Source organism: Nerophis lumbriciformis, linkage group LG07 (assembly GCF_033978685.3).
Source record: "Nerophis lumbriciformis linkage group LG07, RoL_Nlum_v2.1, whole genome shotgun sequence".
In the NCBI taxonomy this organism is placed as follows: domain Eukaryota; kingdom Metazoa; phylum Chordata; class Actinopteri; order Syngnathiformes; family Syngnathidae; genus Nerophis; species Nerophis lumbriciformis.
This window is the reverse complement of record NC_084554.2, coordinates 4461023-4533111: the sequence shown is the minus strand read 5'-3', so window position 1 is coordinate 4533111 and position 72089 is coordinate 4461023.

Below are 72089 nucleotides of genomic sequence, written 5' to 3'. Positions count from 1 at the left end.
AGGATGAATATTTTGAAGTTGGAATGGTTTGAATCAGATGAAAAATGTGGAAGTTGTGGAACTTTGAAGAATGTCGGGAAAAGCGGGAATTTTTTTGAAAATGGTAAAAAAACAAACATGAATGGTCTGAATGAGTTGAAATGGTTGGTGTTAAAATTGTTCAAATCGGTGGAGAAATGTTGAAGTAGTAACATGTTGAATTGAGGAATGATATTTCGGGAAAACCGGGGAAAAAAATGTTTTTGTCCTGATTAAGAGGAATGTTTTGACGGTGGAACAGTTGAAATGCAAAAAAAAAAAAAGGAATTATGGGAAATCCGGGAATGTTTTTTAGAATTGTTGAAGTAGAGCACACAATTCATGAAGAGGCTGAATATTTTGAAGGTGGAATGGTTTGAATCAGATGAAAAATGTGGAAGTTGTGGAACTTTGAAGAATGTCGGGAAAAGCGGGAATTTTTTTGAAAATGATAAAAAAAACAACTTGAATGGTCTGAATGAGTTGAAATGGTTGGTGTTAAAAATTGTTCAAATCGGTGGAGAAATGTTGAAGTAGTAACATGTTGAATTGAGGAATGATATTTCGGGAAAACCGGGGAAAAAAATAGTTTTTTTGTCCTGATTAAGAGGAATGTTTTGACGGTGGAACAGTTGAAATGCAAAAAAAAAAAAAGAATTATGGGAAATCCGGGAATTTTTTTTTAGAATTGTTGAAGTAGAGCACACAATTCCCGAAGAGGCTGAATATTTTGAAGGTGGAATGGTTTGAATCAGATGAAAAATGTGGAAGTTGTGGAACTTTGAAGAATGTCGGGAAAAGCGGGAATTTTTTTGAAAATGGTAAAAAAACAAAACTTGAATGGTCTGAATGAGTTGAAATGGTTGGTGTTAAAATTGTTCAAATCGGTGGAGAAATGTTGAAGTAGTAACATGTTGAATTGAGGAATGATATTTCGGGAAAACCGGGAAAAAACTGTTTTTTTGTCCTGATTAAGAGGAATGTATTGACGGTGGAACAGTTGAAATGCAAAAAAAAAAAAAAGGAATTATGGGAAATCCGGGAATTTTTTTTAGAATTGTTGAAGTAGAGCACACAATTCCCGAAGTGGCTGAATATTTTGAAGGTGGAATGGTTTGAATCAGATAAAAAATGTGGAAGTTGTGGAACTTTGAAGAATGTCGGGAAAAGCGGGAATTTTTTTGAAAATGGTAAAAAAAAAAAAACAACTTGAATGGTCTGAATGAGTTGAAATGGTTGGTGTTAAAATTGTTCAAATCGGTGGAGAAATGTTGAAGTAGTAACATGTTGAATTGAGGAATGATATTTCGGGAAAACCGGGAAAAAACTTTTTTTTGTCCTGATTAAGAGGAATGTTTTGACGGTGGAACAATTGAAATGCAAAAAAAAAAAAAGAATTATGGGAAATCCGGGAATTTTTTTAGAATTGTTGAAGTAGAGCACACAATTCATGAAGAGGCTGAATATTTTGAAGTTGGAACGGTTTGAATCAGATGAAAAATGTGGAAGTTGTGGAACTTTGAAGAACGTCCCATTGAATTTGAATTTCGGGAAAAGCGGAATTTTTTTTTTTGAAAATGGTTAAAAAAAGCTTCAATGGTCTGAATGAGTTGAAATGGTTGATGTTAAAAATTTTCAAATTGATGGAGAAATGTTGAAGTAGTAACATGTTGAATTGAAGAATGGTATTACGGAATTCCTGGAATTTCGGGAAAACCGGAAATATTTAGAGTTCAAAAAACAACTTCTTTATTTGTCCTGACTAAGAGGAATGTTTTGACGGTGGAACGGTTGAAATGCGTTGAAAAATGTGGAAGGAGTAGTTGCCAGAATAAAAGGGTGAAAATAGGGCTTTGGAAAAGCAGGAATTCTGGAAAATCCTGGAATTTTTTTGAACTTGGAAAAATCATAGTTTGAATTTCCAGAATGGTGGAATGTGTTGAAGGTGGAATAGTTTGAATAGGTTGAAAAGTGTGGAAATGGTGAAAGTTTGAAAAATGGCCAATTAATTTTTGAATGGGGAAAAATGCAAAAAAAAAAAAAAAAAAAAGAAGGAATTATGGGAAATCCGGGAATTTCTTTTAGAATTGTTGAAGTAGAGCACACAGTTCCTGAAAAGGCTGAATATTTTAAAGTTGGAACGGTTTGAATCAGATGAAAAATGTGGAAGTTGTGGAACTTTGAAGAATGTCCCATTGATTTCAATGGGAATTTCGGGAAAAGCGGGATTTTTTTTTGAAAATGGTTAAAAAAAGCTTCAATGGTCTGAATGAGTTGAAATGGTTGGTGTTAAACATTTTCAAATTGATGGAGAAATGTTGAAGTAGTAACATGTTGAGGAATGGTATTACGGAATTCCTGGAATTTCGGGAAAACCGGGAATATTTACAGTTCAAAAAACAATTTATTTATTTGTCCTGACTAAGAGGAATGTTTTGACGGTGGAACGGTTGAAATGCTTTGAAAAATGTGGAAGGAGTAGTTGCCAGAAAAAAAGGGTGAAAATAGGGCTTTGGAAAAGCAGGAATTCTGGAAAATCCTGGAATTTTTTTTTTAATTGTTGAAGTAGAGCACATAGTTCCTGAAGAGGATGAATATTTTGAAGTTGGAATGGTTTGAATCAGATGAAAAATGTGGAAGTTGTGGAACTTTGAAGAATGTCGGGAAAAGCTGGAATTTTTTGGAAAATGGTAAAAAAACAAACTTGAATGGTCTGAATGAGTTGAAATGGTTCGTATTAAAATTGTTCAAATCGGTGGATAAATGTTGAAGTAGTAACATGTTGAATTGAGGAATGATATTTCGGGAAAATCGGGAAAAAACTTAGTTTTTTTGTCCTGATTAAGAGGAATGTTTTGACGGTGGAACAGTTGAAATCCAAAAAAAAAAAAAAGGAATTATGGGAAATCCGGGAATTTTTTTTTAGAATTGTTGAAGTAGAGCACACAATTCCCGAAGAGGCTGAATATTTTGAAGGTGGAACGGTTTGAATCAGATGAAAAATGTGGAAGTTGTGGAACTTTGAAGAATGTCGGGAAAAGCGGGAATTTTTTTGAAAATGGTAAAAAAACAAACTTGAATGGTCTGAATGAGTTGAAATGGTTGGTGTTAAAATTGTTCAAATCGGTGGAGAAATGTTGAAGTAGTAACATGTTGAATTGAGGAATGATATTTCGGGAAAACCGAGAAAAAACTTTTTTTTGTCCTGATTAAGAGGAATGTTTTGACGGTGGAACAGTTGAAATGCAAAAAAAAAAAAAAGGAATTATGGGAAATCCGGGAATTTTTTTTAGAATTGTTGAAGTAGAGCACACAATTCCCGAAGAGGCTGAATATTTTGAAGGTGGAACGGTTTGAATCAGATGAAAAATGTGGAAGTTGTGGAACTTTGAAGAATGTCGGGAAAAGCGGGAATTTTTTTGAAAATGATAAAAAAAAAAAACTTGAATGGTCTGAATGAGTTGAAATGGTTGGTGTTAAAATTGTTCAAATCGGTGGAGAAATGTTGAAGTAGTAACATGTTGAATTGAGGAATGATCTTTCGGGAAAACCGGGAAAAACATTTTTTTTGTCCTGATTAAGAGGAATGTTTTGACGGTGGAACAGTTGAAATGCAAAAAAAAAAAAAAGGAATTATGGGAAATCCGGGAATTTTTTTTAGAATTGTTGAAGTAGAGCACACAATTCCTAAAGAGGCTGAATATTTTGAAGTTGGAACGGTTTGAACCAAATGAAAAATGTGGAAGTTGTGGAACTTTGAAGAATGTCGGGAAAAGCGGGAATTTTTTTGAAAATGATAAAAAAACAAACTTCAATGGTCTGAATGAGTTGAAATGGTTGGTGTTAAAATTGTTCAAATCGATGGAGAAATGTTGAAGTAGTAACATGTTGAATTGAGGAATAATCTTTCGGGAAAACCGGGAAAAAAAAATGTTTGTCCTGATTAAGAGGAATGTTTTGACGGTGGAACAGTTGAAATGCAAAAAAAAAAAAAAGGAATTATGGGAAATCCGGGAATTTTTTTTAGAATTGTTGAGGTAGAGCCCACAATTCCCGAAGAGGCTGAATATTTTGAAGTTGGAACGGTTTGAATCAGATGAAAAATGTGGAAGTTGTGGAACTTTGAAGAATGTCGGGAAAAGCGGGAATTTTTTTGAAAATGGTAAAAAAACAAATTTGAATGGTCTGAATGAGTTGAAATGGTTGGTGTTAAAATTGTTCAAATCGGTGGAGAAATGTTGAAGTAGTAACATGTTGAATTGAGGAATGATATTTCGGGAAAACCGGGAAAAAAAAATGTTTGTCCTGATTAAGAGGAATGTTTTGACGGTGGAACAGTTGAAATGCAAAAAAAAAAAAAAGGAATTATGGGAAATCCGGGAATTTTTTTTAGAATTGTTGAGGTAGAGCCCACAATTCCCGAAGAGGCTGAATATTTTGAAGTTGGAACGGTTTGAATCAGATGAAAAATGTGGAAGTTGTGGAACTTTGAAGAATGTCGGGAAAAGCGGGAATTTTTTTGAAAATGGTAAAAAAACAAATTTGAATGGTCTGAATGAGTTGAAATGGTTGGTGTTAAAATTGTTCAAATCGGTGGAGAAATGTTGAAGTAGTAACATGTTGAATTGAGGAATGATATTTCGGGAAAACCGGGGAAAAAAATGTTTTTGTCCTGATTAAGAGGAATGTTTTGACGGTGGAACAGTTGAAATGCAAAAAAAAAAAAAGGAATTATGGGAAATCCGGGAATTTTTTTTTAGAATTGTTGAAGTAGGGCACACAATTCCTGAAGAGGATGAATATTTTGAAGGTGGAATGGTTTGAATCAGATGAAAAATGTGGAAGTTGTGGAACTTTGAAGAATGTCGGGAAAAGCGGGAATGTTTTTGAAAATGGTAAAAAAAAAAAACCTTGAATGGTCTGAATGAGTTGAAATGGTTGGTGTTAAAATTGTTCAAATCGGTGGAGAAATGTTGAAGTAGTAACATGTTGAATTGAGGAATGATATTTCGGGAAAACCGGGGAAAAAAATGTTTTTGTCCTGATTAAGAAGAATGTTTTGACGGTGGAACAGTTGAAATGCAAAAAAAAAAAAAAAAGGAATTATGGGAAATCCGGGAATTTTTTTTAGAATTCTTGAAGTATAGCACACAATTCCCGAAGAGGCTGAATATTTTGAAGGTGGAATGGTTTGAATCAGATGAAAAATGTGGAAGTTGTGGAACTTTATAGAATGTCAGGAAAAGCGGGAATTTTTTTGAAAATGGTAAAAAAAAAAAAAAACCTTAAATGATCTGAATGAGTTGAAATGTTTCTTGTTAAAATTGTTCAAATCAATGGAGAAATGTTGAAGTAGTAACATGTTGAATTGAGGAATGATATTTCGGGAAAACTGGGAAAAAAAATTGTTTGTCCTGATTAAGAGGAATGTTTTGACGGTGGAACAGTTGAAATGCAAAAAAAAAAAAAAGGAATTATGGGAAATCCGGGAATTTTTTTTAGAATTGTTGAAGTAGAGCACACAATTCCCGAAGAGGCTGAATATTTTGAAGGTGGAACGGTTTGAATCAGATGAAAAATGTGGAAGTTGTGGAACTTTGAAGAATGTCGGGAAAAGCGGGAATTTTTTTGAAAATGATAAAAAAAAAAACTTGAATGGTCTGAATGAGTTGAAATGGTTGGTGTTAAAATTGTTCAAATCGGTGGAGAAATGTTGAAGTAGTAACATGTTGAATTGAGGAATGATCTTTCGGGAAAACCGGGAAAAACATTTTTTTTGTCCTGATTAAGAGGAATGTTTTGACGGTGGAACAGTTGAAATGCAAAAAAAAAAAAAAGGAATTATGGGAAATCCGGGAATTTTTTTTAGAATTGTTGAAGTAGAGCACACAATTCCTAAAGAGGCTGAATATTTTGAAGTTGGAACGGTTTGAACCAAATGAAAAATGTGGAAGTTGTGGAACTTTGAAGAATGTCGGGAAAAGCGGGAATTTTTTTGAAAATGATAAAAAAACAAACTTCAATGGTCTGAATGAGTTGAAATGGTTGGTGTTAAAATTGTTCAAATCGATGGAGAAATGTTGAAGTAGTAACATGTTGAATTGAGGAATAATCTTTCGGGAAAACCGGGAAAAAAAAATGTTTGTCCTGATTAAGAGGAATGTTTTGACGGTGGAACAGTTGAAATGCAAAAAAAAAAAAAAGGAATTATGGGAAATCCGGGAATTTTTTTTAGAATTGTTGAGGTAGAGCCCACAATTCCCGAAGAGGCTGAATATTTTGAAGTTGGAACGGTTTGAATCAGATGAAAAATGTGGAAGTTGTGGAACTTTGAAGAATGTCAGGAAAAGCGGGAATTTTTTTGAAAATGGTAAAAAAACAAACTTGAATGGTCTGAATGAGTTGAAATGGTTGGTGTTAAAATTGTTCAAATCGGTGGAGAAATGTTGAAGTAGTAACATGTTGAATTGAGGAATGATATTTCGGGAAAACCGGGGAAAAAAATGTTTTTGTCCTGATTAAGAAGAATGTTTTGACGGTGGAACAGTTGAAATGCAAAAAAAAAAAAAAAAGGAATTATGGGAAATCCGGGAATTTTTTTTAGAATTGTTGAAGTATAGCACACAATTCCCGAAGAGGCTGAATATTTTGAAGGTGGAATGGTTTGAATCAGATGAAAAATGTGGAAGTTGTGGAACTTTATAGAATGTCAGGAAAAGCGGGAATTTTTTTGAAAATGGTAAAAAAAAAAAAAAAAACCTTAAATGATCTGAATGAGTTGAAATGTTTCTTGTTAAAATTGTTCAAATCAATGGAGAAATGTTGAAGTAGTAACATGTTGAATTGAGGAATGATATTTCGGGAAAACTGGGAAAAAAAATTGTTTGTCCTGATTAAGAGGAATGTTTTGACGGTGGAACAGTTGAAATGCAAAAAAAAAAAAAAGGAATTATGGGAAATCCGGGAATTTTTTTTAGAATTGTTGAAGTAGAGCACACAATTCCCGAAGAGGCTGAATATTTTGAAGGTGGAACGGTTTGAATCAGATGAAAAATGTGGAAGTTGTGGAACTTTGAAGAATGTCGGGAAAAGCGGGAATTTTTTTGAAAATGATAAAAAAAAAAAACTTGAATGGTCTGAATGAGTTGAAATGGTTGGTGTTAAAATTGTTCAAATCGGTGGAGAAATGTTGAAGTAGTAACATGTTGAATTGAGGAATGATCTTTCGGGAAAACCGGGAAAAACATTTTTTTTGTCCTGATTAAGAGGAATGTTTTGACGGTGGAACAGTTGAAATGCAAAAAAAAAAAAAAGGAATTATGGGAAATCCGGGAATTTTTTTTAGAATTGTTGAAGTAGAGCACACAATTCCTAAAGAGGCTGAATATTTTGAAGTTGGAACGGTTTGAACCAAATGAAAAATGTGGAAGTTGTGGAACTTTGAAGAATGTCGGGAAAAGCGGGAATTTTTTTGAAAATGATAAAAAAACAAACTTCAATGGTCTGAATGAGTTGAAATGGTTGGTGTTAAAATTGTTCAAATCGATGGAGAAATGTTGAAGTAGTAACATGTTGAATTGAGGAATAATCTTTCGGGAAAACCGGGAAAAAAAAATGTTTGTCCTGATTAAGAGGAATGTTTTGACGGTGGAACAGTTGAAATGCAAAAAAAAAAAAAAGGAATTATGGGAAATCCGGGAATTTTTTTTAGAATTGTTGAGGTAGAGCCCACAATTCCCGAAGAGGCTGAATATTTTGAAGTTGGAACGGTTTGAATCAGATGAAAAATGTGGAAGTTGTGGAACTTTGAAGAATGTCGGGAAAAGCGGGAATTTTTTTGAAAATGGTAAAAAAACAAATTTGAATGGTCTGAATGAGTTGAAATGGTTGGTGTTAAAATTGTTCAAATCGGTGGAGAAATGTTGAAGTAGTAACATGTTGAATTGAGGAATGATATTTCGGGAAAACCGGGAAAAAAAAATGTTTGTCCTGATTAAGAGGAATGTTTTGACGGTGGAACAGTTGAAATGCAAAAAAAAAAAAAAGGAATTATGGGAAATCCGGGAATTTTTTTTAGAATTGTTGAGGTAGAGCCCACAATTCCCGAAGAGGCTGAATATTTTGAAGTTGGAACGGTTTGAATCAGATGAAAAATGTGGAAGTTGTGGAACTTTGAAGAATGTCGGGAAAAGCGGGAATTTTTTTGAAAATGGTAAAAAAACAAATTTGAATGGTCTGAATGAGTTGAAATGGTTGGTGTTAAAATTGTTCAAATCGGTGGAGAAATGTTGAAGTAGTAACATGTTGAATTGAGGAATGATATTTCGGGAAAACCGGGGAAAAAAATGTTTTTGTCCTGATTAAGAGGAATGTTTTGACGGTGGAACAGTTGAAATGCAAAAAAAAAAAAAAAGGAATTATGGGAAATCCGGGAATTTTTTTTAGAATTGTTGAAGTAGAGCACACAATTCCCAAAGAGGCTGAATATTTTGAAGGTGGAATGGTTTGAATCAGATGAAAAATGTGGAAGTTGTGGAACTTTGAAGAATGTCGGGAAAAGCGGGAATTTTTTTGAAAATGGTAAAAAAAAAAAAACTTGAATGGTCTGAATGAGTTGAAATGGTTGGTGTTAAAATTGTTCAAATCGGTGGAGAAATGTTGAAGTAGTAACATGTTGAATTGAGGAATGATATTTCGGGAAAACCGGGAAAAAACTTTTTTTTGTCCTGATTAAGAGGAATGTTTTGACGGTGGAACAGTTGAAATGCAAAAAAAAAAAAATGAATTATGGGAAATCCGGGAATTTTTTTTAGAATTGTTGAAGTAGATCACACAATTTCTGAAGAGGCTGAATATTTTGAAGGTGGAATGGTTTGAATCAGATGAAAAATGTGGAAGTTGTGGAACTTTGAAGAATGTCGGGAAAAGCGGGAATTTTTTTGAAAATGGTAAAAAACAAACTTGAATGGTCTGAATGAGTTGAAATGGTTGGTGTTAAAATTGTTCAAATCGGTGGAGAAATGTTGAAGTAGTAACATGTTGAATTGAGGAATGATATTTCGGGAAAACTGGGAAAAAAAAATTTTTTGTCCTGATTAAGAGGAATGTTTTGACGGTGGATCAGTTGAAATGCAAAAAAAAAAAAATAGAATTATGGGAAATCCGGGAATTTTTTTTTAGAATTGTTGAAGTAGAGCACACAATTACCGAAGAGGCTGAATATTTTGAAGGTGGAACTGTTTGAATCAGATGAAAAATGTGGAAGTTGTGGAACTTTGAAGAATGTCGGGAAAAGCGGGAATTTTTTTGAAAATGGTAAAAAAACAAACTAGAATGGTCTGAATGAGATGAAATGGTTGGTGTTAAAATTGTTCAAATCGGTGGAGAAATGTTGAAGTAGTAACATGTTGAATTGAGGAATGATATTTCGGGAAAACCGGGAAAAAACTTTATTTTTGTCCTGAGGAATGTTTTGACGGTGGAACAGTTGAAATGCAAAAAAAAAAAAAAAAGGAATTATGGGAAATCCGGGAATTTTTTTTAGAATTGTTGAAGTAGAGCACACAATTCCCAAAGAGGCTGAATATTTTGAAGGTGGAATCGTTTGAATCAGATGAAAAATGTGAAAGTTGTGGAACTTTGAAGAATGTCGGGAAAAGCGGGAATTTTTTTGAAAATGATAAAAAAAAAAAAACTTGAATGGTCTGAATGAGTTGAAATGGTTGGTGTTAAAATTGTTCAAATCGGTGGAGAAATGTTGAAGTAGTAACATGTTGAATTGAGGAATGATATTTCGGGAAAACCGAGAAAAAACTTTTTTTTGTCCTGATTAAGAGGAATGTTTTGACGGTGGAACAGTTGAAATGCAAAAAAAAAAAAAAAAAAGGAATTATGGGAAATCCGGGAATTTTTTTTAGAATTGTTGAAGTAGAGCACACAGTTCCTGAAGAGGCTGAATATTTTGAAGTTGGAACGGTTTGAATCAGATGAAAAATGTGGAAGTTGTGGAACTTTGAAGAATGTCGGGAAAAGCGGGAATTTTTTTGAAAATGATAAAGAAACCCAAATTGAATGGTCTGAATGAGTTGAAATGGTTGGTGTTAAAATTGTTCAAATCGGTGGAGAAATGTTGAAGTAGTAACATGTTGAATTGAGGAATGATATTTCGGGAAAACCGGGAAAAAACTTTTTTTTGTCCTGATTAAGAGGAATGTTTTGACGGTGGAACAGTAGAAATGCAAAAAAAAAAAAGAAGGAATTATGGGAAATCCGGGAATTTTTTTTTAGAATTGTTGAAGTAGAGCACACAATTCCCGAAGAGGCTGAATATTTTGAAGGTGGAACGGTTTGAATCAGATGAAAAATGTGGAAGTTGTGGAACTTTGAAGAATGTCGGGAAAAGCGGGAATTTTTTTGAAAATGATAAAGAAACCCAACTTGAATGGTCTGAATGAGTTGAAATGGTTGGTGTTAAAATTGTTCAAATCGGTGGAGAAATGTTGAAGTAGTAACATGTTGAATTGAGGAATGATATTTCGGGAAAACCGAGAAAAAACTTTTTTTTGTCCTGATTAAGAGGAATGTTTTGACGGTGGAACAGTTGAAATGCAAAAAAAAAAAAAAAAAGGAATTATGGGAAATCCGGGAATTTTTTTTTGAATTGTTGAAGTAGAGCCCACAATTCCCGAAGAGGCTGAATATTTTGAAGTTGGAATGGTTTGAATCAGATGAAAAATGTGGAAGTTGTGAAACTTTGAAGAATGTGGGGAAAAGCGGGATTTTTTTGAAAATGGTAAAAAAAAACAAAAAAACTTGAATGGTCTGAATGAGTTGAAATGGTTGGTGTTAAAATTGTTCAAATCGGTGGAGAAATGTTGAAGTAGTAACATGTTGAATTGAGGAATGATATTTCGAGAAAACCGGGGGAAAAAAAATTTTTTGTCCTGATTAAGAGGAATGTTTTGACGGTGGAACAGTTGAAATGCAAAAAAAAAAAATGAATTATGGGAAATCCGGGAATTTTTTTTAGAATTGTTGAAGTAGAGCACACAATTCCTGAAGAGGCTGAATATTTTGAAGTTGGAACGGTTTGAATCAGATGAAAAATGTGGAAGTTGTGGAACTTTGAAGAATGTCGGGAAAAGCGGGAATTTTTTTGAAAATGATTAAAAAAATACCTTGAATGGTCTGAATGAGTTGAAATGGTTGGTGTTAAAATTGTTCAAATCGGTGGAGAAATGTTGAAGTAGTAACATGTTGAATTGAGGAATGATATTTCGGGAAAACCGGGAAAAAAATTGTGTCCTGATTAAGAAGAATGTTTTGACGGTGGAACAGTTGAAATGCAAAAAAAAAAAATGAATTATGGGAAATCCGGGAATTTTTTTTAGAATTGTTGAAGTAGAGCACACAATTCATGAAGAGGCTGAATGTTTTGAAGTTGGAACGGTTTGAATCAGATGAAAAATGTGGAAGTTGTGGAACTTTGAAGAATGTCGGGAAAAGCGGGAATTTTTTTGAAAATGGTAAAAAAAAAAAAAACTTGAATGGTCTGAATGAGTTGAAATGGTTGGTGTCAAAATTGTTCAAATCGGTGGAGAAATGTTGAAGTAGTAACATGTTGAATTGAGGAATGATATTTCGGGAAAACAGGGAAAAAACTTTTTTTTGTCCTGATTAAGAGGAATGTTTTGACGGTGGAACAGTTGAAATGCAAAAAAAAAAAAAAAGGAATTATGGGAAATCCGGGAATTTTTTTTAGAATTGTTGAAGTAGAGCACACAATTCATGAAGAGGCTGAATATTTTGAAGTTGGAACGGTTTGAATCAGATGAAAAATGTGGAAGTTGTGGAACTTTGAAGAATGTCGGGAAAAGCGGGAATTTTTTTGAAAATGGTAAAAAAAAAAAAACTTGAATGGTCTGAATGAGTTGAAATGGTTGGTGTTAAAATTGTTCAAATCGGTGGAGAAATGTTGAAGTAGTAACATGTTGAATTGAGGAATGATATTTCGGGAAAACCGGGAAAAAAATTGTGTCCTGATTAAGAAGAATGTTTTGACGGTGGAACAGTTGAAATGCAAAAAAAAAAAATGAATTATGGGAAATCCGGGAATTTTTTTTAGAATTGTTGAAGTAGAGCACACAATTCATGAAGAGGCTGAATATTTTGAAGTTGGAACGGTTTGAATCAGATGAAAAATGTGGAAGTTGTGGAACTTTGAAGAATGTCGGGAAAAGCGGGAATTTTTTTGAAAATGGTAAAAAAAAAAAAACTTGAATGGTCTGAATGAGTTGAAATGGTTGGTGTTAAAATTGTTCAAATCGGTGGAGAAATGTTGAAGTAGTAACATGTTGAATTGAGGAATGATATTTCGGGAAAACAGGGAAAAAACTTTTTTTTGTCCTGATTAAGAGGAATGTTTTGACGGTGGAACAGTTGAAATGCAAAAAAAAAAAAAAAGGAATTATGGGAAATCCGGGAATTTTTTTTAGAATTGTTGAAGTAGAGCACACAATTCCTGAAGAGGCTGAATATTTTGAAGTTGGAACGGTTTGAATCAGATGAAAAATGTGGAAGTTGTGGAACTTTGAAGAATGTCGGGAAAAGCGGGAATTTTTTTGAAAATGGTAAAAAAACAAACTTGAATGGTCTGAATGAGTTGAAATGGTTGGTGTTAAAATTGTTCAAATCGGTGGAGAAATGTTGAAGTAGTAACATGTTGAATTGAGGAATGATATTTCGGGAAAACTGGGAAAAAACTTTTTTTTGTCCTGATTAAGAGGAATGTTTTGACGGTGGAACAGTTGAAATGCAAAAAAAAAAAAAGAAGGGAATTATGGGAAATCCGGGAATTTTTTTTAGAATTGTTGAAGTACAGCACACAATTCTCGAAGAGGCTGAATATTTTGAAGGTGGAATGGTTTGAATCAGATGAAAAATGTGGAAGTTGTGGAACTTTGAAGAATGTCGGGAAAAGCGGGAATTTTTTTGAAAATGGTAAAAAAACAAACTTGAATGGTCTGAATGAGTTGAAATGGTTGGTGTTAAAATTGTTCAAATCGGTGGAGAAATGTTGAAGTAGTAACATGTTGAATTGAGGAATGATATTTCGGGAAAACCGGGAAAAAAATTGTTTTCGTCCTGATTAAGAGGAATGTTTTGACGGTGGAACAGTTGAAATGCAAAAAAAAAAAAAATGAATTATGGGAAATCCGGGAATTTTTTTTTAGAATTGTTGAAGTAGAGCACACAATTCCTGAAGAGGCTGAATATTTTGAAGTTGGAACGGTTTGAATCAGATGAAAAATGTGGAAGTTGTGGAACTTTGAAGAATGTCGGGAAAAGCGGGAATGTTTTTGAAAATGGTAAAAAAAAAAACCTTGAATGGTCTGAATGAGTTGAAATGGTTGGTGTTAAAATTGTTCAAATCGGTGGAGAAATGTTGAAGTAGTAACATGTTGAATTGAGGAATGATATTTCGGGAAAACCGGGGAAAAACTTTTTTTTGTCCTGATTAAGAGGAATGTTTTGACGGTGGAACAATTGAAATGCAAAAAAAAAAAATTAATTATGGGAAATCCGGGAATTTTTTTTAGAATTGTTGAAGTAGAGCACACAATTCCCGAAGAGGCTGAATATTTTGAAGGTGGAATGGTTTGAATCAGATGAAAAATGTGGAAGTTGTGGAACTTTGAAGAATGTCGGGAAAAGCGGGAATTTTTTTGAAAACGATAAAAAAACAAACTTGAATGGTCTGAATGAGTTGAAATGGTTAGTGTTAAAATTGTTCAAATCGGTGGAGAAATGTTGAAGTAGTAACATGTTGAATTGCGGAATAATCTTTCGGGAAAACCGGGAAAACATTTTTTTTGTCCTGATTAAGAGGAATGTTTTGACGGTGGAACAGTTGAAATGCAAAAAAAAAAAAAGGAATTATGGGAAATCCGGGAATTTTTTTTAGAATTGTTGAAGTAGAGCACACAATTCCCGAAGAGGCTGAATATTTTGAAGGTGGAATGGTTTGAATCAGATGAAAAATGTGGAAGTTGTGGAACTTTGAAGAATGTCGGCAAAAGCGGCATTTTTTTGAAAATGGTAAAAAAAACAAAAAAACTTGAATGGTCTGAATGAGTTGAAATGGTTGGTGTTAAAATTGTTCAAATCGGTGGAGAAATGTTGAAGTAGTAACATGTTGATTTGAGGAATGATATTTCGGGAAAACCGGGGAAAAAAATGTTTTTGTCCTGATTAAGAGGAATGTTTTGACGGTGGAACAGTTGAAATGCAAAAAAAAAAAAATGAATTATGGGAAATCCGGGAATTTTTTATAGAATTGTTGAAGTAGAGCACACAGTTCCTGAAGAGGCTGAATATTTTGAAGTTGGAATGGTTTGAATCAGATGAAAAATGTGGAAGTTGTGGAACTTTGAAGAATGTCGGGGAAAGCGGGAATTTTTTTGAAAATGGTAAAAAAACAAACTTGAATGGTCTGAATGAGTTGAAATGGTTGGTGTTAAAATTGTTCAAATCGGTGGAGAAATGTTGAAGTAGTAACATGTTGAATTGAGGAATGATATTTCGGGAAAACCGGGAAAAAACTTATTTTTTGTCCTGATTAAGAGGAATGTTTTGACGGTGGAACAGTTGAAATGCAAAAAAAAAAAAAAAGGAATTATGGGAAACCCGGGAATTTTTTTTAGAATTGTTGAAGTAGAGCACACAATTCATGAAGAGGCTGAATATTTTGAAGTTGGAACGGTTTGAATCAGATGAAAAATGTGGAAGTTGTGGAACTTTGAAGAATGTCGGGAAAAGCGGGAATTTTTTTGAAAATGGTAAAAAAAAAAAAAAACTTGAATGGTCTGAATGAGTTGAAATGGTTGGTGTTAAAATTGTTCAAATCGGTGGAGAAATGTTGAAGTAGTAACATGTTGAATTGAGGAATGATATTTCGGGAAAACTGGGAAAAAACTTTTTTTTCTCCTGATTAAGAGGAATGTTTTGACGGTGGAACAATTGAAATGCAAAAAAAAAAAATAGAATTATGGGAAATCCGGGAATTTTTTTTAGAATTGTTGAAGTAGAGCACACAATTACCGAAGAGGCTGAATATTTTGAAGGTGGAATGGTTTGAATCAGATGAAAAATGTGGAAGTTGTGGAACTTTGAAGAATGTCGGGAAAAGCGGGAATTTTTTTGAAAATGATAAAGAAACCCAACTTGAATGGTCTGAATGAGTTGAAATGGTTGGTGTTAAAATTGTTCAAATCGGTGGAGAAATGTTGAAGTAGTAACATGTTGAATTGAGGAATGATATTTCGGGAAAACCGGGAAAAAACTTTTTTTTGTCCTGATTAAGAGGAATGTTTTGACGGTGGAACAGTAGAAATGCAAAAAAAAAAAAAAGGAATTATGGGAAATCCGGGAATTTTTTTTTAGAATTGTTGAAGTAGAGCCCACAATTCCCGAAGAGGCTGAATATTTTGAAAGTGGAACGGTTTGAATCAGATGAAAAATGTGGAAGTTGTGGAACTTTGAAGAATGTCGGGAAAAGCGGTAATTTTTTTGAAAATGATTAAAAAAAAAAAAAAACTTGAATGGTCTGAATGAGTTGAAATGGTTCGTGTTAAAATTGTTCATATCGGTGGAGAAATGTTGAAGTAGTAACATGTTGAATTGAGGAATGATATTTCGGGAAAACCGTGAAAAAACTTTTTTTTGTCCTGATTAAGAGGAATGTTTTGACGGTGGAACAGTTGAAATGCAAAAAAAAAAAAAGGAATTATGGGAAATCCGGGAATTTTTTTTAGAATTGTTGAAGTAGAGCACACAATTCCCGAAGAGGCTGAATATTTTGAAGGTGGAATGGTTTGAATCAGATGAAAAATGTGGAAGTTGTGGAACTTTGAAGAATGTCGGAAAAAGCGGGAATTTTTTTGAAAATGATAAAAAAAACAAACTTGAATGGTCTGAATGAGTTGAAATGGTTGGTGTTAAAATTGTTCAAATCGGTGAAGAAATGTTGAAGTAGTAACATGTTGAATTGAGGAATGATATTTCGGGAAAACCGGGGGAAAACTTTTTTTTGTCCTGATTAAGAGGAATGTATTGACGGTGGAACAGTTGAAATGCAAAAAAAAAAATGAATTATGGGAAATCCGGGAATTTTTTTTAGAATTGTTGAAGTACAGCACACAATTCCCGAAGAGGCTGAATATTTTGAAGGTGGAATGGTTTGAATCAGATGAAAAATGTGGAAGTTGTGGAACTTTGAAGAATGTCGGGAAAAGCGGTAATTTTTTTGAAAATGATTAAAAAAAAAAAAAAACTTGAATGGTCTGAATGAGTTGAAATGGTTCGTGTTAAAATTGTTCATATCGGTGGAGAAATGTTGAAGTAGTAACATGTTGAATTGAGGAATGATATTTCGGGAAAACCGTGAAAAAACTTTTTTTTGTCCTGATTAAGAGGAATGTTTTGACGGTGGAACAGTTGAAATGCAAAAAAAAAAAAAGGAATTATGGGAAATCCGGGAATTTTTTTTAGAATTGTTGAAGTAGAGCACACAATTCCCGAAGAGGCTGAATATTTTGAAGGTGGAATGGTTTGAATCAGATGAAAAATGTGGAAGTTGTGGAACTTTGAAGAATGTCGGAAAAAGCGGGAATTTTTTTGAAAATGATAAAAAAAAAAAACTTGAATGGTCTGAATGAGTTGAAATGGTTGGTGTTAAAATTGTTCAAATCGGTGAAGAAATGTTGAAGTAGTAACATGTTGAATTGAGGAATGATATTTCGGGAAAACCGGGGGAAAACTTTTTTTTGTCCTGATTAAGAGGAATGTATTGACGGTGGAACAGTTGAAATGCAAAAAAAAAAATGAATTATGGGAAATCCGGGAATTTTTTTTAGAATTGTTGAAGTAGAGCACACAATTCCCGAAGAGGCTGAATATTTTGAAGGTGGAATGGTTTGAATCAGATGAAAAATGTGGAAGTTGTGGAACTTTGAAGAATGTCGGGAAAAGCGGTAATTTTTTTGAAAATGATTAAAAAAAAAAAAAAACTTGAATGGTCTGAATGAGTTGAAATGGTTCGTGTTAAAATTGTTCATATCGGTGGAGAAATGTTGAAGTAGTAACATGTTGAATTGAGGAATGATATTTCGGGAAAACCGTGAAAAAACTTTTTTTTGTCCTGATTAAGAGGAATGTTTTGACGGTGGAACAGTTGAAATGCAAAAAAAAAAAAGGAATTATGGGAAATCCGGGAATTTTTTTTAGAATTGTTGAAGTAGAGCACACAATTCCCGAAGAGGCTGAATATTTTGAAGGTGGAATGGTTTGAATCAGATGAAAAATGTGGAAGTTGTGGAACTTTGAAGAATGTCGGAAAAAGCGGGAATTTTTTTGAAAATGATAAAAAAAAAAAAAAACTTGAATGGTCTGAATGAGTTGAAATGGTTGGTGTTAAAATTGTTCAAATCGGTGAAGAAATGTTGAAGTAGTAACATGTTGAATTGAGGAATGATATTTCGGGAAAACCGGGGGAAAACTTTTTTTTGTCCTGATTAAGAGGAATGTATTGACGGTGGAACAGTTAAAATGCAAAAAAAAAAATGAATTATGGGAAATCCGGGAATTTTTTTTAGAATTGTTGAAGTAGAGCACACAATTCCCGAAGAGGCTGAATATTTTGAAGGTGGAATGGTTTGAATCAGATGAAAAATGTGGAAGTTGTGGAACTTTGAAGAATGTCGGGAAAAGCGGGAATTTTTTTGAAAATGGTAAAAAAACAAACTTGAATGGTCTGAATGAGTTGAAATGGTTCGTAATAAAATTGTTCAAATTGGTGGAGAAATGTTGAAGTAGTAACATGTTGAATTGAGGAATGATATTTCGGGAAAACCCGAATGAAGAGGAATGTTTTGACGGTGGAACAGTTGAAATGCAAAAAAAAAAAAAAAGGAATTATGGGAAATCCGGGTATTTTTTTTTAGAATTGTTGAAGTAGAGCACACAATTCCTGAAGAGGCTGAATATTTTGAAGTTGGAACGGTTTGAATCAGATGAAAAATGTGGAAGTTGTGGAACTTTGAAGAATGTCCCATTGATCTCAATGGGAATTTCGGGAAAAGCGGGAATTTTTTTGAAAATGGTAAAAAAAAAAAAAAAAGAAGCTTCAATGGTCTGAATGAGTTGAAATGGTTGGTGTTAAAAAATTTCAAATCGGTAGAGAAATGTTGAAGTAGTAACATGTTAAATTGAGGAATGGTATTACGGAATTCCTGGAATTTAGGGAAAACCGGGAATATTTACAGTTAAAAAAGCAACTTCTTTATTTGTCCTGACTAAGAAGATGTTTTGACGGTGGAACGGTTGAAATGCGTTGAAAAATGTGGAAAAAGTAGTCGCCAGAAAAAAGGGTGGAAATAGGGCTTTGGAAAACCAGGAATTCTGAAAATCCTGGAAATTTTTATAACTTGGAAAAACCAGAGATTGAATTTACAGAATGGTGTCATGTGTTGAAGGTGGAATAGTTTGATTAGGTTGAAAAATGTGGAAATGGTGGAAGTTTGAAAAATGGCCAATTCATTTTGAATGGGGAAAAATTAAAAAAAAAAAAAAAAAGGAATTATGGGAAATCCGTGAATTTTTTTTAGAATTGTTGAAGTAGAGCACACAATTCCTGAAGAGGCTGAATATTTTGAAGTTGGAACGGTTTGAATCAGATGAAAAATGTGGAAGTTGTGGAACTTTGAAGAATGTCCCATTGATTTCAATGGGAATTTCGGGAAAAGCGGGAATTTTTTTGAAAATGGTAAAAAAAAAAGAAGCTTCAATTGTCTGAATGAGTTGAAATGGCTGGTGTTAAAATTGTTCAAATCGGTGGAGAAATGTTGAAGTAGTAACATGTTGAATTGAGGAATGATATTTCGGGAAAACCGGGAAAAAAATTTTTTTGTCCTGATTAAGAGGAATGTTTTGACGGTGGAACAGTTGAAATGCAAAAAAAAAAAAAAAGAATTATCGGAAATCCGGGAATTTTTTTTAGAATTTTTGAAGTAGAGCACACAATTCATGAAGAGGCTGAATATTTTGAAGTTGGAATGGTTTGAATCAGATGAAAAATGTGGAAGTTGTGGAACTTTGAAGAGTGTCGGGAAAAGCGGGAATTTTTTGGAAAATTATGAAAAAACAAACTTGAATGGTCTTAATGAGTTGAAATGGTTGGTGTTAAAATTGTTCAAATCGGTGGAGAAATGTTGAAGTAGTAACATGTTGAATTGAGGAATGATCTTTCGGGAAAACCGGGAAAAAAAATGTTTTGTCCTGATTAAGAGGAATGTTTTGACGGTGGAACAGTTGAAATGCAAAAAAAAAAATGAATTATGGGAAATCCGGGAATTTTTTTTAGAATTGTTGAAGTAGAGCACACAATTCCCGAAGAGGCTGAATATTTTGAAGGTGGAATGGTTTGAATCAGATGAAAAATGTGGAAGTTGTGGAACTTTGAAGAATGTCAGGAAAAGCGGGAATTTTTTTGAAAATGGTAAAAAAACAAACTTGAATGGTCTGAATGAGTTGAAATGGTTGGTGTTAAAATTGTTCAAATCGGTGGAGAAATGTTGAAGTAGTAACATGTTGAATTGAGGAATGATATTTCGGGAAAACCGGGAAAAAATTTAGTTTTTTTGTCCTGATTAAGAGGAATGTTTTGACGGTGGAACAGTTGAAATGCAAAAAAAAAAAAAAAGGAATTATGGGAAATCCGGGAATTTTTTTTAGAATTGTTGAAGTAGGGCACACAATTCCCGAAGAGGCTGAATATTTTGAAGGTGGAATGGTTTGAATCAGATGAAAAATGTGGAAGTTGTGGAACTTTGAAGAATGTCGGGAAAAGCGGTATTTGTTTTTGAAAATGGTAAAAAAAACAAACTTGAATGGTCTGAATGAGTTGAAATGGTTGGTGTTAAAATTGTTCAAATGGGTGGAGAAATGTTGAAGTAGTAACATGTTGAATTGAGGAATGATATTTCGGGAAAACCGGGAAAAAACTTTTTTTTGTCCTGATTAAGAGGAATGTTTTGACGGTGGAACAGTTGAAATGCAAAAAAAAAAAAAAAGGAATTATGGGAAATCCGGGAATTTTTTTTAGAATTGTTGAAGTAGAGCACACAATTCCCGAAGAGGCTGAATATTTTGAAGGTGGAATGGTTTGAATCAGATGAAAAATGTGGAAGTTGTGGAACTTTGAAGAATGTCAGGAAAAGCGGGAATTTTTTTGAAAATGGTAAAAAAACAAACTTGAATGGTCTGAATGAGTTGAAATGGTTGGTGTTAAAATTGTTCAAATCGGTGGAGAAATGTTGAAGTAGTAACATGTTGAATTGAGGAATGATATTTCGGGAAAACCGGGAAAAAATTTAGTTTTTTTGTCCTGATTAAGAGGAATGTTTTGACGGTGGAACAGTTGAAATGCAAAAAAAAAAAAAAAGGAATTATGGGAAATCCGGGAATTTTTTTTAGAATTGTTGAAGTAGGGCACACAATTCCCGAAGAGGCTGAATATTTTGAAGGTGGAATGGTTTGAATCAGATGAAAAATGTGGAAGTTGTGGAACTTTGAAGAATGTCGGGAAAAGCGGGAATTTTTTTGAAAATGATAAAGAAACCCAACTTGAATGGTCTGAATGAGTTGAAATGGTTGGTGTTAAAATTGTTCAAATCGGTGGAGAAATGTTGAAGTAGTAACATGTTGAATTGAGGAATGATATTTCGGGAAAACCGGGAAAAACTTTTTTTCGTCCTGATTAAGAGGAATGTTTTGACGGTGGAACAGTTGAAATGCAAAAAAAAAAAAAATGAATTATGGGAAATCCGGGAATTTTTTTTAAGAATTGTTGAAGTAGAGCACACAATTCCTGAAGAGGCTGAATATTTTGAAGTTGGAACGGTTTGAATCAGATGAAAAATGTGGAAGTTGTGGAACTTTGAAGAATGTCGGGAAAAGCGGGAATTTTTTTGAAAATGGTAAAAAAACAAACTTGAATGGTCTGAATGAGTTGAAATGGTTGGTGTTAAAATTGTTGAAATCGGTGGAGAAATGTTGAAGTAGTAACATGTTGAATTGAGGAATGATATTTCGGGAAAACCGGGAAAAAACTTAGTTTTTTTGTCCTGATTAAGAGGAATGTTTTGACGGTGGAACAGTTGAAATGCAAAAAAAAAAAAAAAAGGAATTATGGGAAATCCGGGAATTTTTTTTAGAATTGTTGAAGTAGAGCACACAATTCAAGAAGAGGCTGGATATTTTGAAGGTGGAATGGTTTGAATCAGATGAAAAATGTGGAAGTTGTGGAACTTTGAAGAATGTCGGCAAAAGCGGGATTTTTTTTGAAAATGGTAAAAAAAAACAAAAACTTGAATGGTCTGAATGAGTTGAAATGGTTGGTGTTAAAATTGTTCAAATCGGTGGAGAATTGTTGAAGTAGTAACATGTTGAATTGAGGAATGATATTTCGGGAAAACCGGGAAAAAACTTTTTTTTGTCCTGATTAAGAGGAATGTTTTGACGGTGGAACAGTTGAAATGCAAAAAAAAAAAAAAAGGAATTATGGGAAATCCGGGAATTTTTTTTAGAATTGTTGAAGTAGAGCACACAATTCCCGAAGAGGCTGAATATTTTGAAGGTGGAATGGTTTGAATCAGATGAAAAATGTGGAAGTTGTGGAACTTTGAAGAATGTCAGGAAAAGCGGGAATTTTTTTGAAAATGGTAAAAAAACAAACTTGAATGGTCTGAATGAGTTGAAATGGTTGGTGTTAAAATTGTTCAAATCGGTGGAGAAATGTTGAAGTAGTAACATGTTGAATTGAGGAATGATATTTCGGGAAAACCGGGAAAAAATTTAGTTTTTTTGTCCTGATTAAGAGGAATGTTTTGACGGTGGAACAGTTGAAATGCAAAAAAAAAAAAAAAGGAATTATGGGAAATCCGGGAATTTTTTTTAGAATTGTTGAATTAGGGCACACAATTCCCGAAGAGGCTGAATATTTTGAAGGTGGAATGGTTTGAATCAGATGAAAAATGTGGAAGTTGTGGAACTTTGAAGAATGTCGGGAAAAGCGGGAATTTTTTTGAAAATGATAAAGAAACCCAACTTGAATGGTCTGAATGAGTTGAAATGGTTGGTGTTAAAATTGTTCAAATCGGTGGAGAAATGTTGAAGTAGTAACATGTTGAATTGAGGAATGATATTTCGGGAAAACCGGGAAAAACTTTTTTTCGTCCTGATTAAGAGGAATGTTTTGACGGTGGAACAGTTGAAATGCAAAAAAAAAAAAAATGAATTATGGGAAATCCGGGAATTTTTTTTAAGAATTGTTGAAGTAGAGCACACAATTCCTGAAGAGGCTGAATATTTTGAAGTTGGAACGGTTTGAATCAGATGAAAAATGTGGAAGTTGTGGAACTTTGAAGAATGTCGGGAAAAGCGGGAATTTTTTTGAAAATGGTAAAAAAACAAACTTGAATGGTCTGAATGAGTTGAAATGGTTGGTGTTAAAATTGTTGAAATCGGTGGAGAAATGTTGAAGTAGTAACATGTTGAATTGAGGAATGATATTTCGGGAAAACCGGGAAAAAACTTAGTTTTTTTGTCCTGATTAAGAGGAATGTTTTGACGGTGGAACAGTTGAAATGCAAAAAAAAAAAAAAAAGGAATTATGGGAAATCCGGGAATTTTTTTTAGAATTGTTGAAGTAGAGCACACAATTCAAGAAGAGGCTGGATATTTTGAAGGTGGAATGGTTTGAATCAGATGAAAAATGTGGAAGTTGTGGAACTTTGAAGAATGTCGGCAAAAGCGGGATTTTTTTTGAAAATGGTAAAAAAAAAAAAAAACTTGAATGGTCTGAATGAGTTGAAATGGTTGGTGTTAAAATTGTTCAAATCGGTGGAGAATTGTTGAAGTAGTAACATGTTGAATTGAGGAATGATATTTCGGGAAAACCGGGAAAAAACTTTTTTTTGTCCTGATTAAGAGGAATGTTTTGACGGTGGAACAGTTGAAATGCAAAAAAAAAAAAAAAGGAATTATGGGAAATCCGGGAATTTTTTTTAGAATTGTTGAAGTAGAGCACACAATTCCTGAAAAGGCTGAATATTTTGAAGGTGGAATGGTTTGAATCAGATGAAAAATGTGGAAGTTGTGGAACTTTGAAGAATGTCGGGAAAAGCGGGAATTTTTTTGAAAATGGTAAAAAAACAAACTTGAATGGTCTGAATGAGTTGAAATGGTTGGTGTTAAAATTGTTCAAATCGGTGGAGAAATGTTGAAGTAGTAACATGTTGAATTGAGAAATGATCTTTCGGGAAAACCGGGAAAAAAAATGTTTTTGTCCTGATTAAGAGGAATGTTTTGACGGTGGAACAGTTGAAATGCAAAAAAAAAAAAAAGGAATTATGGGAAATCCGGGAATTTTTTTTAGAATTGTTGAAGTAGAGCACACAATTCCCGAAGAGGCTGAATATTTTGAAGGTGGAATGGTTTGAATCAGATGAAAAATGTGGAAGTTGTGGAACTTTGAAGAATGTCAGGAAAAGCGGGAATTTTTTTGAAAATGATAAAAAAACAAACTTGAATGGTCTGAATGAGTTGAAATGGTTGGTGTTAAAATTGTTCAAATCGGTGGAGAAATGTTGAAGTAGTAACATGTTGAATTGAGGAATGATATTTCGGGAAAACCGGGAAAAAACTTTTTTTTGACCTGATTAAGAGGAATGTTTTGACGGTGGAACAGTTGAAATGCAAAAAAAAAAAAAAAGGAATTATGGGAAATCCGGGAATTTTTTTTAGAATTGTTGAAGTAGAGCACACAATTCCCGAAGAGGCTGAATATTTTGAAGGTGGAATGGTTTGAATCAGTTGAAAAATGTGGAAGTTGTGGAACTTTGAAGAATGTCGGGAAAAGCGGGAATTTTTTTGAAAATGATAAAGAAACCCAACTTGAATGGTCTGAATGAGTTGAAATGGTTGGTGTTAAAATTGTTCAAATCGGTGGAGAAATGTTGAAGTAGTAACATGTTGAATTGAGGAATGATATTTCGGGAAAACCGAGAAAAAACTTTTTTTTGTCCTGATTAAGAGGAATGTTTTGACGGTGGAACAGTTGAAATGCAAAAAAAAAAAAAAAGGAATTATGGGAAATCCGGGAATTTTTTTTAGAATTGTTGAAGTAGAGCCCACAATTCCCGAAGAGGCTGAATATTTTGAAGGTGGAATGGTTTGAATCAGATGAAAAATGTGGAAGTTTTGGAACTTTGAAGAATGTCGGGAAAAGCGGGAATGTTTTTGAAAATGGTAAAAAAAACAACCTTGAATGGTCTGAATGAGTTGAAATGGTTGGTGTTAAAATTGTTCAAATCGGTGGAGAAATGTTGAAGTAGTAACATGTTGAATTGAGGAATGATATTTCGGGAAAACCGGGAAAAACTTTTTTTTGTCCTGATTAAGAGGAATGTTTTGACGGTGGAACAGTTGAAATGCAAAAAAAAAAAAAAGGAATTATGGGAAATCCGGGAATTTTTTTTTAGAATTGTTGAAGTAGGGCACACAATTCCTGAAGAGGATGAATATTTTGAAGTTGGAATGGTTTGAATCAGATGAAAAATGTGGAAGTTGTGGAACTTTGAAGAATGTCGGGAAAAGCGGGAATTTTTTTGAAAATGGTAAAAAAAACAAAAAACTTAAATGGTCTGAATGAGTTGAAATGGTTGGTGTTAAAATTGTTCAAATCGGTGGAGAAATGTTGAAGTAGTAACATGTTGAATTGAGGAATGATATTTCGGGAAAACCGGGGAAAAACTTTTTTTTGTCCTGATTAAGAGGAATGTTTTGACGGTGGAACAATTGAAATGCAAAAAAAAAAAAATAGAATTATGGGAAATCCGGGAATTTTTTTTAGAATTGTTGAAGTAGAGCACACAATTACCGAAGAGGCTGAATATTTTGAAGGTGGAATGGTTTGAATCAGATGAAAAATGTGGAAGTTGTGGAACTTTGAAGAATGTCGGGAAAAGCGGGAATTTTTTTGAAAATGGTAAAAAAACCAACTTGAATGGTCTGAATGAGTTGAAATGGTTGGTGTTAAAATTGTTCAAATCGGTGGAGAAATGTTGAAGTAGTAACATGTTGAATTGAGGAATGATATTTCGGGAAAACCGGGAAAAAACTTTTTTTTGTCCTGATTAAGAGGAATGTTTTGACGGTGGAACAGTTGAAATGCAAAAAAAAAAAAAAGGAATTATGGGAAATCCGGGAATTTTTTTTTAGAATTGTTGAAGTAGAGCACACAATTCCCGAAGAGGCTGAATATTTTGAAGGTGGAACGGTTTGAATCAGATGAAAAATGTGGAAGTTGTGGAACTTTGAAGAATGTCGGGAAAAGCGGGAATTTTTTTGAAAATGGTAAAAAAACAAACTTGAATGGTCTGAATGAGTTGAAATGGTTGGTGTTAAAATTGTTCAAATCGGTGGAGAAATGTTGAAGTAGTAACATGTTGAATTGAGGAATGATATTTCGGGAAAACCGGGAAAAAACTTTTTTTTGTCCTGATTAAGAGGAATGTTTTGACGGTGGAACAGTTGAAATGCAAAAAAAAAAAAAAGGAATTATGGGAAATCCGGGAATTTTTTTTAGAATTGTTGAAGTAGAGCACACAATTCATGAAGAGGCTGAATATCTTGAAGTTGGAACGGTTTGAATCAGATGAAAAATGTGGAAGTATTGGAACTTTGAAGAATGTCGGGAAAAGCGGGAATTTTTTTGAAAATGATAAAAAAAAAAAAAAACTTGAATGGTCTGAATGAGTTGAAATGGTTGGTGTTAAAATTGTTCAAATCGGTGGAGAAATGTTGAAGTAGTAACATGTTGAATTGAGGAATGATATTTCGGGAAAACCGGGGAAAAACTTTTTTTTGTCCTGATTAAGAGGAATGTTTTGACGGTGGAACAGTTGAAATGCAAAAAAAAAAAAAAGGAATTATGGGAAATCCGGGAATTTTTTTTTAGAATTGTTGAAGTAGAGCACACAATTCCCGAAGAGGCTGAATATTTTGAAGGTGGAACGGTTTGAATCAGATGAAAAATGTGGAAGTTGTGGAACTTTGAAGAATGTCCCATTGATTTCAATGGGAATTTCGGGAAAAGCGGGAATTTTTTTGGAAATGTTAAAAAAGAAAAGCTTCAATGGTCTGAATGAGTTTAAATGGTTGGTGTTAAAAAATTTCAAATCGGTGGAGAAATATTGAAGTAGTGACATGTTGAATTGAGGAATGGTATTACGGAATTCCTGGAATTTCGGGAAAACCGGGAATGTTTACAGTTCAAAAAACAATTTCTTTATTTGTCCTGACTAAGAGGAATGTTTTGACGGTGGAACGGTTGAAATGCGTTGAAAAATGTGGAAGGAGTAGTTGCCAGAAAAAAAGGGTGAAAATAGGGCTTTGGAAAAGCAGGAATTCTGGAAAATCCTGGAATTTTTTTTAACTTGGAAAAATCATAGTTTGAATTTCCAGAATGGTGGACTATGTTGAAGGTGGAATAGTTTGAATAGGTTGAAAAGTGTGGAAATGGTCGAAGTTTGAAAAATGGCCAATTAATTTTTGATTGGGGAAAAATGCAAAAAAAAAGAAGAAAAAAAAGAAGGAATTATGGGAAATCCGGGAATTTCTTTTAGAATTGTTGAAGTAGAGCACACAATTCCTGAAGAGGCTGAATATTTTGAAGTTGGAACGGTTTGAATCAGATGAAAAATGTGGAAGTTGTGGAACTTTGAAGAATGTCCCATTGATTTCAATGGGAATTTCGGGAAAAGCGGGATTTTTTTGAAAATGGTAAAAAAAAAAAAAAAAAAAGCTTCAATGGTCTGAATGAGTTGAAATGGTTGGTGTTGGAATTTTTCAAATCAGTGGAGAAATATTGAAGTAGTAACATGTTAAATTGAGGAATGGTATTACGGAATTCCTGGAATTTAGGGAAAACCGGGAATATGTACAGTTCAAAAAACAATTTCTTTATTTGTCCTGACTAAGAGGAATGTTTTGACGGTGGAACGGTTGAAATGCGTTGAAAAATGTGGAAGGAGTAGTTGCCAGAAATAAAGGGTGAAAATAGGGCTTTGGAAAAGCAGGAATTCTGGAAAATCCTGAAATTTTTTTGAACTTGGAAAAATCATAGTTTGAATTTCCAGAATGGTGTAATGTGTTGAAGGTGGAATAGTTTGAATAGGTTGAAAAGTGTGGAAATGGTGGAAGTTTGAAAAATGGCCAATTCATTTTGAATGGGGAAAAATGCAAAAAAAAAAAAGGAATTATAAGAAATCCGGGAATTTTTTTTTTTAATTGTTGAAGTAGAGCACACAATTCCCGAAGAGGCTGAATATTTTGAAGGTGGAATGGTTTGAATCAGATGAAAAATGTGGAAGTTGTGGAACTTTGAAGAATGTCGGGAAAAGCGGGATTTTTTTTGAAAATGGTAAAAAAAAAAAAAAACTTGAATGGTCTGAATGAGTTGAAATGGTTGGTGTTAAAATTTTTCAAATCGGTGGAGAAATGTTGAAGTAGTAACATGTTGAATTGAGGAATGATATTTCGGGAAAACCGGAAAAAAAATTGTTTTTGTCCTGATTAAGAGGAATGTTTTGACGGTGGAACAGTTGAAATGCAAAAAAAAAAAAGAATTATGGGAAATCCGAGAATTTTTTTTAGAATTGTTGAAGTAGAGCACACAATTTCCGAAGAGGCTGAATATTTTGAAGGTGGAATGGTTTGAATCAGATGAAAAATGTGGAAGTTGTGGAACTTTGAAGAATGTCGGGAAAAGCGGGAATTTTTTTGAAAATGATTAAAAAAACAACTTGAATGGTCTGAATGAGTTGAAATGGTTGGTGTTAAAATTGTTCAAATCGGTGGAGAAATGTTGAAGTAGTAACATGTTGAATTGAGGAATGATCTTTCGGGAAAACCGGGAAAAAAAAAATTTTGTCCTGATTAAGAGGAATGTTTTGACGGTGGAAGAGTTGAAATGCAAAAAAAAAAAAAAAGGAATTGTGGGAAATCCGGGAATTTTTTTTAGAATTGTTGAAGTAGAGCACACAATTCCCGAAGAGGCTGAATATTTTGAAGGTGGAATGGTTTGAATCAGATGAAAAATGTGGAAGTTGTGGAACTTTGAAGAATGTCGGGAAAAGCGGGAATTTTTTTGAAAATGATAAAAAAAACAACTTGAATGGTCTGAATGAGTTGAAATGGTTGGTGTTAAAATTGTTCAAATCGGTGGAGAAATGTTGAAGTAGTAACATGTTGAATTGAGGAATGATATTTCGGGAAAACCGGGAAAAAAAAAATGTTTGTCCTGAATAAGAGGAATGTTTTGACGGTGGAACAGTTGAAATGCAAAAAAAAAAAAAAGGAATTATGGGAAATCCGGGAATTTTTTTTAGAATTGTTGAAGTAGAGCCCACAATTCCCGAAGAGGCTGAATATTTTGAAGGTGGAATGGTTTGAATCAGATGAAAAATGTGGAAGTTGTGGAACTTTGAAGAATGTCGGGAAAAGCGGGAATTTTTTTGAAAATGATAAAAAAAAAAACTTGAATGGTCTGAATGAGTTGAAATGGTTGGTGTTAAAATTGTTCAAATCGGTGGAGAAATGTTGAAGTAGTAACATGTTGAATTGAGGAATGATATTTCGGGAAAACCGGGAAAAAAAAAATTTGTGTCCTGATTAAGAGGAATGTTTTGACAGTGGAACAGTTGAAATGCAAAAAAAAAAAAAAAAGGAATTATGGGAAATCCGGGAATTTTTTTTAGAATTGTTGAAGTAGAGCACACAATTCATGAAGAGGCTGAATATTTTGAAGGTGGAATGGTTTGAATCAGATGAAAAATGTGGAAGTTGTGGAACTTTGAAGAATGTCGGGAAAAGCGTGAATTTTTTTGAAAATGGTAAAAAAAAAAAAACTTGAATGGTCTGAATGAGTTGAAATGGTTGGTGTTAAAATTGTTCAAATCGGTGGAGAAATGTTGAAGTAGTAACATGTTGAATTGAGGAATGATATTTCGGGAAAACCGACAAAAAACTTTTTTTTGTCCTGATTAAGAGGAATGTTTTGACGGTGGAACAATTGAAATGCAAAAAAAAAAAATAGAATTATGGGAAATCCGGGAATTTTTTTTAGAATTGTTGAAGTAGAGCACACAATTCATGAAGAGGCTGAATATTTTGAAGGTGGAATGGTTTGAATCAGATGAAAAATGTGGAAGTTGTGGAACTTTGAAGAATGTCGGGAAAAGCGTGAATTTTTTTGAAAATGGTAAAAAAAAAAAAACTTGAATGGTCTGAATGAGTTGAAATGGTTGGTGTTAAAATTGTTCAAATCGGTGGAGAAATGTTGAAGTAGTAACATGTTGAATTGAGGAATGATATTTCGGGAAAACCGACAAAAAACTTTTTTTTGTCCTGATTAAGAGGAATGTTTTGACGGTGGAACAATTGAAATGCAAAAAAAAAAAATAGAATTATGGGAAATCCGGGAATTTTTTTTAGAATTGTTGAAGTAGAGCACACAGTTCCTGAAGAGGCTGAATATTTTGAAGTTGGAACGGTTTGAATCAGATGAAAAATGTGGAAGTTGTGGAACTTTGAAGAATGTCGGGAAAAGCGGGAATTTTTTTGAAAATGATAAAGAAACCCAACTTGAATGGTCTGAATGAGTTGAAATGGTTGGTGTTAAAATTGTTCAAATCGGTGGAGAAATGTTGAAGTAGTAACATGTTGAATTGAGGAATGATATTTCGGGAAAACCGGGAAAAAACTTTTTTTTGTCCTGATTAAGAGGAATGTTTTGACGGTGAAACAGTTGAAATGCAAAAAAAAAAAAAAGGAATTATGGGAAATCCGGGAATTTTTTTTTAGAATTGTTGAAGTAGAGCACACAATTCCCGAAGAGGCTTAATATTTTGAAGGTGGAACGGTTTGAATCAGATGAAAAATGTGGAAGTTGTGGAACTTTGAAGAATGTCGGGAAAAGCGGGAATTTTTTTGAAAATGATTAAAAAAAATAAAACTTGAATGGTCTGAATGAGTTGAAATGGTTGGTGTTGAAATTGTTCAAATCTGTGGAGAAATGTTGAAGTAGTAACCTGTTGAATTGAGGAATGATATTTCGGGAAAACCGGGAAAAACTTTTTTTTGTCCTGATTAAGAGGAATGTTTTGACGGTGGAACAGTTGAAATGCAAAAAAAAAAAAAAAGGAATTATGGGAAATCCGGGAATTTTTTTTTAGAATTGTTGAAGTAGAGCACACAATTCCTGAAGAGGCTGAATATTTTGAAGTTGGAACGGTTTGAATCAGATGAAAAATGTGGAAGTTGTGGAACTTTGAAGAATGTGGGGAAAAGCGGGAATTTTTTTGAAAACGGTAAAAAAAAAAAACTTGAATGGTCTGGATGAGTTGAAATGGTTGGTGTTAAAATTGTTCAAATCGGTGGAGAAATGTTGAAGTAGTAACATGTTGAATTGCGGAATAATCTTTCGGGAAAACCGGGAAAACATTTTTTTTGTCCTGATTAAGAGGAATGTTTTGACGGTGGAACAGTTGAAATGCAAAAAAAAAAAAAGGAATTATGGGAAATCCGGGAATTTTTTTTTAGAATTGTTGAAGTAGAGCACACAATTCCCGAAGAGGCTGAATATTTTGAAGGTGGAATGGTTTGAATCAGATGAAAAATGTGGAAGTTGTGGAACTTTGAAGAATGTCGGCAAAAGCGGGAATTTTTTTGAAAATGGTAAAAAAAAAAACTTGAATGGTCTGAATGAGTTGAAATGGTTGGTGTTAAAATTGTTCAAATCGGTGGAGAAATGTTGAAGTAGTAACATGTTGAATTGAGGAATGATATTTCGGGAAAACCGGGGAAAAAAATGTTTTTGTCCTGATTAAGAAGAATGTTTTGACGGTGGAACAGTTGAAATGCAAAAAAAAAAAAAAAGGAATTATGGGAAATCCGGGAATTTTTTTTAGAATTGTTGAAGTAGAGCACACAATTCATGAAGAGGCTGAATATTTTGAAGTTGGAACGGTTTGAATCAGATGAAAAATGTGAAAGTTGTGGAACTTTGAAGAATGTCGGGAAAAGCGGGAATTTTTTTGAAAATGGTAAAAAAAAAAAAAAACTTGAATGGTCTGAATGAGTTGAAATGGTTGGTGTTAAAATTGTTCAAATCGGTGGATAAATGTTGAAGTAGTAACATGTTGAATTGAGGAATGATATTTCGGGAAAACTGGGAAAAAACTTTTTTTTGTCCTGATTAAGAGGAATGTTTTGACGGTGGAACAATTGAAATGCAAAAAAAAAAAAATAGAATTATGGGAAATCCGGGAATTTTTTTTAGAATTGTTGAAGTAGAGCACACAATTACCAAAGAGGCTGAATATTTTGAAGGTGGAATGGTTTGAATCAGATGAAAAATGTGGAAGTTGTGGAACTTTGAAGAATGTCGGGAAAAGCGGGAATTTTTTTGAAAATGATAAAGAAACCCAACTTGAATGGTCTGAATGAGTTGAAATGGTTGGTGTTAAAATTGTTCAAATCGGTGGAGAAATGTTGAAGTAGTAACATGTTGAATTGAGGAATGATATTTCGGGAAAACCGGGAAAAAACTTTTTTTTGTCCTGATTAAGAGGAATGTTTTGACGGTGGAACAGTAGAAATGAAAAAAAAAAAAAAAGGAATTATGGGAAATCCGGGAATTTTTTTTTAGAATTGTTGAAGTAGAGCACACAATTCCCGAAGAGGCTGAATATTTTGAAGGTGGAACGGTTTGAATCAGATGAAAAATGTGGAAGTTGTGGAACTTTGAAGAATGTCGGGAAAAGCGGGAATTTTTTTGAAAATGGTAAAAAAAAAAAAACTTGAATGGTCTGACTGAGTTGAAATGGTTGGTGTTAAAATTGTTCAAATCGGTGGAGAAATGTTGAAGTAGTAACATGTTGAATTGAGGAATGATATTTCGGGAAAACCGGGGAAAAAAATGTTTTTGTCCTGATTAAGAAGAATGTTTTGACGGTGGAACAGTTGAAATGCAAAAAAAAAAAAAAAGGAATTATGGGAAATCCGGGAATTTTTTTTTAGAATTGTTGAAGTAGAGCACACAATTCCCGAAGAGGCTGAATATTTTGAAGGTGGAACGGTTTGAATCAGATGAAAAATGTGGAAGTTGTGGAACTTTGAAGAATGTCGGGAAAAGCGGGAATTTTTTTGAAAATGGTAAAAAAACAAACTTGAATGGTCTGAATGAGTTGAAATGGTTGGTGTCAAAATTGTTCAAATCGGTGGAGACATGTTGAAGTAGTAACATGTTGAATTGAGGAATGATCTTTCGGGAAAACCGGGAAAAAAAAATGTTTTGTCCTGATTAAGAGGAATGTTTTGACGGTGGAACAGTTGAAATGCAAAAAAAAAAATGAATTATGGGAAATCCGGGAATTTTTTTTAGAATTGTTGAAGTAGAGCACACAATTCCCGAAGAGGCTGAATATTTTGAAGGTGGAATGGTTTGAATCAGATGAAAAATGTGGAAGTTGTGGAACTTTGAAGAATGTCGGAAAAAGCGGGAATTTTTTTGAAAATGATAAAAAAAAAAACTTGAATGGTCTGAATGAGTTGAAATGGTTGGTGTTAAAATTGTTCAAATCGGTGAAGAAATGTTGAAGTAGTAACATGTTGAATTGAGGAATGATATTTCGGGAAAACCGGGAAAAAACTTTTTTTTGTCCTGATTAAGAGGAATGTTTTGACGGTGGAACAGTTGAAATGCAAAAAAAAAAAATGAATTATGGGAAATCCGGGAATTTTTTTTAGAATTGTTGAAGTAGAGCACACAATTCATGAAGAGGCTGAATATTTTGAAGTTGGAACGGTTTGAATCAGATGAAAAATGTGGAAGTTGTGGAACTTTGAAGAATGTCCCATTGATTTCAATGGGAATTTCGGGAAAAGCGGGAATCTTTTTGAAAATGGTAAAAAAAAAAAAGCTTCAATGGTCTGAATGAGTTGAAATGGTTGGTGTTAAAAATTTTCAAATCGGTGGAGAAATATTGAAGTAGTAACATGTTGAATTGAGGAATGGTATTACGGAATTCCTGGAATTTCGGGAAAACCGGGAATGTTTACAGTTCAAAAAACAATTTCTTTATTTGTCCTGACTAAGAGGAATGTTTTGACGGTGGAACGGTTGAAATGCGTTGAAAAATGTGGAAGGAGTAGTTGCCAGAAAAAAAGGGTGAAAATAGGGCTTTGGAAAAGCAGGAATTCTGGAAAATTCTGGAATTTTTTTGAACTTGGAAAAATCATAGTTTGAATTTCCAGAATGGTGGAATGTGTTGAAGGTGGAATAGTTTGAATAGGTTGAAAAGTGTGGAAATGGTGGAAGTTTGAAAAATGGCCAATTCATTTTTGAATGGGGAAAAATGCAAAAAAAAAAAAAAGGAATTATGGGAAATCCGGGAATTTATTTTAGAATTGTTGAAGTAGAGCACACAATTCCTGAAGAGGCTGAATATTTTGAAGTTGGAACGGTTTGAATCAGATGAAAAATGTGGAAGTTGCAAGACTTTGAAGAATGTTCTATTGATTTCAATGGGAATTTCGGGAAAAGCGGGATTTTTTTTGAAAATGGTAAAAAAAAAAGAAGCTTGAATGGTCTGAATGAGTTGAAATGGTTGGTGTTAAAAATTTTCTAATCTGTGGAGAACTGTTGAAGTAGTAACATGTTGAATTGAAGAATGGTATTACGGAATTCCTGGAATTTCGGGAAAACCAGGAATATTTACAGTTCAAAAAACAACTTCTTTATTTTTCCTGACTAAGAAGATGTTTTGACGTTGGAACGGTTGAAATGCGTTGAAAAATGTGGAAGGAGTAGTTGCCAGAAAAAAAGGGTGAAAATAGGGCTTTGGAAAAGCAGGAATTCTGGAAAATCCTGGAATTTTTTTTAACTTGGAAAAATCATAGTTTGAATTTCCAGAATGGTGGAATGTGTTGAAGGTGGAATAGTTTGAATAGGTTGAAAAGTGTGGAAATGGTGGAAGTTTGAAAAATGGCCAATTCATTTTTGAATGGGGAAAAATGCAAAAAAAGTAAAAAAAAAAAAAGGAATTTGGGAAATCCGGGAATTTATTTTAGAATTGTTGAAGTAGAGCACACAATTCCTGAAGAGGCTGAATATTTTGAAGTTGGAACGGTTTGAATCAAATGAAAAATGTGGAAGTTGTGGAACTTTGAAGAATGTCCCATTGATTTCAATGGGAATTTCGGGAAAAGTGGGATTTTTTTTTGAAAATGGTTAAAAAAAAGCTTCAATGGTCTGAATGAGTTGAAATGGTTGGTGTTAAAAAAAATTCAAATCGGTGGAGAAATGTTGAAGTAGTAACATGTTGAATTGAGGAATGGTATTACGGAATTCCTGGAATTTCGGGAAAACCGGGAATATTTACAGTTCAAAAAACAATTTATTTATTTGTCCTGACTAAGAGGAATGTTTTGACGGTGGAACGGTTGAAATGCGTTGAAAAATGTGGAAGGAGTAGTTGCCAGAAAAAAAGGGTGAAAATAAGGCTTTGGAAAAGCAGGAATTCTGGAAAATCCTGGAATTTTTTTGAACTTGGAAAAATCATTGTTAGAATTTCCAGAATGGTGGAATGTGTTGAAGGTGGAATAGTTTGAATAGGTTGAAAAGTGTGGAAATGGTGGAAGTTTGAAAAATGGCCAATTCATTTTTGAATGGGGAAAAATGCAAAAAAAAAGAAAAAAAAAAGGAATAATGGGAAATCCGGGAATTTTTTTTAGAATTGTTGAAGTAGAGCACACAATTCCTGAAGAGGCTGAATATTTTGAAGTTGGAATGGTTTGAATCAGATGAAAAATGTGAAAGTTGTGGAACGTTGAAGAATGTCCCATTGATTTCAATGGGAATTTTGGGAAAGTCAGGATTTTTTTGAAAATGGTAAAAAAAAATTGAAAAATTCAATTGTCTGAATGAGTTGAAATGGTTGGTGTTGGAATTTTTAAAATCGGTGGAGAAATATTGAAGTAGTAAAATGTTGAATTGAGAAATGGTATTACGGAATTCCTAGAATTTTGGGAAAACCGGGAAAAAACTTAGTTTTTTGTCCTGATAAAGAAGAATGTTTTGACGGTGAAACAGTTGAAATGCGTTGAAAAATGTGGAAAGAGTACTCGCCAGAAAAAAGGGTGGAAATAGGGCTTTGGAAAAACAGGAATTCTGGAAAATCCTGCAATTTTTTGGAACTTGGAAAAATCATACTTTGAATTTCCAGGATGGTGGAATGTGTTGAAGGTGGAATAGTTTTAATAGGTTGAAAAGTGTGGAAATGGTGGAAGTTTGAAAAATGGCCAATTCATTTTTGAATGGGGAAAAATGCAACAAAAAAAAAAAAAAGGAATTATGGGAAATCCGGGAATTTATTTTAGAATTGTTGAAGTAGAACACACAATTCCTGAAGAGGCTGAATATTTTGAAGTTGGAACGGTTTGAATCAGATGAAAAATGTGGAAGTTGTGGATTTTTGAACACTGTCCCATTGATTTCAATGGGAATTTGGGGAAAATCGGGAATTTTTTTGAAAATGGTAAAAAAAATTATTTATTTTTCCTGACTAAGAGGACATTTTTGATGGTGGAACGGTTGAAATGCGTTGAAAAATGTGAAAAGAGTAGTTGCCAGAAAAAAGGGTTCAAATAGGGCTTTGGAAAACCAGGAATTCTGAAAATCCTGGAATTTTTTTTAACTTGGAAAAACCAGAGATTGAATTTCCAGAATGGTGGAATGTGTTGAAGGTTTGATTAGGTTGAAAAATGTGGAAATGGTGGAAGTTTGAAAAATGGCCAATTCATTTTGAAAGGGAAAAATGTCCCGGAAAACCTGGATTTCTGGGAAATATGGGAATTTTTGGAATTTGTCAAGGGAAAGCCCGCGGTTCCTGAATAGGCTGAACAGTTTGAAAGTGGAATGGTTTGAATCGGGTGAAAAATGTGGAAGGTAGAGCGCGCCAAACTCCCACGCCATATATATATATATATATATATATATATATATATATATATATATATCACTGTTCCTGATTTATAATCAGGAGACACACCTGTCCCTGTTTAGTAATCCGGATGTTTATTTTTGCTTGTTTTCTGCATGTTGCTACCTGTATGTTTGTGCATTATTGTGCTATCTTATCTATGTTAGCATCTTGCTTCGCCTCCTGCCTTACAACCACCCGTGGTCCACTGCCTCGACCACAAAGGTATTCCCAAATAACCTTTTCCTGCAGCTCCCCTGCCCTATTTCCATCTTGGCCATCATGCCCAAACATAACAATTTTTACCTAAGCGGCAGACTGGCGTGGGATTGTTTGTTCGGGCACTCGATTCCATGGAATGTTATCTGGGCTAACGGACCAGTTTTTTGATATAGCGTGTATGATAACAGGCACTGTAAAATTTTGGCAAAAATGTTCCATTTAAACGAAAAGTGAGGCGTGCAAAAACTGTACGACAGTGAAGAAAAAGGGTTGCATGGAAATCAGTGATAGAAGATAATCATCATAATTGTAAACAGGAATGACGTGTTGAAGGGGGAATATGTTCACTTCAGGTACAAACCCCATTTCCATATGAGTTGGGAAATATGTTGTCTTTGTAGCATATTCAACTGAATATGGGTTGAAAATGATTTGCAAATCATTGTATTCCGTTTATATTTACATCTAACACAATTTCCCAACACATATGGAAATGGGGTTTGTAGAACACAAGGCTCCTTTTGTTTGGATTTTATTCTTTCTATTACCTGTTTTTGATTCATATTGCCATTTGGAGGCCATCTCTTTTCTCCAATTGCCCATCGGACCGCTGATTACTCCGCTGTCGCGGTCTGTCTATCACTTACTACGTTTCCATGCACTAAATGAGGGATTTCTGAAATAGTTTTTTTTTTTTTGTATTTTCACACCTATGTGTGGAGTCCACACTCTCTAATGCGACTATTGGTCGGGGTGGGGCACAGGTTCGGTGGCCACGAATGAAGCGCTGGCTGTCCAAAATCGGGACCCGGGGTGGACCGCTCGCCTGTGTATCGGTTAGGGACGTCTCTGCGCTGCTGACCTGTCTCCACTCGGGATGGTCTCCTGCTGGCCCCACTATGGACTGGACTCTCACTATTATGTTAGATCCACTATGGACTGGACTCTCACACTATTATGTTAGATCCACTATGGACTGGACTCTCACAATATTATGCTAGATCCACTATGGACTGGACTCTCACTATTATTTTAGATCCACTATGGACTGGACTCTCACAATATTATGTTAGATCCACTATGGACTGGACTCTCGCAATATTATGTTAGATCCACTATGGACTGGACTCTTACTATTATGTTACATCCACTATGGACTGGACTCTCACTATTATGTTAGATCCACTATGGACTGGACTCTCGCAATATTATGCTAGATCCACTATGGACTGGACTCTCACAATATTATGCTAGATCCACTATGGACTGGACTCTTACTATTATGTTAGATCCACTATGGACTGGACTCTCACTATTATGTTAGATCCACTATGGACTGGACTCTCACTATTATGTTAGAGCCACTATCGACTGGACTCTCACAATATTATGCTAGATCCACCATGGACTGGACTCTCACTATTATGTTAGATCCACTATGGACTGGACTCTCACTATTATGTTAGATCCACTATGGACTGGACTCTCACTATTATGTTAGATCCACTATGGACTGGACTCCCACTATTATGTTAGATCCACTATGGACTGGACTCTCACTATTATGTTAGATCCACTATGGACTGGACTCTCGCAATATTATGCTAGATCCACTATAGACTGGACTCTCACTATTATGTTAGATCCACTATGGACTGGACTCTCACACTATTAAGTTAGATCCACTATGGACTGGACTCTCACACTATTATGTTAGATCCACTATGGACTGGACTCTCGCAATATTATGCTAGATCCACTATGGACTGGACTCTCACTATTATGTTAGATCCACTATGGACTGGACTCTCACACTATTATGCTAGATCCACTATGGACTGGACTCTCACACTATTATGTTAGATCCACTATGGACTGGACTCTCACACTATTATGTTAGATCCACTATGGACTGGACTCTCACACTATTATGTTAGATCCACTATGGACTGGACTCTCACACTATTATGTTAGATCCACTATGGACTGGACTCTCACTATTATGTTAGATCCACTATGGACTGGACTCTCACAATATTATGTTAGATCCACTATGGACTGGACTCTCGCAATATTATGTTAGATCCACTATGGACTGGACTCTTACTATTATGTTACATCCACTATGGACTGGACTCTCACTATTATGTTAGATCCACTATGGACTGGACTCTCGCAATATTATGCTAGATCCACTATGGACTGGACTCTCACAATATTATGCTAGATCCACTATGGACTGGACTCTTACTATTATGTTAGATCCACTATGGACTGGACTCTCACTATTATGTTAGATCCACTATGGACTGGACTCTCACTATTATGTTAGAGCCACTATCGACTGGACTCTCACAATATTATGCTAGATCCACCATGGACTGGACTCTCACTATTATGTTAGATCCACTATGGACTGGACTCTCACTATTATGTTAGATCCACTATGGACTGGACTCTCACTATTATGTTAGATCCACTATGGACTGGACTCCCACTATTATGTTAGATCCACTATGGACTGGACTCTCACTATTATGTTAGATCCACTATGGACTGGACTCTCGCAATATTATGCTAGATCCACTATAGACTGGACTCTCACTATTATGTTAGATCCACTATGGACTGGACTCTCACACTATTAAGTTAGATCCACTATGGACTGGACTCTCACACTATTATGTTAGATCCACTATGGACTGGACTCTCGCAATATTATGCTAGATCCACTATGGACTGGACTCTCACTATTATGTTAGATCCACTATGGACTGGACTCTCACACTATTATGCTAGATCCACTATGGACTGGACTCTCACACTATTATGTTAGATCCACTATGGACTGGACTCTCACACTATTATGTTAGATCCACTATGGACTGGACTCTCACACTATTATGTTAGATCCACTATGGACTGGACTCTCACACTATTATGTTAGATCCACTATGGACTGGACTCTCACTATTATGTTAGATCCACTATGGACTGGACTCTCACACTATTATGTTAGATCCACTATGGACTGGACTCTCACTATTATGTTAGATCCACTATGGACTGGACTCTCGCAATATTATGCTAGATCCACTATGGACTGGACTCTCACACTATTATGTTAGATCCACTATGGACTGGACTCTCACACTATTATGTTAGATCCACTATGGACTGGACTCTCACTATTATGTTAGAGCCACTATGGACTGAACTCTCACAATATTATGTTAGATCCACTAAGGACTGGACTCTTACTATTATGTTAGATCCACTATGGACTGGACTCTCACTATCATGTTAGATCCACTATGGACTGGACTCTCACACTATTATGTTAGATCCACTATGGACTGGACTCTCACACTATTATGTTAGATCCACTATGGACTGGACTCTCACACTATTATGTTAGATCCACTATGGACTGGACTCTCACAATATTATGCTAGATCCACTATGGACTGGACTCTCACTATTATGTTAGATCCACTATGGACTGGACTCTCACTATTATGTTAGATCCACTATGGACTGGACTCTCACTAGTATGTTAGATCCACTATGGACTGGACTCTCACTATTATGTTGGATCCACTATGGACTGGACTCTCACTATTATGTTAGAGCCACTACGGACTGGACTCTCACAATATTATGCTAGATCGACTATGGACTGGACTCTCACTATTATGTTAGATCCACTATGGACTGGACTCTCGCAATATTATGCTAGATCCACTATGGACTGGACTCTCACACTATTATGTTAGATCCACTATGGACTGGACTCTCACTATTATGTTAGAGCCACTATGGACTGGACTCTCACAATATTATGCTAGATCCACTATGGACTAGACTCTCACACTATTATGTTAGATCCACTATGGACTGGACTCTCACTATTATGTTAGATCCACTATGGACTGGACTTTCACTATTATGTTAGATCCACTATGGACTGGACTCTCACACTATTATGCTAGATCCACTATGGACTGGACTCTCACACTATTATGTTAGATCCACTATGGACTGGACTCTCACACTATTATGTTAGATCCACTATGGACTGGACTCTCACTATTATGTTAGATCCACTATGGACTGGACTCTCACTATTATGTTAGATCCACTATGGACTGGACTCTCACTATTATGTTAGATCCACTATGGACTGGACTCTCACTATTATTTTAGATCCACTATGGACTGGACTCTCACAATATTATGCTAGATCCACTATGGACTGGACTCTCGCAATATTATGCTAGATCCACTATGGACTGGACTCTCACACTATTATGTTAGATCCACTATGGACTGGACTCTCACTATCATGTTAGATCCACTATGGACTGGACTCTCACACTATTATGTTAGATCCACTATGGACTGGACTCTCACACTATTATGTTAGATCCACTATGGACTGGACTCTCACACTATTATGTTAGATCCACTATGGACTGGACTCTCACTATTATGTTAGATCCACTATGGACTGGACTCTCACAATATTATGCTAGATCCACTATGGACTGGACTCTCACTATTATGTTAGATCCACTATGGACTGGACTCTCACACTATTATGTTAGATCCACTATGGACTGGACTCTCACTATTATGTTAGATCCACTATGGACTGGACTCTCACACTATTATGTTAGATCCACTATGGACTGGACTCTTACTAATATGTTACATCCACTATGGACTGGACTCTCACAATATTATGCTAGATCCACTATGGACTGGACTCTCACAATATTATGCTAGATCCACCATGGACTGGACTCTCACTATTATGCTAGATCCACTATGGACTGGACTCTCACTATTATGTTAGATCCACTATGGACTGGACTCTCACAATATTATGCTAGATCCACTATGGACTGGACTCTCACACTATTATGTTAGATCCACTATGGACTGGACTCTCACTATTATGTTGGATCCACTATGGACTGGACTCTCACTATTATGTTAGATCCACTATGGACTGGACTCTCACACTATTATGTTAGATCCACTATGGACTGGACTCTCACTATTATGTTAGATCCACTATGGACTGGACTCACACTATTATGCTAGATCCACTATGGACTGGACTCTCGCAATATTATGCTAGATCCACTATGGACTGGACTCTCACAATATTATGTTAGATCCACTATGGACTGAACTCTCACAATATTATGTTAGATCCACTATGGACTGGACTCTCACTATTATGTTAGATCCACTATGGACTGGACTCTCACTATCATGTTAGATCCACTATGGACTGGACTCTCACTATTATGTTAGATCCACTATGGACTGGACTCTCACTATTATGTTAAATCCACTATGGACTGGACTCTCACTATTATGTTAGATCCACTATGGACTGGACTCTCACACTATTATGTTAGATCCACTATGGACTGGACTCTCACTATTATGTTAGATCCACTATGGACTGGACTCTCACACTATTATGTTAGATCCACTATGGACTGGACTCTCGCAATATTATGCTAGATCCACTATGGACTGGACTCTCACTATTATGTTAGATCCACTATGGACTGGACTCTCACTATTATGTTACATCCACTATGGACTGGACTCTCACAATATTATGCTAGATCCACCATGGACTGGACTCTCACTATTATGCTAGATCCACTATGGACTGGACTCTCACTATTATGTTAGATCCACTATGGACTGGACTCTCACTATTATGTTAGATCCACTATGGACTGGACTCTCACAATATTATGCTAGATCCACTATGGACTGGACTCACACAATATTATGCTAGATCCACTATGGACTGGACTCTCACACTATTATGTTAGATCCACTATGGACTGGACTCTCACTATTATGTTAGAGCCACTATGGACTGAACTCTCACAATATTATGTTAGATCCACTATGGACTGGACTCTCACACTATTATGCTAGATCCACTATGGACTGGACTCTCGCAATATTATGCTAGATCCACTATGGACTGGACTCTCACAATATTATGTTAGATCCACTATGGACTGGACTCTCACAATATTATGCTAGATCCACTCGACGTCCATTGCACCGGTCGCCCTAGGGGGGGTCCCCACATCTGCGGTCCCCTCCAAGGTTTCTCATTGTCCCATTGGATTGAGTTTTTCTTGCCCTGATGTGGGATCTGAGCTGAGGATGTCGTTGTGGCTTGTGCAGCCCTTTGAGACACTCCTGATTTAGGGCTATATAAATAAACATTGATTGATTGATTGATTGATTGAATGAATTGATGAATTTTCACCCCCTAACCCTCTGAGATGTTGAGATGACTGGAAGACTGCCGGTGCACCATGCATGACCCGCACGCTTCTTCCCAACTGTGGGAGGGGTCACCAGGAGGTGATGAGGGAGGGAGTTTCCATGGCGACGGTAATGAGCGAGCGAGGTCGAGTGCGCGGACCCGGCGCCGGGATGCGCTTTGTGCCTCTCTTTGTCCTCATAACAGTGGAAATTAGGGGAGGCAGGAGCAAAAGGGATTGAGTACACATGAGCTAATGAGGGTCCGGGCGGGGGGAATGTGGGTGGGAGGGGAGACGCGGTGACCGTGCGGGTGTTACATCTCCGATTTGGAACATTTTGAAGGTGTCTAACAGTTTTCTTACCATTATCCTTCCTCCTCAAAATGGGGATTTTTTTTTGTTTTGTTGTTTTTTTCTATCGTTTTTACGCACAATCGGTCTCCCGCCTTCCTTTTTCCTTGCTTTCACCGCTGACCGCCTTGACTAAATGTGACAGCGGCTCTCATTAAATACGAAACACGGGGTCACGTGCAAAACTGACCCTCCCCGGAGACCCCCCGGGGAGGAACGACCGAAGCCCCGAAGGTGTCAGGTCATCGTATTGACGGATTATAGAGCCACACCCGATACATTTTAGAAGAAAACAATAGTTTTCCATATTGTGTTTTTTCAGACCATAGGGCATACTTGCCAACCCTCCCGAATTTTCCGGGAGACTCCCGAAATTCTCCCGAAAACCTCCCGGGACAAATATTCTCCCGAAAAAACTCCCGATTTTCAGGCGGAGCTGGAAGCCACGCCCCCTCCAGCTCCATGCGGACCTGAGTGAGGACAGCCTTTTTTCATGAACAAGAACTAAATCATCCAGACTAGAGATAAATGGTATTATTATGTTCATTTTATCTAAAAATAAATATATTTATTAATTAAAAAAAAAAAAAAAAAACTAAATACATTTTTTTTATATTTTGCTAAAAACATCAAAATTAATTGTATTTTTATTTGTATTTTTTCGTGACTCCTTATTACATCCAGCCATAGAATTATACATTAAAATAAACATATTTCAAATAATTGATTTTAAATTATCATAATAATTCATTTAAAATGACCATATTTAATTATTTAAAAAATTGCTTGTTTATCGACAACTTTAGTATTTTATTCATTACATTTCGAAACTCTCAGAAGCCAAGTTATGTTATATTCCTTAATATTTATTTATGCAAGTTTGAAGTATCAATTATCTAAACACAGTTTTGTTTGCATATTTTCAAGGATATATATATATATATATATATATATATATATCTATATATATATATACAGGTAAAAGCCAGTAAATTAGAATATTTTGAAAAACTTGATTTACTTCAGTAATTGCATTCAAAAGGTGTAACTTGTACATTATATTTATTCATTGCACACAGACTGATGCATTCAAATGTTTATTTCATTTAATTTTGATGATTTGAAGTGGCAACAAATGAAAATCCAAAATTCCGTGTGTCACAAAATTAGAATATTACTTAAGGCTAATACAAAAAAGGGATTTTTAGAAATGTTGGCCAACTGAAAAGTATGAAAATGAAAAATATGAGCATGTACAATACTCAATACTTGGTTGGAGCTCCTTTTGCCTCAATTACTGCGTTAATGCGGCGTGGCATGGAGTCGATGAGTTTCTGGCACTGCTCAGGTGTTATGAGAGCCCAGGTTGCTCTGATAGTGGCCTTCAACTCTTCTGCGTTTTTGGGTCTGGCATTCTGCATCTTCCTTTTCACAATACCTCACAGATTTTCTATGGGGCTAAGGTCAGGGGAGTTGGCGGGCCAATTTAGAACAGAAATACCATGGTCCGTAAACCAGGCACGGGTAGATTTTGCGCTGTGTGCAGGCGCCAAGTCCTGTTGGAACTTGAAATCTCCATCTCCATAGAGCAGGTCAGCAGCAGGAAGCATGAAGTGCTCTAAAACTTGCTGGTAGACGGCTGCGTTGACCCTGGATCTCAGAAAACAGAGTGGACCGACACCAGCAGATGACATGGCACCCCAAACCATCACTGATGGTGGAAACTTTACACTAGACTTCAGGCAACGTGGATCCTGTGCCTCTCCTGTCTTCCTCCAGACTCTGGGACCTCGATTTCCAAAGGAAATGCAAAATTTGCATGGTTGGGTGAGGGTTTGGGGTGCCATGTCATCTGCTGGTGTCGGTCCACTCTGTTTCCTGAGATCCAGGGTCAACGCAGCCGTCTACCAGCAAGTTTTAGAGCACTTCATGCTTCCTGCTGCTGACCTGCTCTATGGAGATGGAGATTTCAAGTTCCAACAGGACTTGGCGCCTGCACACAGCGCAAAATCTACCCGTGCCTGGTTTACGGACCATGGTATTTCTGTTCTAAATTGGCCCGCCAACTCCCCTGACCTTAGCCCCATAGAAAATCTGTGGGGTATTGTGAAAAGGAAGATGCAGAATGCCAGACCCAAAAACGCAGAAGAGTTGAAGGCCACTATCAGAGCAACCTGGGCTCTCATAACACCTGAGCAGTGCCAGAAACTCATCGACTCCATGCCACGCCGCATTAACGCAGTAATTGAGGCAAAAGGAGCTCCAACCAAGTATTGAGTATTGTACATGCTCATATTTTTCATTTTCATACTTTTCAGTTGGCCAACATTTCTAAAAATCCCTTTTTTGTATTAGCCTTAAGTAATATTCTAATTTTGTGACACACGGAATTTTGGATTTTCATTTGTTGCCACTTCAAATCATCAAAATTAAATGAAATAAACATTTGAATGCATCAGTCTGTGTGCAATGAATAAATATAATGTACAAGTTACACCTTTTGAATGCAATTACTGAAATAAATCAAGTTTTTCAAAATATTCTAATATACTGGCTTTTACCTGTATATATATATATATATGTATGTGTGGGGAAAAAAATCACAAGACTACTTCATCTCTACAGGCCTGTTTCATGAGGGGTTCCCTCAATCATCAGGAGATTTTAATAGAAGCATTCACATACCATAGTTTATATAGGGCACAGAGTGGGTAGGTACAGGCTGGCGTAGGGGCGTGGTGATTGGCTCATGTGTTACCTAGGAGGTGTTTCCATCTGTGACGGCATGCTGATACAATTTCGCTGCGCTTGTTGAGGGATGACAGGTCTGGACGGTATATAATAAACAGTTTCTCTTTCAAGCATAGGTTGCATCTTTTATTACCACTATTGTAAGGTGTGCTGGATGCAATAATTTGCCATGTTATTGAATATTCAACATTATTGTCTTTGAGGTCCCAAATGTGTTTGCTGAGTTCTGTGGTATTCCGCAGGTTTTTGTTCCTGAAAGAAGCCTTGCGATTGTTCCATCTGGTTTTGAATTCTCCCTCGGTTAATCCTACATAGGTGTCGGATGTGTTAATGTCCTTGCGTATTACCTTAGATTGGTAGACAACTGATGTTTGTAAGCACCCCCCGTTGAGAGGGCAATCAGGTTTCTTTCGACAGTTACATCCTTTGTTGGTTTTGGAGTCGCTCTGTCTGGGGGCCGACGGCTCATTTGCAATTGTTTTGTTGTGGTTTGAGATGATTTGTCGTATATTGTTCATGCAGCTGTAGCTCAATTTAATGTTGTTCTTGTTGAATACTTTTCTTAGGGTGTTGTCTTTGGGAAAGTGTTTGTCAATCAGATTGAGGAATTTGTGTCCAATGTTCGTTGAGACCGTCCAGACCTGTCATCCCTCAACAAGCGCAGCGAAATTGTAACATGCCGCCATAGACGGAAACACCTCCTAGGTAACACATGAGCCAATCACCACGCCCCTAGGCCAGCCTGTACCCACCCACTCTGTGCCCTATATAAACCATGGTATGCGAATGCTCCCATTAAAATCTCCTGATGATTGAGGGTACCCCCCCTCATGAAACAGGCCTGTAGAGATGAAATAGTCTTGTGATTTTTTTCCCACACATACGTATATATATATATATATATATATATATATATATATATATATATATATATATATATATATATATATATATATATATATATATATATATATGTATGAAATACTTGACTTGGTGAATTCTAGCTGTCAATATACTCCTCCCCTCTTAACCACGCCCCCAACCACGCCCCGCCCCACCCCCGACCACGCCCCCACCCCCCACCTCCCGATATCGGAGGTCTCAAGATTGGCAAGTATGCCATAGGGCGCACCTAAGGCGCATTAAAGGGGAACATTATCACAATTTCAGAAGGGTTAAAACCATTGAAAATCAGTTACCAGTGGCTTATTATATTTTTCGAAGTTTTTTTCAAAATTTGACCCATCACGCAATATCCCTAAAAAAAAGCTTCAAAGTGCCTGATTTTAACCACCCGTCTATTTTCCTGTGGCGTCACATAGTGAAGCCAACACAAACAAACATGGCGGAAAGAACAGCAAGCTATAGCGACATTAGCTCGGATTCAGACTCGGGTTTCAGCGGCTTAAGCGATTCAACATTATGCATGTATTGAAACGGATGGTTGTAGTGTGGAGGCAGGTAGCGAAAACGAAATTGAAGAAGAAACTGAAGCTTATCGGTTTGAACCGTATGTAAGCGAAAACGACGAAAACGACACGACAGCCAGCGACACGGGAGAAAGCGAGGACGAATTCGGCGATCGCCTTCTAACCAACGATTGGTATGTGTTTGTTTGGCATTAAAGGAAACTAACAACTATGAACTAGGTTTACGGCATATGAAATACATTTGGCAACAACATGCACTTTGAGAGTGCAGACAGCCCAGTTTTCATCAATTAATATATTCTGTAGACATACCCTCATCCGCGCTCTTTTCCTGAAAGCTGATCTGTCCAGTTTTGGAGTTGATGTCAGCAGGCCAGGGAAGCTAGGGTCGATAGGGGGTTTAGATCGCTCGATTGCGGGAACAAACTGCCGCCATTGCTTGCCGTGCTAGCGAGGTCCTTTGTCCCTGAATTGCTCACACACTCCGGCAGATTCAATGGGGGTCTGGCGGCAGATTTCTTTGACTTTATGGTTGGAAATGCATCTGCTTTGAGTGTCGCAGGATATCCACACATTCTTGCCATCTCTGTCGTAGCATAGCTTTCGTGGGTAAAGTGTGCGGAACAAACGTCCAATTTCTTGCCACTTTGGCATCTTTGGGCCACTGGTGCAACTTGAATCCGTCCCTGTTGGTGTTGTTACACCCTCCGACACCACACCGACGAGGCATGATGTCTCCAAGGTACGGAAAACGGTCGAAAAAACGGAAAATAACAGCTGATTTGACTCGGTGTTTGAGAAAATTGCGGATTGCTTCCGAGAGCGAATAATAGAAAGGCGTTTAATTCGCCAAAATTCACCCATTTAGAGTTCGGAAATCGGTTAAAAAAATATACGGTCTTTTTTCTGCAACATCAAGGTATATATTGACGCTTACATAGGTCTGGTGATAATGTTCCCCTTTAAAGGGGTCATATTATTATGATTATTTTTTTGTTCTACATTTAAAACACTTAATTGTAGTTCAGTGGTGAAAATGTTGCTTAGATTATGTTTTACAGACCATCTTCAAGTTGCTTTCTGACCGTCTCTTCGGATCTCGTCATCTTTGTTGTACCGGTAGTTTTTAGCGCTTCCACAGCACGTGTCACGCCGTGACTTATTTGGAGTTTTTTGCTGTTTTCCTTTGTTGTGTTTTAGTTCTTGTCTTACGCTCCTATTTTGGTGGCTTTTTCTCTTTTTTTGGTATTTTCCTGTAGCAGTTTCATGTCTTCCTTTAAACCAGGGGTGCTCGTTACGTCGATCGCGAGCTACCGGTCGATCTCGGAGGGTGTGTCAGTCGATCACCAGCCAGGCATTAAAAAAATAGTCCTAAAAATGAGCGATCATAAATCTTCACTATGACGTCACTTTCGTCACTTGATTGACATTCACGAACACCCGAGGGTCTTCTGAGAAGACGCTGGCTGCTGCCAGCTCATGAAAATTACCGACAGGAAGGCGAGAAACACTTTATTTCAGCAGACTCTGGCGCCGTTCCTGTCGTCAAAACTCCAAAGACCGACTGCACAGTTGCGCTAACAAAATAGGAGTCTCAGAAAGCTGGCGTGCACAAGCTAGCAAGCTACGGAGTTTTTTTGACAATGTATTTCTTGTAAAGTGTATACAAAGGAGTACGGAAGCTGGACAAATAAGATGCCAAAAACCAACCACTTTCATGTGGTATTGGACAGAAAGGAGGACTTTTTTTCTCCTCCATTCGAAAATGCGGACCTTATCACCACTACTGTCTGATTCCTATCAATGCAAGTCATCACAATCAGGTAATACACCAACTTATATTCTTGTCTTCATGAAAGAAAGGAATCTATATGTGTTATACATGCTTGCATTATCTTTAAACACCTTTAACTTGTTAACAATATTAACTATATGTGTTAAACATGCTTGCATTATCTTTAAACACCTTTAACTTATTAGCAATATTAACTATATGTGTTAAACATGCTTGTATTATCTTTAAACACCTTTAACTTGTTAACAATATTAACTATATGTTTTAAACATGCTTGTATTATCTTTAAACACCTTTAACTTATTAACAATATTAACTAAATGTGTTAAACATGCTTGTATTATCTTTAAACACCTTTAAGTTGTTAACAATATTAACTATATGTATTAAACATTCTTTTATTATCATTAAACACCTTTAATTTTTTAACAATATTAACTATGTGTTAAACATGCTTGTATTATCTTTAAACACCTTGAACTTATTAACAATATTAACTATATGTGTTAAACATGCTTGCATTATCTTTAAACACCTTTAACTTATTAACAATATTAACTATATGTGTTAAACATGCTTGTATTATCTTTAAACACATTTAACGTGTTAACAATATTAACTATATGTATTAAACATGCTTGTATTATCATTAAACACCTTTTATTTTTTAACAATATTAACAATATGTGTTAAACATGCTTGCATTATCTTTAAACACCTTTAAGTTGTTAACAATATTAACTATATGTATTAAACATTCTTGTATTATCATTAAACACCTTTAATTTTTTAACAATATTAACTATGTGTTAAACATGCTTGTATTATCTTTAAACACCTTTAAGTTGTTAACAATATTAACTATATGTATTAAACATTCTTGTATTATCATTAAACACCTTTAATTTTTTTAACAATATTAACTGTGTTAAACATGCTTGTATTATCATTAAACACATTTAACTTGTTAACAATATTAACTATGTGTATTAAACATGCTTGTATTATCATTAAACACCTTTAATTTTTTAACAATATTAACAATATGTGTTAAACATGCTTGCATTATCTTTAAACACCTTTAACTTGTTAACAATATTAACTATATGTGTTAAACATACTTGTATTATCATTAAACACCTTTAATTTTTTAACAATATCACCTATATGTGTTAAACATGCTTGCATTATCATCAAACACTTTTAACTTGTTAACAAAAACATATATCTACTTTGTTTTAGCAATCAAGAATATTCCAGTTGTTTTTATCCTTCTTTGTGGGGACATTGTTGATTGTCATGTCATGTTCGGGATGTACATTGTGGACGCCGTCTTTGCTCCACAGTAAGTCTTTGCTGTCGTCCAGCATTCTGTTTTTGTTGACTTTGTAGCCAGTTCAGTTGTAGTTTCGTTCTGCATAGCCTTCCCTAAGCTTCAATGCCTTTTCTTAGGGGGCACTCATCTCCAAATCTGAGGCCATGGTTCTCAGCAGGAAACCGATGTTTTTTACAGTCCAGGTAGAGAACGAGACTCTGTCCCAGGTGGAGGAGTTTAAATATCTCGGGGTCTTGTTCACGAGTGAGGGTAAGATGGAGAAGGAAATCAGCCGGAGAATCGGAGCAGCTGGGGCAGTATTGCAGGCTCTCTGCCGCACTGTTGTGACGAAACGCTCGGTCTACCGAGCTATCTACATTCCTACTCTCACCTATGGTCACAAAGTGTGGGTCATGACCGAAAGAATAAGCTCGGCCGAAATCAGTTTCCTCAGAAGGGTGGCTGGCATCTCCCTTAGAGATAGGGCATACTTGCCAACCCTCCCGGATTTTCCGGGAGACTCCCGAAATTCAGCGCGTCTCCCGAAAATCTCCCGGGACAAATTTTCTCCCGGAAATCTCCCGAAATTCAGGCAGAGCTGGAAGCCACACCCCCTCCAGCTCCATGCGGACCTGAGTGACGTGTTGACAGCCTGTTCACACGTCCGCTTTCCCACAATATAAACAGCTAATGATCGAGGGCGAGTTCTTGGTTTCTTATGTGGGTTTATTGTTAGGCAGTTTCATTAACGTCCTCCCAGCGCGGTAACAACACACAACAACAGCAGTCAAGTTTTGTCTACTGTAAAGCAGTTCGTCTGCCGTAAACAGCAATGTTGTGACACTTTTAAACAGGACAATACTGCCATCTACTGTACATGCATATGTGACCCACCCATAATGTGTCACATTTTTGTGTTGATTTATTAATTTTATTTTGTGGTTTGAATTCGTTTTTGGAGCTGTCATTACACATTTATCAGTATTCACATTGGTCAGTAGGGGGCAGTAGGGCGTTTCTTCCCAATTGAATGCTATCACCTGCAGACCGGAAGTGTCTTGTCATTCTGATGAGCGCGACCAGTCTGTGAACAATTGAAACGTCCTGTGTGCTTTTTCCTCCTGTATAACAGGTTAGTTTTGGTGAATCAACTCACTGAATGATACCCATGTGATCTTTATAAGTTTAAGTACACATTCTGATGGTGGAGCCTATCTCTAACGTGTTTGTGAGTTGTAGTTTGTATTTGTGAATGAATCCAGTGCACAGCTGCAGTAATCAATACAAAAAGGCGACGTGAGTGCGCAATGTTTATGTAGGAACTTCTGATCCTAATTCAGACTCCCAAATTAGAGCTCCCGTTTTCTTATTGATTTTATAATGTATATTTGTATAATGTGTGTGTTCTGAAATAGTGACAGAGAATAGAACAAGGATGGACAATTCAAGCCTTAACTCAACAATGAGTAGATGAGTGTTATGTGTGTGTATATGTGTAAATAAATGAACACTGAAATTCAAGTATTTCTTTTATATATATATATATATATATATATATATATATATATATATATGTAATAAAATATATATATATATAGCTAGAATTCACTGAAAGTCAAGTATTTCTTATATATATATATATATATATCTTAACCACGCCCCCCGCCCCACCCCCGACCACTAACCTGCGATGGAGAGACACAAGACTTCTCAGTTCATGAAAGCTACCTTTTTGACCCGGGTGTGGGCAGTGGTGCTGAACAAGGAGTGCAGTCTGTCTGCTTCACTCTTAATGGACAGCTGCTGTGTTATTGCATTTGGACCACTTAATGATGGGATGTTTCGTTTCCATGCTACACTTCCTGCACGACTCTCGGGCTTTTTGATATGTTGCCTTGCCCTACTCACTTCTCAGAACAAATATACAAACCTCGTTTCCATATGAGTTGGGAAATTGATGAATTTCATGGCTGCAACATGTGCCAAAGTAGTTGGGAAAGGGCATGTTCACCACTGTGTTACATGGCCTTTCCTTTTAACAACACTCAGTAAACGTTTGGGAACTGAGGAGACACATTTTTGAAACTTCTCAGGTGGAATTCTTTCCCATTCTTGCTTGATGTACAGCTTAAGTTGTTCAACAGTCCGGGGGTCTCTGCTGTCGTATTTTAGGCTTCATAATGCGCCACACATTTTCGATGGGAGACAGGTCTGGACTGCAGGCGGTCCAGGAAAGTACCCGCACTCTTTTACTATGAAGCCACGTTGATGTAACACGTGGCTTGGCATTGCCTTCCTGAAATAAGCAGGGGCGTCCATGCTTGGATGGCAATATATGTTGCTCCAAAACCTGTATGTACCTTTCAGCATTAATGGTGCCTTCACAGATGTGTAAGTTACCCATGTCTTGGGCACTAATACACCCCCATACCATCACACATGCTGCCTTTTACACTTTGCGCATATAACTATCCGGAAGGTTCTTTTCCTCTTTAGTCCGGAAGACACGACGTCCACAGTTTCCGAAAACAATTTGAAATGTGGACTCGTCAGACCACAGAACACTTTTCCACTTTGTATCAGTCCATCTTAGATGAGCTCAGGCCCAGCGAAGCCGACGGCGTTTCTGGGTGTTGTTGATAAACGGTTTTCGCCTTGCATAGGAGAGTTTTAACTTGCACTTACAGATGTAGCGACTGACTGTAGTTACTGACGGTGGGTTTCTGAAGTGTTCCTGAGCCCATGTGGTGATATCCTTTACACACTGATGTCGCCTTGTTGATGCAGTACAACCTGAGGGATGGAAGGTCACGGGCTTAGCTGCTTACTTACTCTCGACCGATTTCAAAGATTCAACACCAACCATTTCAACTTATTCACAACATTCAGTTTTTTTAATCATTTTCAAAATAATTCCTGCTTTTCCCGAAATTCCCATTTTTGGGGGGAAATTCTAATTGAAATCAATGGAATATTCTTCAAAGTTCCACAATTCCCACATTTTTCATCTGAATCAAACTGTTCCAACTTCAAAATATTTAGCTTGTTTGGGAATTGTGTTGGGAATCGCGGGCTTTCCCTTGACAAATTCCAAAAATTCCCAGATTTCCCAGAAAATCCAGGTTTTCCCGGGACATTTTTTCTGATTAAAAATTAATTGGCCATTTTTCAACCAATTCAAACCATTCCACCATCAACACCATCCTGGAAATTTAAACTAACCTTTTTCCAAGTTAAAAAAAATTCCAGGATTTTCCAGAATTCCTGGATTTCCAAAAGCCCTGGATTTCCAAAAGCCCTATCTTCCCCGTTTTGTTTTTTTCTGGCGACTACTCCTTCCACACTTTTCAAAGCATTTTCATCAAAACATTACTCCTAATCAGGACAAAAAACAAAGTTGGTTTTTGAACTACAAAAATTCCCGGTTTTCCCAAAATTCCATAATACCATTTCTCAATTCAACATGTTACTACTTCAATATTTCTCGACCGATTTCATAAAGTCAACACCAACCATTTCAACTTATTCACAACATTCAGTTTTTTTTATCACTTTCAAAATAATTCCTGCTTTTCCCGAAATTCCTATTTTCGGGGGGAAATTCTAATTGAAATCAATGGAACATTCTTCAAAGTTCCACAATTCCCACATTTTTCATCTGAATCAAACTGTTCCAACTTCAAAATATTTAGCCTGTTTGGGAATTGTGTTGGGAATTGTGGGCTTTCCCTTGACAAATTCCAAAAATTCCCAGATTTCCCAGAATCCCAGGTTTTCCCGGGGCATTTTTTCTGATTAAAAATTAATTGGCCATTTTTCCACCAATTCAAACCATTCCACCATCAACACCATCCTGGAAATTCAAACTAACCTTTTTCCAAGTTTAAAAAAATTCCAGGATTTTCCAGAATTCCTGGATTTCCAAAAGCCCTATCTTCACCGTTTTTTTCTGGCGACTACTCCTTCGACACTTTTCAACGCATTTTCATCAAAACATTCCTCCTATTCAGGACAAAAAACAAAGTTGGTTTTTGAACTACAAAAATTCCCAGTTTTCCCGAAATTCCCGAAATTCCGTAATACCATTTCTCAATTCAACATGTTGCTACTTCAATATTTCTCGACCGATTTCAAAAAGTCAACACCAACCATTTCAACTTATTCACAACATTCCGTTTTTTTTTCATTTTCAAAATAATTCCTGCTTTTCCCGAAATTTCTATTTTTGGGGGGAAATTCTAGTGGAAATCAATGGAACATTCTTCAAAGTTCCACAATTCCCACATTTTTCATCTGAATCAAACTGTTCCAACTTCAAAATATTTAGCCTGTTTGGGAATTGTGTTGGGAATCGCGGGCTTTTCCTTGACAAATTCCAAAAATTCCCAGATTTCCCAGAATCTCAGGTTTTCCCGGGACATTTTTTCTGATTAAAAATTAATTGGCCATTTTTCCACCAATTCAAACCATTCCACCATCAACACCATCCTGGAAATTCAAACTAACCTTTTTCCAAGTTTAAAAAAATTCCAGGATTTTCCAGAATTCCTGGATTTCCAAAAGCCCTATCTTCACCGTTTTTTTCTGGCGACTACTCCTTCGACACTTTTCAACGCATTTTCATCAAAACATTCCTCCTATTCAGGACAAAAAACAAAGTTGGTTTTTGAACTACAAAAATTCCCAGTTTTCCCGAAATTCCCGAAATTCCGTAATACCATTTCTCAATTCAACATGTTGCTACTTCAATATTTCTCGACCGATTTCAAAAAGTCAACACCAACCATTTCAACTTATTCACAACATTCCGTTTTTTTTATCATTTTCAAAATAATTCCTGCTTTTCCCGAAATTTCTATTTTTGGGGGGAAGTTCTAGTGGAAATCAATGGGACATTTTTCAAAGTTCCACAATTCCCACATTTTTCATCTGAATTAAACTGTTCCAACTTCAAAATATTTAGCCTGTTTGGGAATTGTGTTGGGAATTGCGGGCTTTCCCTTGACAAATTCCAAAAATTCCCAGAATCCCAGGTTTTCCCGGGACATTTTTTCTGATTAAAAATTAATTGGCCATTTTTCCACCAATTCAAACCATTCCACCATCAACACCATCCTGGAAATTCAAATTAACCTTTTTCCAAGTTCAAAAACATTCCAGGATTTTCCAGAATTCCTGGATTTCCAAAGGCCCTATCTTCACCGTTTTTTTCTGGCGACTACTCCTTCTACATTTTTCAATGCATTTTCATCAAAAGATTCTTCTTTATCAGGACAAAAAACCGAAGTTGGTTTTTGAACAGGAAAAATTCCCGGTTTTCCCGAAATTCCCGAAATTCCATAATACCATTTCTCCATTCAACATGTTACTACTTCAATATTTCTCGACCGATTTCAAAAGGTCAACACCAACCATTTCAACTAATTCACAACATTCAGTTTTTTTTATCATTTTCAAAATAATTCCTGCTTTTCCCGAAATTCCTATTTTTTGGGGGAACTTCTAGTGGAAATCAATGGAACATTCTTCAAAGTTCCACAATTCCCACATTTTTCATCTGAATCAAACTGTTCCAACTTCAAAATATTTAGCTTGTTTGGGAATTGTGTTGGGAATCGCGGGCTTTCCCTTGACAAATTCCAAAAATTCCCAGATTTCCCAGAAAATCCAGGTTTTCCCGGGACATTTTTTCTGATTAAAAATTAATTGGCCATTTTTCAACCAATTCAAACCATTCCACCATCAACACCATCCTGGAAATTTAAACTAACCTTTTTCCAAGTTAAAAAAAATTCCAGGATTTTCCAGAATTCCTGGATTTCCAAAAGCCCTGGATTTCCAAAAGCCCTATCTTCCCCGTTTTGTTTTTTTCTGGCGACTACTCCTTCCACACTTTTCAAAGCATTTTCATCAAAACATTCCTCCTAATCAGGACAAAAAACAAAGTTGGTTTTTGAACTACAAAAATTCCCGGTTTTCCCGAAATTCCATAATACCATTTCTCAATTCAACATGTTACTACTTCAATATTTTTCGACCGATTTCAAAAAGTCAACACCAACCATTTCAACTTATTCACAACATTCAGTTTTTTTTATCATTTTCAAAATAATTCCTGCTTTTCCCGAAATTCCTATTTTCGGGGGGAAATTCTAATTGAAATCAATGGAACATTCTTCAAAGTTGCACAATTCCCACATTTTTCATCTGAATCAAACTGTTCCAACTTCAAAATATTTAGCCTGTTTGGGAATTGTGTCGGGAATCGTGGGTTTTCCCTTGAAAAATTCCAAAAATTCCCAGATTTCCCAGAAAATCCAGGTTTTCCCGGGACATTTTTTCTGATTAAAAATTAATTGGCCATTTTTCAAACAATTCAAACCATTCCACCATCAACACCATCCTGGAAATTCAAACTAACCTTTTTCTAAGTTTAAAAAATTCCAGGAATTTCCAGAATTCCTGGATTTCCAAAAGCCCTAACTTCACCGTTTTTTTCTGGCGACTACTCCTTCCACACTTTTCAACACATTTTCATCAAAACATTCCTCCTAATCAGGACAAAACACAAAGTTGGTTTTTGAACTAGAAAAACTCTCAGTTTTCCCGAAATTCCCGAAATTCCGTAATACCATTTCTCAATTCAACATGTTACTACTTCAATATTTCTCGACCGATTTCAAAAATTCAACACCAACCATTTCAACGTATTCACAACATTCAGTTTTTTTGATCATTTTCAAAATAATTCCTGCTTTTCCCGAAATTCCTATTTTTGTGGGGAAATTCTAATTGAAATCAATGGAACATTCTTCAAAGTTCCACAATTCCCACATTTTTCATCTGAATCAAACTGTTCCAACTTCAAAATATTTAGCCTGTTTGGGAATTGTGTTGGGAATTGCGGGCTTTCCCTTGACAAATTCCAAAAATTCCCAGATTTCCCAGAATCCCAGGTTTTCCCGGGACATTTTTTCTGATTAAAAATTAATTGGCCATTTTTCAACCAATTCAAACCATTCCACCATCAACACCATCCTGGAAATTTAAACTAACCTTTTTCCAAGTTAAAAAAAATTCCAGGATTTTCCAGAATTCCTGGATTTCCAAAAGCCCTATCTTCCCCGTTTTTTGTTTTCTGGCGACTACTCCTTCCACACTTTTCAAGGCATTTTCATCAAAACATTCCTCCTAATCAGGACAAAAAACAAAGTTGGTTTTTGAACGACAAAAATTCCCGGTTTTCCCGAAATTCCATAATACCATTTCTCAATTCAACATGTTACTACTTCAATATTTCTCGACCGATTTCAAAAATTCAACACCAACCATTTCAACTTATTCACAACATTCAGTTTTTTTTATCATTTTCAAAATAATTCCTGCTTTTCCCGAAATTCCTATTTTCGGGGGGAAATTCTAATTGAAATCAATGGAACATTCTTCAAAGATGCACAATTCCCACATTTTTCATCTGAATCAAACTGTTCCAAATTCAAAATATTTAGCCTGTTTGGGAATTGTGTTGGGAATCGCGGGCTTTCCCTTGAAAAATTCCAAAAATTCCCAGAATCCCAGGTTTTCCCGGGAATTTTTTTCTGATTAAAAATTAATTGGCCATTTTTCAACCAATTCAAACCATTCCACCATCAACACCATCCTGGAATTTCAAACTAACCTTTTTCCAAGTTTAAAAAAATTCCAGGATTTTCCAGAATTCCTGGATTTCCAAAAGCCCTATCTTCACCGTTTTTTTCTGGCGACTACTCCTTCGACACTTTTCAACACATTTTCATCAAAACATTCCTCCTAATCAGGACAAAAAAAAGAAAGTTGGTTTTTGAACTAGAAAAATTCTCGGTTTTCCCGAAATTCCCGAAATTCCGTAATACCATTTCTCAATTCAACATGTTACTACTTCAATATTTCTCGACCGATTTCAAAAATTCAACACCAACCATTTCAACTTATTCACAACATTATTTTTTTTTTATAATTTTCAAAATAATTCCTGCTTTTCCCGAAATTCCTATTTTCGGGGGGAAATTCTAATTGAAATCAATGGAACATTCTTCAAAGTTCCACAATTCCCACATTTTTCATCTGATTCAAACGGTTCCAACTTCAAAATATTTAGCTTGTTTGGGAATTGTGTGCTCTACTTCAACAATTCTAAAAAAAAATTCCAGGATTTCAGTTCAACTTCAGCAATGGAGCATTCACACGCCATTCCTTCAGGAATTGCCTCATCTAGTTTTGAAGGTAATTTTAAAAGTAAAAATGAAAAAGGTTGTGTCATCACATCCAGGCCACCAGGATGACCCAGTGGTATCATAGCTGATAGCTATCTCACCCCGAGGCATGTCTGCTCTCTATCTTCACCATTTATGATGAAAAAAAAAAAGGTATTTTCATGACTCCAGGTGACGGCCAGACTGACCTTTCCAAAGTATCTTTTCGGTCAGAATGTGTAACGGGAATGTTTCCATAAAGATAAAACAGCCATTATTTACATACGCAGTTCAACGAGAGGGCTCCTCTTAGTGCGCACATATTTAGTGTAAACACGGACACGATGATGGCAGGCACTCCTATTTTCTGTTTGAGGTGTGACAAAAAGTTTGATGTAAATGCAAAATAAACACCTGTATGCTGCAGAATGATGCATGGCTGGCACACGGAGAGAAGGAACTGGTGGTATAGAGTGTAAAACACAAAATACACACTTTTGTGTTCCGGTCTAAAGGGCTTGCGCGATTGAGACGCAGAGACGGTAGGCGATGTGCAAACGGGCATGTATTTAATCGCGGCAAAAACGTTTCCCCACCCAACATAATAGTGAGAGTCCAGTCCATAGTGGATCTAACATAATAGTGAGAGTCCAGTCCATAGTGGATCTAACATAATAGTGAGAGTCCAGTCCATAGTGGATCTAGCATAATAGTGAGAGTCCAGTCCATAGTGGATCTAACATAATAGTGTGAGAGTCCAGTCCATAGTGGATCTAACCTAATAGTGAGAGTCCAGTCCATAGTGGCTCTAACATAATAGTGAGAGTCCAGTCCATAGTGGATCTAACATAATAGTGAGAGTCCTGTCCATAGTGGATCTAACATAATAGTGAGAGTTCAGTCCATAGTGGATCTAACATAATAGTGAGAGTCCAGTCAATAGTGGATCTAACATAATAGTGAGAGTCCAGTCCATAGTGGATCTAACATAATAGTGTGAGCGTCCAGTCCATAGTGGATCTAACATAATATTGTGAGAGTTCAGTCCATAGTGAATCTAAGATAATAGTGAGAGTCCAGTCCATAGTGGATCTAACATAATAGTGTGAGAGTCCAGTCCATAGTGGATCTAACATAATAGTGAGAGTCCAGTCCATAGTGGATCTAACATAATAGTGAGAGTCCAGTCCATAGTGGGTCTAACATAATAGTGTGAGAGTCCAGTCCATAGTGGATCTAACATAATAGTGAGAGTCCAGTCCATAGTGGATCTAAGATAATAGTGAGAGTCCAGTCCATAGTGGATCTAACATAATAGTGAGAGTCTAGTCCATAGTGGATCTAACATAATAGTAAGAGTCCAGTCCATAGTGTATCTAACATAATATTGTGAGAGTCCAGTCCATAGTGGATCTAACATAATAGTGAGAGTCCAGTCCATAGTGGATCTAACATAATAGTGAGAGTCCAGTCCATAGTAGATCTAACACAATAGTGAGAGTACAGTCCATAGTGGATCTAACATAATAGTGTGAGAGTCCAGTCCATAGTGAATCTAAGATAATAGTGAGAGTCCAGTCCATAGTGGATCTAACATAATAGTGTGAGAGTCCAGTCCATAGTGGATCTAACATAATAGTGAGAGTCCAGTCCATAGTGGATCTAACATAATAGTGTGAGAGTCCAGTCCATAGTGGATCTAACATAATAGTGAGAGTCCAGTCCATAGTGGATCTAACATAATAGTGAGAGTCCAGTCCATAGTGGATCTAACATAATAGTGTGAGAGTCCGTCCAGTACATAGTGGATCTAACATAGTATTGTGAGAGTCCAGTCCATAGTGGATCTAACATAATATTGTGAGAGTTCAGTCCATAGTGAATCTAAGATAATAGTGAGAGTCCAGTCCATAGTGGATCTAACATAATAGTGTGAGAGTCCAGTCCATAGTGGATCTAACATAATAGTGAGAGTCCAGTCCATAGTGGATCTAACATAATAGTGTGAGAGTCCAGTCCATAGTGGATCTAACATAATAGTGAGAGTCCAGTCCATAGTGGATCTAACATAATAGTGAGAGTCCAGTCCATAGTGGATCTAACATAATAGTGAGAGTCCAGTCCATAGTGGATCTAACATAATAGTGAGAGTCCAGTCCATAGTGGATTTTACATAATAGTGAGAGTCCAGTCCATAGTGGATCTAACATAATAGTGTGAGAGTCCAGTCCATAGTGGATCTAACATAATAATGTGAGAGTCCAGTCCATAGTGGATCTAACATAATAGTATGAGAGTCCAGTCCATAGTGGATCTAACATAATAGTATGAGAGTCCAGTCCATAGTGGATCTAACATAATAGTGTGAGAGTCTAGTCCATAGTGGATCTAACCTAATAGTGAGAGTCCAGTCCATAGTGGATCTAACATAATAGTGTGAGAGTCCAGTCCATAGTGGATCTAACATAATAGTGTGAGAGTCCAGTCCATAGTGGATCTAACATAATAGTGAGAGTCCAGTCCATAGTGGATCTAACACAATAGTGAGAGTCCAGTCCATAGTGGATCTAACATAATAGTGAGAGTCCAGTCCATAGTGGATCTAACATAATAGTGAGAGTCCAGTCCATAGTGGGGCCAGCAGGAGACCATCCCGAGTGGAGACGGGTCAGCAGCGCAGAGATGTCCCCAACAACCGATGCACAGGCGAGCGGTCCACCCCGGGTCTCGACTCTGGACAGCCAGCACTTCATCCAAGGCCTTTGGACTTGTGTCCCCATGACATGATGTTCTTTACAAGTGTATGTACACTTCTGACCGTGACTGTAAATATGAGTATAAGCACGGATACATGCAGATAGTTATTAGTGGACAAAAAGGAGTTGTGAGTTTGTGACAAAGTGGAAGCAGCAGTGTTTGTTGATCCATCCGTCCATCCTAGCGTGTCATGTCAGGAGGTCATAGGTGTGTTTACCTTTGTGATGCCTCGGCCTACACTCTTAGAAATAAGGGTTCTAAAAGGGTTCTTCTACAAGGGCTGAGGTTCTAACTGGAACCATTTGCTTCTGAAAAACCCTTTCCCGAAGAAAGGGTTTTTCAAGGGTTCTTGGTAACGCTAATGGTTCCAGTAAGAACCATTTTGATCCAGAGAACCCTTTAAAACCCCTTTTCTGAATAATTGGTTTTAAAAGGGTTCTCACTAACACTAAGGGCTCCAGTAAGAACTATTTTGATCCAGAGAACCGTTTTTGGAAGAAAGAGTTCTTCAGGGATTGTTGAAAGCATGGGTAAGATCCTGTGTCACCAGGGACATACTTCCTGATAGCATTTGCCAATAATGGTGCCTATCTTTAAATAAATGTTTTTCTCATTCAAATGTTTGTTCAATGTCAACATGATAAATGACCACAATATAATATGAACTAAACTGATCTGTAGAACACAATACGGTTCTTTATAGAACCCTCAGAAGACAAGACGGTTATCGGTGAAAACCTTTGAAAAGGGATGTTTTTAGAACCCCCTGTGTCAGGTCTAGATGAAACCCTTGAAACATGAAAGAGTTCTTTGTGGAACTCCCTGTGTGGGTTCTAGATGAAACCCTTGAAACATGAAAGGGTTCTTAGTGGAACTCCCTGCATAGGTTCTAGATGAAACCCTTGACAAACGAAAGGGTTCTTAGTGGAACTCCCTGTGTGGGTTCTAGATGAAACCCTTGAAATACGAAAGGGTTCTTAGTGGAACTCCTTGCGTGGGTTCCAGATGAAAGTCTTGAAATACAAAAGGGTTCTTAGTGGAACTCCCTGTGTGGGTTCTAGATGAAACCCTTGAAATACGAAAGGGTTCTTAGTGGAACTCCCTGCGTGGGTTCCAGATGAAAGTCTTGAAATACAAAAGGGTTCTTAGTGGAACTCCCTGCATAGGTTCTAGATGAAACCCTTGACAAACGAAAGGGTTCTTAGTGGAACTCCCTGTGTGGGTTCTAGATGAAACCCTTGAAATACGAAAGGGTTCTTAGTGGAACTCCCTGCGTGGGTTCCAGATGAAAGTCTTGAAATACAAAAGGGTTCTTAGTGGAACTCCCTGCATAGGTTCTAGATGAAACCCTTGACAAACGAAAGGGTTCTTAGTGGAACTCCCTGTGTAGGTTCTAGATGAAACCCTTGAAATACGAAAGGGTTCTTAGTGGAACTCCCTGCGTGGGTTCCAGATGAAAGTCTTGAAATACAAAAGGGTTCTTAGTGGAACTCCCTGTGTGGGTTCTAGATGAAACCCTTGAAACATGAAAGAGTTCTTTGTGGAACTCCCTGTGTGAGTTCTAGATGAAACCCTTGAAACATGAAAGGGTTCTTAGTGGAACTCCCTGCATAGGTTCTAGATGAAACCCTTGACAAACGAAAGGGTTCTTAGTGGAACTCCCTGTGTGGGTTCTAGATGAAACCCTTGAAATACGAAAGGGTTCTTAGTGGAACTCCCTGCGTGGGTTCCAGATGAAAGTCTTGAAATACAAAAGGGTTCTTAGTGGAACTCCCTGTGTGGGTTCTAGATGAAACCCTTGAAATACGAAAGGGTTCTTAGTGGAACTCCCTGCGTGGGTTCCAGATGAAAGTCTTGAAATACAAAAGGGTTCTTAGTGGAACTCCCTGCATAGGTTCTAGATGAAACCCTTGACAAACGAAAGGGTTCTTAGTGGAACTCCCTGTGTGGGTTCTAGATGAAACCCTTGAAATACAAAAGGGTTCTTAGTGGAACTCCCTGCATAGGTTCTAGATGAAACCCTTGACAAACGAAAGGGTTCTTAGTGGAACTCCCTGTGTGGGTTCTAGATGAAACCCTTGAAATACGAAAGGGTTCTTAGTGGAACTCCCTGCGTGGGTTCCAGATGAAAGTCTTGAAATACAAAAGGGTTCTTAGTGGAACTCCCTGTGTGGGTTCTAGATGAAACCCTTGAAATACGAAAGGGTTCTTAGTGGAACTCCCTGCGTGGGTTCCAGATGAAAGTCTTGAAATACAAAAGGGTTCTTAGTGGAACTCCCTGCATAGGTTCTAGATGAAACCCTTGACAAACGAAAGGGTTCTTAGTGGAACTCCCTGCGTAAGTTCCAGATGAAAGTCTTGAAATACAAAAGGGTTCTTAGTGGAACTCCCTGTGTGGGTTCTAGATGAAACCCTTGAAATACGAAAGGGTTCTTAGTGGAACTCCCTGCGTGGGTTCTTTGTAGAACCTCTCATGGGGGGGTTCTGGGTGGAACCTTACACACACAGTTCTAGGTAGAACCCTCCAAAAGGGTTCCAGGTGGAACCTTTATAAAAAGGTTCTACCTGGAGCCAAAAAGGGTTCTCCTATGAGGACGAGCCGAAGAACCATATATGGTTCTACTTAGCACTTTTATTTCTAAGAGTGTACTTAGACTCATTTCTGGACCACGTCACCCACAGTCGGGTCTCAGAGCCGCCCCCGGACTTGATCAGTCAAGCATGTGACCGGACAGACAGACAGACAGACAGACAGACAGACAGACAGACAGGCAGACAACATAATAGTGTGAGAGTCCAGTCCATTGTGGATCTAACATAATAGTAAGAGTCCAGTCCATAGTGGATCTAACATAATATTGTGAGAGTCCAGTCCATAGTGGATCTAACATAATAGTGAGAGTCCAGTCCATAGTGGATCTAACATAATAGTGTGAGAGTCCAGTCCATAGTGGATCTAACATAATAGTAAGAGTCCAGTCCATAGTGGATCTAACATAATAGTGAGAGTCTAGTCCATAGTGGATCTAACATAATAGTGAGAGTCCAGTCCATAGTGGATCTAACATAATAGTGTGAGAGTCCAGTCCATAGTGGATCTAACATAATAGTGAGAGTCCAGTCATTAGTGGATCTAGCCTAATAGTGAGAGTCCAGTCCATAGTGGATCTAACATAATAGTGAGAGTCCAGTCCATAGTGGATCTAAGATAATAGTGAGAGTCCAGTCATTAGTGGATCCAGCCTAATAGTGAGAGTCCAGTCCATAGTGGATCTAACATAATAGTGAGAGTCCAGTCCATAGTGGATCTAACATAATAGTGTGAGAGTCCAGTCCATAGTGGATCTAACATAATAGTGAGAGTCCAGTCCATAGTGGATCTAACATAATAGTGAGAGTCCAGTCCATAGTGGATCTAACATAATCTTAGTGGAACTCCCTGCATGGGTTCTAGATGAAACCCTTGACAAACGAAAGGGTTCTTAGTGGAACTCCCTGTGTGGGTTCTAGATGAAACCCTTGAAATACGAAAGGGTTCTTAGTGGAACTCCCTGCGTGGGTTCCAGATGAAAGTCTTGAAATACAAAAGGGTTCTTAGTGGAACTCCCTGTGTGGGTTCTAGATGAAACCCTTGAAATACGAAAGGGTTCTTAGTGGAACTCCCTGCGTGGGTTCTTTGTAGAACCTCTCATGGGGGGGTTCTGGGTGGAACCTTACACACACAGTTCTAGGTAGAACCCTCCAAAAGGGTTCCAGGTGGAACCTTTATAAAAAGGTTCTACCTGGAGCCAAAAAGGGTTCTCCTATGAGGACGAGACGAAGAACCATATATGGTTCTACTTAGCACTTTTATTTCTAAGAGTGTACTTGGACTCATTTCTGGACCACGTCACCCACAGTCGGGTCTCAGAGCCGCCCCCGGACTTGATCAGTCAAGCATGTGACCGGACAGACAGACAGACAGACAGACAGACAGACAGACAGACAGACAGACAGACAGACAGACGCGATGGGAGGCGGTCTGAAAAAAAAAACGCCGCCGGATTGTGCTCTAATAAACGTGAATTCATCAAAGACTACTCTCCCCAAGTAGACAAAAACACCCTTTTTCTTGTCTTTTTTTTTTTTTTGATTTGCCCTTTCATAAAAGCAGGGTGAACTTTTCCAGGAGAGATAATAGCAAACTGCTGATCTGCGGCTCGGCGTGGAGACAAAGTCGCTTCCCACACAGAAGCTCGTCTCTTTCCCACGGAGGAGTCAGGACTGAGATAGCGTCGGGCCATTCGCCACGGCGAGTTTATCACCCGCGTACTGATCTCCTGCTTTCATGACTTGATGTGCACGCCTGCTACCAAGCAGCTTATGTCTCAGTCCAGGTTTGAACTCACAATGTTGTGTTTACTGAGGGGGAGGTGACGGCTCAGACACCAGGGGGCGGTATGTACAATTATTTATTATCCATCCATCCATCCATCCATCTTCTTCCGCTTATCCGAGGTCGGGTCGCGGGGGCAGCAGCCTAAGCGGGGAAGCCCAGACTTCCCTCTCCCCAGCCACTTCGTCCAGCTCCTCCCGGGGGATCCCGAGGCGTTCCCAGGCCAGCCGGGAGACATAGTCTTCCCAACGTGTCCTGGGTCTTCCTCGTGGCCTCCTACCGGTCGGACATGCCCTAAACACCTCCTTAGGGAGGCGCTCGGGTGGCATCCTGACCAGATGCCCGAACCACCTCATCTGGCTCCTCTCGATGCGGAGGAGCAGCGGCTTTACTTTGAGCTCCCCCCGGATGACAGAGCTTCTCACCCTATCTCTAAGGGAGAGCCCCGCCACCCGGCGGAGGAAACTCATTTCGGCCGCTTGTACCCGTGATCTTGTCCTTTCGGTCATAACCCAAAGCTCATGACCATAGGTGAGGATGGGAACGTAGATCGACCGGTAAATTGAGAGCTTTGCCTTCCGGCTCAGCTCCTTCTTCACCACAACGAATCGATACAGCGTCCGCATTACTGAAGACGCCACACCGATCCGCCTGTCGATCTCACGATCCACTCTTCCCTCACTCGTGAACAAGACTCCGAGGTACTTGAACTCCTCCACTTGGGGCAAGATCTCCTCCCCAACCCGGAGATGGCACTCCACCCTTTTCCGGGCGAGAACCATGGACTCGGACTTGGAGGTGCTGATTCTCATCCCAGTCGCTTCACACTCAGCTGCGAACCGATCCAGTGAGAGCTGAAGATCCTGGCCAGATGAAGCCATCAGGACCAAATCATCTGCAAAAAGCAGAGACCTAATCCTGCAGCCACCAAACCGGATCCCCTCAACGCCTTGACTGCGCCTAGAAATTCTGTCCATAAAAGTTATGAACAGAATCGGTGACAAAGGGCAGCCTTGGCGGAGTCCAACCCTCACCGGAAACGTGTCCGACTTACTGCCGGCAATGCGAACCAATCTCTGACACTGATCATATATATAATTATTTATTATATATATATATATTGTATATTCAATATATATAATAATAACAAACAATACTAATATAAACTAAACTAATGAAATGGAGTGTGTGACAAAACCCTAGAGTGAGTGGTGTTAGACTATGTGTGTAGTTAGCTGTTGTGTATTACCGTTCTGTTGGATGAGGGAGCAGACAAGTCCAAAGAGGGCAAGGCAAAAGGGGTCCAAGAGGCAGGCAGATGATCCGGGGCCGAGAGAGAGGCGTCGGAATCCAGGGGCGAGCAAGAGGTCGAGGAACGAAGGAAGCAGTCAGAGTCCAGAGGGAGATCCAGGGAAAAGTGAAACGCACAGCTCACTTTCCAGGCGACGGAGGGTACTGCGGGGACACGGGAGAACAAACAAGGATGTCAGACACGAGGGGAAACACGCAGAGAGAGAGATCATAAGTCTTACGGTACACCATGAGAAAACTAAGTTCCCAGAGCCGATCCTTGGGTCCACTGGTCCTTTATTGAGCCTGCCCTCATCAGACCCAGGAGTGTAGATTGCCGGTGAGTGATTGCAGCTGGTGGCTGCTGCAGGGCGGGGACGTGCGCGGCGCGCACCTGGATGTGCGCACCCGTGGCCGTGTCCCGAGGTGCGCACAGACGGATGAGCGGCGTTGGCAGGAGCCTGAGCCGTAACACACAACCTACCAACACTCTAACCACTAGATACCACTGGTTGCGCGTAATGACACAAGTCAGGACCTCCAGGATTGTGCGATGTTGCCAAATGTTGGGAATTTACTGACGTCACGTCCTGCCCGTTAAGTACGCGTGGTGGTCAAGCTAGATCGGTTCTCAATGGGCGCCATTTGGCGTTTCTCGAAGAAACAGAAGTCATATATGTATATATAATCAGTGACGTGCGGTGAGGTTGATGGCTGGTGAGGCACTGACTTCATCACAGTCAGATTTACAAACATATGAACCCTAAAGAGTATCTTATTCACCATTTGATTGGCAGCAGTTAACGGGTTGTGTTTAAAAGCTCATACCAGCATTCTTCCCTGCTTGGCACTCAGCATCAAGGCTTGGAATTGGGGGTTAAATCACCAAAAATTATTCCCGGGCGCGGCGCCGCTGCTGCCCACTGCTCCCCTCACCTCCCAGGGGGTGATCAAGGGGATGGGTCAAATGCAGACGACAAATTTCATTACACCTAGTGTGTGTGTGACTATCATTGGTACTTTAACTTAACTTTAACTTTACACATATAAACTGTAGCACACAAAAAAGCACATTTATTAAAAAAAACGTTATTATGGTCTTACCTTTACTTATAAATGAAGTCCATGCGCCGCTGTTGTGCCGGATAATGCACCCCCGGCGTAGAATGCACCCCCTGACGGGAGTGTTATATCAACTAAAGCCCTCACTTCAACTTTCCACGTGCAAGATTGAATCTATTTAAAAAAGTGTAACCGAGGGTTTATAAATGTCGCCTATACTGTATGAAACTACAAAATAACAAACACGGAGGCTCCAGTTTACACGAGGACCACTTTATTTACCTTCGCTCCACTCCAACGTGTCGTCACTTCCGCTCTTAGCGCCTTCAAAATAAGAGCTCAAGGCTTATACTGTATAACAGCGCATAACAGGAACTTAACATCACAAAGAGGAAAGCCCATGAAAATAGGCTACAAAAGTTATTTAATAAGAAGCCGAAAAGTGCAAAAACAATAATGTTCGTGTTGGAGGAGTTGTGAATTAGGTACACCTGCAGACTGCAGGTGTACCTAATGTTGTGTCCCTGCAGTCATTCACAACTCCTCCAACACGAACATTATTGTTTTTGCACTTTTTGGCTTCTTATGAAATAATTTTTTTAAATAGATTCAATCTTGGCACGTGGAAAATTTAAGTGTGGGCTTTAGTTGATATAACAATTCTACGGCGGGGGTGCAGGAGGCGAGCCTCAGCCAGTGCGTCTTTTGCAGCCGTTTTATGATCGCTCAGCACAAGAAATACGTTACACACATACAGTTGTTGACAAAATACACTGTACATTATATACCTCAGCTAACTAAACTATGGAAATGTATAATATAATTCATATAGCAATACGGTCTCACTGCACAGCAAACCAGCAGTTAGCCGAGTCCGCAATCCATGTTGAGGCACTGAGTGACGTGCCTCGACTGGCTGCTGATCACCGCACCGTCTCTTCTCAGTGTTTGAACGGCAAATGTGAAAATTCAGCGATTTTGAATAAAATGTTTTTTCTTTTCCATCCTCTAGTGACTGCACGTCACCTCGTCAGCCACAAAGTAGCATTGTTGACAGGGAATCAACATGACAGACCAACAGGTTCGGAAGGGTGCGATCGAGCGACATCTCACTGGCGACACACTCTGTGACCTTTCAGCTTCAGATAGGACTCTCTGTCTGTGTGTGTGTGTGTGTGTGTGTGTGTGTGTGTGTGTGTGTGTGTGTGTGTGTGTGTGTGTGTGTGTGTGTGTGTGTGTGTGTGTGTGTGTGTTCTTGTATTCCTACCCTTCTAGAGACACCAACAAGGAAACGTACCTTCCATATGAGGAGGTGTGAACAAGTGATGACATAAATCATGGTCCCAATAACATTGCATCTAATAGAAAATGTCTCTTTTGCACCCCTGCTGGTGACATCTATCAAAATGAGGGTGGTCCCAAATTGACTGTGTGTCGGTTTTAAAGGTCAACATATGAAATAACAAGTGTGTGTAAGAAATAAAACGCGCCTCCTTTGGCCAAAAATAATTTAAAAAATATATATATATGTATATGGAGACATACTATAATAATTTGAAGTAAATAATGAAGATTAAAAAGCAATTACAAACAAAAAATTAAAATAATTAAAAATGAACTCAAAGCAGTCTTTTCCTCACAAAGTGTCGACTTTTTTCTTATAAAATTTGGAACAATTCTCATATTCCTTTTGTTTCTGTAATATTGCAATATTTTCTCGTAAAATTCTGACTTTTTTAATGTAAAATTATTACTTTTTCATGCAAAATGGTGACATATTTGTCATATAAAATTCTGACTTTTATCACAATATTGCCAATTTGTTGTTCTTGTAAAATAGTGAAATTTTTTGAGTAAAATATGACTTTTGCCAAGTAAAATTCTGATTAATATTATAACATTGCCAACATTTTGAAGTTTTCTTATAAAATAGTGACTTTTGTCGAGTAAAATTACAACTTGCTTCGAGTAAAATTAGGACTTTTATTATAATACTATATTGTCACTGCTGGTGACATCTATCAAAATGAGGGTGGTCCCAAATCGACTGTGTGTCGGTTTTAAAAGTGCTCCCCTTCTTGGTCAACATATGAAATAACAAGTGTGTGTAAGAAGTTGAAATGCGCCCCCTTTGACCAAAATTAATTAAAAAAATATACATATATATGTATATAGTGACATACTGTAATAGCTTGAAGTAAATAATGAAGATTAAAAACCAATTACATAAAAAAAATTAAAAATTAACTCGAAGCAGTCTTTTTCTCACAATGCGTCGACTTATTTCTTATAAAATTGGGAACAATTTCTCATATTCTTTCTGTTTCTGTAATATTGCAATATTTTTGCTCGTAAAATTCTGACTTTTTTTATGTAAAATTATTACTTTTTCATGCAAAATGGTGACATTTGTCATAAAAAATTCTGACTTTTATCACAATGTTGCCAATTTTTTTTGGTTGTTCTTGTACATTAGCAAAAAAAATTTAGTAAAATTATGACTTTTGCCAAGTAAAATTCTGATTGATATTATAACATTGCCAACATTTTGAAGTTTTCTTATAAAATAGTGACTTTTGTCGAGTAAAATTACAACTTTTTTCATAAAATTGCACAAATGTCCAGTTTTTCTTGTAAAGTTTTGACTTGCTTTGAGTAAAATTACGACTTTTATTATAATACTGGGGGTAAGCGTTTTTCGGAGGTCTCAAGAAGGTAACAACTACAAGAACGTGTGTGTGTGTGTGTGTGTGTGTGTAGGTCACTAAAGAGCAAACACTGATGGCCGTGATGTCTGTCTGTCTCCATGGTTGTGCTGATCCATAACCATGCAGGCTGACACTTACTAAAGTCTCGGCACATTTTTTTTGCCCAGACTGACTAACCCCGAAATAAAACCTCAGCATTTTTCGTTTTCAAAAAAAAAACAGGGAAGAGTATTTATCGTTAAACAACCACTTGTTCAACGTGAATGATAGAAGCTCCAATAGGCTACCTCTCGGTGGCTAGCAATGGTGTCACTCTAAAAAAATGCATCAAAAAAACCCCGCCAACAATAATTTACATCTCGTTACCTGAAAATTTACCCGAGTATAAGCAATGTTGTTGTCATAAATGTTTACGCAGACAAGTTATTTTCAGAAATCTAACTAGCTTGCGCAGCTGCAGTGTTGAAATGCTGAGCTGCTGCATCGCCGCTGAGTTGCTGAAAGTAATATTGACCTCATTTGATCATTTCAAGCAAATTAATTTCAAGAACGCATCATTTCTTCACTAATTATTACTTCATGAGAGCCAACAAACATAATAAAACGTCACTTACTGTACAATGTCTGCTGTCATTAGGATGCCGACTGATAGAATGTTCATATATTCCCGTTTAGATGAAGAATGACTCATAATCCTCATGAAGAAACGAGGCTTTTCTTGCTTGGATGCTCCAAAACCTGTATCAGCATTAATGGCGCCTTCACAAATGTGTAAGTTACCCATGTCTTGGGCACTAATACACCCCCATACCATCACACATGCTAGAACAATCCGGATGGTTCTTTTCCTCTTTGGTCCGGAGGACACGACGTCCACAGTTTCCAAAAACAATTTGAAATGTGGACCCGTCAGACCACAGAACACTTTTCCACTTTGTATCAGTCCATCTTAGATGAGCTCGGGCCCAGCGGAGCCGGTGGCGTTTCTGGGTGTTGTTGATAAATGGCTTTCGCTTTGCGTAGTAAAGTTTTAATCTGCACTTACAGATGTAGCGACCAACTGTAGTTACTGGCAGTTGTTTTCTGAAGTGTTCCTGAGCCCATGTGGTGATATCCTTTACACACCAATGTCGCTTTTTGATGCGGTACCGCCTGAGTGATCGAAGGTCACGGGCTTAGCTGCTTACCTACTTGCTGAACTTTTAAGAAGACCAGAACGCAGGGCGTTACAATTGTCCGTACGACTTGCATTGTGTTGCCTTGAGAGAGAATTGGGTTGCCAAGAACGAGGACACAACGTTTGATTGTGCGA